The sequence below is a fragment of the Sarcophilus harrisii genome, chromosome 2, assembly GCF_902635505.1.
Source record: "Sarcophilus harrisii chromosome 2, mSarHar1.11, whole genome shotgun sequence".
NCBI lineage: Eukaryota > Metazoa > Chordata > Mammalia > Dasyuromorphia > Dasyuridae > Sarcophilus > Sarcophilus harrisii.
In genome coordinates, this window is record NC_045427.1 from 222,119,159 (window position 1) to 222,191,247 (window position 72,089).

General features: G+C 37.9%; 1 protein-coding gene across 1 annotated transcript; it reads left to right on the forward strand.

The window, feature by feature from the left end:
• The first annotated feature begins 17,916 nt into the window (after positions 1–17,916).
• On the forward strand, positions 17,917–33,171 carry SLC2A10 (solute carrier family 2 member 10). The gene is made up of 5 exons (XM_003757717.4): positions 17,917–18,092; positions 23,661–25,022; positions 28,240–28,362; positions 30,556–30,691; positions 32,496–33,171. The coding sequence occupies exons 1-5, from the start codon at positions 18,089–18,091 to the stop codon at positions 32,590–32,592; spliced, it is 1,722 nt and encodes a 573-aa protein (XP_003757765.2). The 5' UTR covers positions 17,917–18,088; the 3' UTR covers positions 32,593–33,171.
• Positions 33,172–72,089: the final 38,918 nt, after the last annotated feature.

Sequence of the window (72,089 nt, forward strand, 5' to 3'; positions counted from 1 at the left end):
ATCTATTTTGTGCTCAATAATGAACTCCAGTTCTTCTTTGGTCACAAATTCCTTCCTCCTCCATAGATCTAAGAGGTAAAGTATCCTATATTATTCTAATTTGTTTATAATATCATGTAAGATGAGTTTTGTGATGAAGTTTTGTAGTTTGGTGAATGAAAAGGGAAAGCATTTTCTGAATGTTTTCTATTATGCTAACTGCTCTCTAAAAGTTTACTTTCTAACTAAGGAAGACAATACACAAAGGAAATTTTGTGTATTATCTTAAGGAATTTTACAGGCCACTGATGGCATCTGAGCCCCCATTTTTCAGAAAAACAAACTTATATCCCAAAAGTTTAAACGACTTGTGTAAGACTATACAGGTAGTGAATATCTGAGATGGGATTTGAACCCAATTTTTATTTTATTTTATTCTTTATAAATCTTTCCTTACAACTTTTTATTTAACCTTAAGTACTTGTTACTTTTGGGAAAGGAGAGGAGGGACAACCCAGATAATACTAAAAGAGAAGAAATATAAATCTCTGGAAAATGAGCTCATTTGAAAGTAGATGGCATGAATTTGTAGTGAACCCAATCTGAAGGGTACTAAAAATCTTCCACTGGTGTTCAGTAGCTTAGTGGAACCAATTGAGAAGAAAGGCAGAGTTGATCCAAGGCTAAGGATTGGTGGTAATGGTAGTAAGACAAGGCAACATGGGAGATAAAGGGGAACATTGAATAGTTAAACTGATTAACTCTAGGTAGGGTCAAGACTGGAGAGAGCTTTTACTATAGCTATGCCCTGGAGATCTTAACCCTTTCAGAACTCACTATGTCCCTTATCTCCCAAAGTCCCCAGAGCAAGGGTAATTTACTAGGAGAATAGGAAGGGATGAAGGGCCTGAAGGTTGTGGTGAAGATGAAGAACAAGTTTAAAAGGCAATCATTCATTCAATAAGCATTAAGGGCTTGCTTTGCATCTGGCACTGTCCTAAGTATTAGAAATTCTAAAAAAGGCAAAATCCCATGTGTGCTCTCAAGGAGCCCACTTTCTAATGGGAAAGACAATATGCAGTCGACTATATACAATCAGAATATACACTGTATAAATCTGAAATAATCAGCAGAGGGAGAGTAGTAGTTAAGAGGAATCTGGAAAGGCTTCCTGTGGAAGGACTTGAAGGAGACCGAACTGTGAGGGATAGAAAATCCTATCCAAAAATGACTACTCAGAGACCTCTCGAAGTAGAAAGCAGAAAAGTTGTTTATTTAATTAATTCTCATGAGAATGAGCAATTCCACTGTGAGGAGGGAAAGAGAGAGAGCTCAGGTAGAAAGGCTAAAGAAGGGGATAAGATATACAGTTTTTATAGGTTTTAGACACAAAGGATTACATCATGAGTTGGAGAACATTAAGAGATACATTCCCCGCCTCCCTCCCCACTTCTTAATTGGATGTTATTCATGCCAAAAACAGCAGATTCCCTAGTTCCAGGAGGAACCATACATCAGACAACTAATTGTCCAGATGTTGGTAACTTGAACAGCAATAAATATCATTATTCGAGGTTAAATACATATGTCTAAAATCTAAGTGCATATTGGCTACCACTCAACATACCCATGCAGGTCACAGAGACCTAGAGAAACTAAAAATACAGAAGAGGAAGTTAAATGTCCTTGGAGGTTCAGCTGCTGGAATTTCTTCACCTTATCTTTACTACATATAGCTGCTGGAAGTTCAACTACACATACACACACACACACACACACACACACACACGCCAAAAAGGAGAGTATTCTGGGCATGCAGATTACTCCACCTCTTGTTAGAGGGATTGAAGAGGTGAGTATCACAAGGAATGCTTGAGGGATTTTAAAGTATAAGAAGAACTGGAAGGTAGGGATAGAGACAGGAAATGTTTTAAAGGTAAAGTATCAGGCCTTGTCAAGAGATTGAAGAGGGAGGGTTGGAGGTGAGAAAGAATGAAAAGCTGAGGATGAGAGACTAAACTGAGACTGAGGCAATGGCAGAAGGAAAGAAAGAACTGGACACTGTGATCAGAGAAAGGAATTTCATAGTTCATGTTCATAGCTAGAAGTGATGGTAAGGTTTTCTCTGTGATAGACTTACATGGAATGAAAATAAACTCCATAGGTTATGGAGATAGGTGAACTGGGAGACCAGAGTGCTTGGGGATGCTGGTTATATTGAAGCCCACCCCTACCTCACTCCCACCCTCCAAGCATGGGAGCAGGGGTCCAGATGGAGATTGAATTGTGAGTCAGGCTTAAAATTCTAAGAAATGAAGGAAAGGGACTAGGAGGTCAAAATTCGATATGGACAAAATGATATAAATGAATGGACTGAACCTCAAAGGCAGAGAGGATGCTCAATGCTGGTAGCAAATAGAATGAATGGAAATTCCTTGAGGATTTCATTATTTTATCTTTGTGTCCTTAGGATCTCCTGCTATATATGGCACGTATTAGACATATAATAAATTCTTGTTGATTGATTGATCTATTGATTAATAATGACCATGGGGAGACAGGAATACACTTACTTCTCCTGATCAGTATGCTGGGAAACATGAGATGTGGAACAACCCACTTTTGGAGAAGGGGACTCTCCCATCTGGAGAAAACTTAATCTCACCAAATCCAGAGCGATAATGAAAAGAGACAGAGAATGAAGAGAATGTTTTGGAGATGAAGTGGATTTCCAAAGGGCCAATAGAAAAGGCAGGCAGAAGACAGAAGAAGTTGGAGAGGGATGTTTTTCTTTGCTTTTAGTAAAACAATGGGATTATTCTAAAGTCCCAGCTTCAAATCCTGTGCTTCTGCTGACTTCCCACATCCATTCTTTCTGTAACTTCCCTTTCACAGTCCAGTTCCTGTCCTCAAAACCCTGGAATCTCAGAGTGGACCAGAATGGTTTAAAGTTGCCCCTGGAAAGTCATTTTACCTTGCTGTGTCTCGGTTTCCTTCTGTGTAAAATGAAGTCATTGTACTCATAATCTGTAGCCTTGAAGAGGCCTTCCAGCAGTGAATCAATGAATTGTGACTTTTTGTTTGTTTGTTTTTGCATGGTTTTCCGAGGCAATTGGGGATAAGTGACTTGCCTAGAGTTACACAGCTAATAAGTGTTAAGTGGATTTGAACTCAGGTTTTCCTGACTCCAGGACCAGTGCTCCATCCACTGTGACATCTAGCTGCTCTGATCCCATGATTTTTAAATGAACAATAAAAGCGCGCATTTCCTTAATTCTTCACAAAACACAGGACCTTCCAAGGGAGATAAGGCAGGCATCCTCATTTTATAGAGGGCTCCAAGAAAAAAAGTGACAATCACTGGCTGTGGTCTGATCTGAACCAAAATTTTCCCAATTCATGTACAACTCTTCAGCCCATCGGTAAGGTATTTCTGGTTCTCACCCACCCATGTATTTTATACAGCTAGAAATGAAAGGGAAAAGGAATAATAAACTCCCCCTATTGTTGTTTATCCTTCATTTTCAAAGAGGGCCAGGACATCAGGAAGGTGATGCAATGACATGCAAGTGAGTTGGATTTAAACTGAAGTCAGGCTGTGCAAGGTCACCTGCCATATTTTCCCTTCTAAAGCCATCTTAGTTCAGTGGCCAGATAGAGATCAGGATGATAGACCTCAGTTTGATTAAGGCAATGTCCAATTAGTGATTAAGGCTAGGGAAGAAATGAGGAAGAGACGAGCCTCTTTTACTTAGTCAAAAAAAATATATATATATATATATATATATATATATATATATATGTATGTACATACACATACACACATATCCATCAAAGAGAGAAGGGGGAGACTCTCAGGATTTCTGGCCAAAACAAAACAATTGCTATTTACATTTACTCTGAGCCAATTAGGGCTCAAACTTAATGAGGTGAAGGATGTACCCACCCTGGACAACCCAGCCCAACTCCACAAAGGCTTGGTAACAGAGTTGTCTGCTATTGCTGTCTTCATAAAATACAAATTCTTGATCATTTTCTCTCTCAAAACAAGTAAAGCCTACTTCACAGCAATCATCCCTCCATTATTTAGTTTTCAAATTGATTACTCAGTTAACATGATTATTGGTATTGTTGTTATAACCATCTCCAGAGTTACCAACCCTTTGGGGACATCTGCCTAATTAAGTCTCTTTAACAATCTGTTTTTGAATTCCATCCTAATAAGACTACATAGTCTTATATAATAAACAGCATTTACCAGTCTCCTTATTATTATATGCATTCTATTATCCTTCAGTTGAAGGATAACTGGAGAATAACAATAGCTCTAGTTTATGAAGCTTTTTAAGTATAAAGCATTTCTCATACATTTTTCTCTTTTCACACCTCGGAGAAGGTGCCAAAGGCAGAGATTATTTTCATGCATTTTATAGAGGCCTGTCATAATGTAAAAGAGAAAAAATTATTAATTATACACTGCATGTCAGGAATTGTGCTAAGTACTCTTTACAAATATTATCTTAGATAATCCTGGAAATAAACCTCCCAACCTTAGGAAGTACATGTAGTATAATTCCTCTTATACAACTGAGAAATCTGAGGCAGAAGTTAAATGGCTTGTCTAAGATCATACAGCTGGTTAGTGTCTGAGGCCAGATTTGAATTCAGGTCTGCCTGACTATGGGCCCATTGCTTTATCTACTGTACCACCCACTTGGAGATTAATTCTTTGATATATTGGTTGATGGTCTCAATCTGTGGAATCACCTATTTTCAAGGATCACTTTCTCATCTTCTTGGTGGGCACTATTGCAGTCCTGAGTATAGAAAGCTTAAAGAGCTCTGAATAGGCAGATAAAACATCAGTATATGATAGACCCTGAGGAAGATAAAATTATCTGAAGCTGTGTTGCCTTCATGATATACTGGAATACCTTTGTTGTTCATAGCAATGCTGGGTCCAGTTCCAGCTCCCTTCCTTTCCTAACCCCTGTGACATTTACCTGTTGGCATTTTATTACATCCTAATCAGGGGTATCCAACATAGGGTATTTACGAATATTTAATAACTATGTTATCCTACTGAGCTAATTTACTTTATATCTATAATTAAAGCGATAATGTGCTACAATGAATAGAGATCTGTCCTTAGTGCCAGTAGGAACCAAGTTTCAAATCTTTCCTCCAACACAACACTGGCAGAGTGACACTAAGCAAGTCATTTTACATCTCAGTTTTCAAGGTAATTCTCCAATACTGTAAATGGCAGAGAAGGCACAAGCCTACATTGGCAGAAAGTGTTTCTCATACCAATGAATTATATTCAGGCTTTCTCTCCTTTATTTTTAATATGTATATATATATATGGTAAACTAGACATTTCATTTGGTATGGAATTTTATATAGAAATTTATTTCATTTGAATAGAACAGGGAGGTTTGCTGGAAACCAGAAAGTGTTGGAATCCCTTATTCAAATTTATTCTCAAAGCCTTCACAAAGGAGCAGGGATGTTAGAGCTGTTAGGAATTGTCTAGCTCAAATCCTTCATTTTATAAAGATCAGGCTCTCTGAAGAGAAGGGGAAATGATGTGGGAAAGTAGAGTAAAGCTATAAGTAGAAGGGACTTGAGAAAACTAAATTTCAAAACTGGAAAAATTCTTAGAGATGGCTAGTCCAACTTTCACATTGTAAAGAGAAGATTTCATTAGGACCAACTGGACCATAGAACCTTCAGTGACAGAGACTATGTCTTTTACTTTTCTCATATCTGCTATATCCTCCAGCAGAGAACTAGGCACATAATAGGTGCTACAATCACAGCTTGCAGATTCAATTTTTTAATTTTTTTATTTTTATAATAAAAATTCTTCTTTTCTGAATATATCCCTCATCCTCCCATAACTAGGGAATCAACCCTTGTAACAAAGATTTAAAAAGGAAAAAAAGTAGTTCAAGAAAATCAACTAATAGCAGCTTATACAATATTCCACATCCACAATCCCCCATCTCTTTAAAGAGGAAAAGGAGGTTGGCAGTTAGTTTTTTGGAGAAATGGGGGAAAGAGTAGTACTCTCTTTATAGAAGTCTGTGCACACACAACTTATTCCAAATTTACTTTCATGATTTGAGCAACTGATGCCAAAGCTAATTGTACTTTGGTCACTTGTAAGTTTAAAATGTGAAAGGCAAGCAGAAAAGATCTATTTCAACAGCCTAATGATTTCAAAGACAAATTAAGGGAAGTTTTCAGAATAGAAATAGATTGCCATCTGTTTCAGTGTGAGAGACATCTGCCCAAGGCCATCCAATGTTCCAGAGCTGGGTTAATGAGATTCTGTTGTAAAAAGGTCACTTTAAAGTAAAATTGAACTTAGCTGAAGTTTCATTAGTACCAATCTTTTTTTGTAGTGGCAAGAAATTGGAAACTGAGTGAATGTCCAACACTTGGGGCAGGGCTGAATAAGTTATGGTATATGAATGCAATGGAATGTTATTGTTCTATAAGAAATGATGAACACTGGCTGATTTCAGAAAAGCCTGGAAAGTCTTACATGAACTATTATTAAATGAAGGGAGCACAATCAGGAGAACACTATACACAGCAACAAGATTATGTGATGATCAACTCTGATGGACTTGGTTCTTTTCAGTAATGAGGTAGTTCAAGGCAATTCCAATAGACTTGTAATGGAGAGAGCCATTTGCATCCAGAGAGAGGACTATGGAGATTGAAGGTTGTTATGAGGCAGAACTCTGAAACAAGGACTCTTACAAGGTGTTAAGTCAGTGGAATTGATAAGACAATGGTTATCTAGTTTAGCATGGGGATTAATAGTTCTCTAGTTCAGTACATGTACTTAGTGCTTAATATAGTTCTACAAGATTCACACCATGATAATGTAATTATAAGAGAGCATATAAGATGGGACAAACTCAGCCAGAGTCAGAGCCAGAGAAGACAAGCAGACTGGAGTTGGGAGCTCAAGCTCTCGAAGCTAAGGAGAGACAGTCTCAAAAGGACTTGGAGAGAGACTATGAAAGGCCAGACACAGACTAGGAAGGGAGGCAGAGCAAGATTCATTCATCGCATCTCATATCACCTTGGTGGCAGGCTCTCCTACTTAGCTTCTCCACTGAAACCAAGACTCCAGAAGGCCTCTAAGGTCTTCTCCAATAACCAGTGTCCCCTAGAAATTACTTTTTATATTTCAAGTACTTACAATATGTATATCTGTGGTTCCCTCATAAAAATGTAAGCTTCTGAAGGACTGGGACTGTTTTAAATTTTGTTTAAATTTTTGAATCCTCAGATCTCAGCACAGTGATAATAAATGCTCAAAAAGTGTGTGATACTGACAGGCATTCGATAAATGCTTGTTGGTTGCTATTTTTGTACAGGAAGATATTTTCTTTTCTTTCTTTCTTTCTTTGTGTGTGTGTGTGTGTGTGTGTGTGTGTGTGTGTGTGTAATGCAATTGGGATTAAGTAACATGCCCAGGGTCACATAGCTAAGTCTTAAGTATCTGAGGTCACTGTTTGAACTAAACAATTCCTAACAGCCTTTCCAGCTCAAACATCCCTGCTCCTTTGCTTTGAGAATGAATTAGAATAAAATAAAATAAAATCAGGTCTTCCTGACTTTAGGACTAGTGATTTATCTACTGAGCTATGTAGCTGTCTCAGGAGATATTTTCTTTTTTTCTTTTTTTCTTTTTTTGGTAAGGCAATTGGGTTTAAGTGACTTGCCCAGGATCACACAGCAAGTCTAGTGTTTTAGGTCAGATTTGAACTCAGATCCTTCTGACTTCAGAGCTGGTGCTCTATCCTCACATCATTTAGCTGCTCTAGAAAGATATTTTCCTTCCTTCTTTTTTCTTTTCTTTTGTAATAGTAGCTTTTTATTTTTCTGTTATAAGAGTCTGACTAATATAAGAGTCAGTACTTAGCTAAGTTTGGGGGGGAAGCAAGAAATTCTAGAAGGAAGAAGAAGGAAAGGAATTTCAGACATGGAGAACATCCTTTGCAAAGGCATAGAGGTAGGAAGGGGATTGTTTTGTCCTAGAACAATAAGTCAGGTTGGCTAGAATGAAGAGTATATGAAAGGAGAGCAATATGTGAGGTTTGGGAAGTTTGGCAGAATTGTAAAGGGCCCTTAAATGTAAAACAAAGAAATTTATATTTCATCCTTAGAGGCAATAAGGAATCCCTGGATCTTCTTGAGCAGGGAAGTAACATGGTAAGACCTGTGCTTTAGAAATACCACTACAAAAGTGGTGTGGAAGCTAAATTCGAGAAGGGAAAGACTTGAGTTAGAAAAATTAGTTAGTAATTTATTTCCCCCAGTAATGTAGATTCTTTAAATTTCTTTTTTTAAATTTTGAACTTAGAATAGGTATTTATATATATATATATATATATATATATAGTAGAATTTTCAAAAAAAGACTATTACATGAAGTTACAAATTTGATCGTGTGCAGCTTGCTTTTCTTTGTATATATAAAATGATATAATGTAATATAACATGACCATTGATACATTTCAAAGAAGTACTACTTGTGATTCTTTATGACTTTCTGTTCATTAAACAAATGTTCTCTTTCTTTAATAGCATGGAATTCTTTTTTTTTTTTAAACAATAGCTTTTTAATTTTCAAAATATTTGCAATGATAGTTCACTCTTGCAAAATCTTGTGTTCCAAATTTTTCTCCCTCCTTTCCCCCCAACCCTTCCCCTAGACAGCAAATAATTCAATATAGGTTAAACACATGCAATTCTTCTATACATATTTCCACATTTATTATGCTGCACAAGAAAAATCAGATCAAAATGGGGGGAAAAGTGAGGGAAAAAAGCAAGAAAGAACAACAAAAAAGGTAAAAATACTATTTTTTTATTATAGCTTTTTATTGACAGAACATATGCATGGGTAATTTTTACAGCATTGTTCTTTGCACTCACTTCTGTTGCAACTTTTCCCTTCCCTCCCTCCACCCCCTCCCCTAGATAGCAGGCAGTCTCATACATGTTAAACATGTTAAAGCATATCTTAGATACAATATATGTGTACAGATCCGTACAATTCTCTTGTTACACAAGAAAAATCGGATTCAGAAAGTAAAAATAATCTGGGAAGAAAACAAAAATGCAAGTAATCCTCATTCATTTCCCAGTGTTCCTTCTCTGGATGTAGCTGATTCTGCCTATCATTGATCAATTGAAACTGAATTGGATCTTCTCTTTGTTGAAGATATCCACTTCCATGAGAATACATCCTCATACAGTATTGTTGTTGAAGTGTATAATGATCTCCTGGTTCTGCTCATTTCACTTAGCATCAGTTCATGTAAGTCTCTTCAAGCCTCTCTGTATTCATCCTGCTGGTCATTTCTTACAGAACAATAATATTCCATAACATTCATCTGCCACAATTTACCCAACCATTTTCCAATTGATGGGCATCCGTTCAATTTCCAGTTTCTAGCCATTACAAACAGGGCTGCCACAAACATTCTTGCACATACAGGTCCCTTTTCCTTCTTTAATATCTCTTTGAGATATAAGCCCAGTAGTAACACTTGCTGGATCAAAGGGTATGCACAGTTTGATAACTTTTTGAGCATAGTTCTAAATTGCTCTCCAGAATGGCTGGATCCATTCACAACTCTACCAACAATGTGTCAGCATCCCAGTTTTCCCACATCCCCTCCAACATTCATCATTATTTTTTCCTGTCATCTTAGCCAATCTGAGAGGTCTGTAGTGGTATCTCAGAGTTGTCTTAATTTGCATTTCTCTGATCAATAGTGATTTGGAACACCCTTTCATATGAGTGGAAATAGTTTCAATTTCATCATCTGAGAATTGTCTGTTCATATCCTTTGACCATTTATCAATTGGAGAATGGCTTGATTTCTTATAGAGTCAATTCTCTATATATTTTGGAAATGAGGCCTTTATCAGAACCTTTAACTGTTAAAAAATGTTTTCCCAGCTTATTGCTTCCCTTCTAATGTTGTCTGCATTAGTTTTGTTTGTACAAAACCTTTTTAATTTGATATAATCAAAATTTTTTATTTTGTGCTCAATAATGATCTCTAGTTCTTCTTTGGTCACAAATTCTTTCCTCCTCCACAAGTCTGAGAGGTAAACTATCCTATGTTCCTCTAATTTATTTATAATCTCCTTCTTTATGCCTAAATCATGAACCCATTTTAATCTTATCTTGGTGTATGGTGTTAAGTGTGGGTCCATGCCTAGTTTCTGCCATATTAATTTCTAGTTTTCTCAGAAGTTTTTGTCAAACAGTGAATTCTTATCCCAAAAGTTGGGATCTTGTCAAACACTATAGTTATTGACTATTTTGTCCTGTGAACCTAACCTATTCCACTGATCAATTAGTCTATTTCTTAGCCAATGCCAAATGGTTTTGGTGATTGGTGCTTTATAATATAGTTTTAGATCAGGTACAGCTAGGCCACCTTCATTTGATTTTTTTTTCCATTAGTTCCCTTGAAATTCTTGATCTTTTTTCTTCCATATGAATTTTGGAAAATACTATGTTGTGATCCACCTTCAGGTCTCCATAGTCTTCTCTTTGGATGCAGATGGTTCTCTATCACACAAGTCTATTGAAATTGTCCTGAATCACTTCATTGTTGAAAAGAGCCACGCTCACTAGAGTCGATTATCACATAATTATCACATAATCAAGTTGTTCACTTGGTTCTACTCACTTTATTTAGCATCAGTTCATGTAAGTCTCTCCAGGCTTCTCTGAAATATTCTGCTGATTATTTCTTATTGAACAATAGTATTCTATAACATTCATATACCATAACTTATTCAGCCATTCCCCTGATGAGCATCCATTCAGTTTCCAGTTCATTGCCACTACAAAAAGGGCTGCCACAAACATTTTTGCACATGTGGGTCCTTTTCCCTTTTTTATCTCTTTGGGATACAGACCCAGTAGAGACACTGCTGGATCAAAGGGTAGGCACAATTTGGGAGCCCTTTGGGCATAGTTCCAAATTGCTCTCCAGAATGGTTGGATCAGATCACAACTCCACCAACAATGTATTAGTGTAATGGCATGGAATTCTATAAACTATATGGCATATGGGACTATAGATATTACCTTGTTCAGTGATCTATTTGAGCACTGATATCAGGTAATATATGAAGATACCTATTTTTCAAACGTTTTGGCAGCAGCATAATGGAAGATGTTCTACGTAAGGTCCAAAAAAAAAAAAAAAAAGACTCATTATCTTAATGATGGCAAAATTCTCCAAATGCTCTATTTCTGGATAGAATCCTACCAAATGCATTGAGCTACCTATGCATGTAGGGCCATGATAATGAAAAAGATTGGTCAAACCATCCCCACTAGGAAAAAAAATGGATTAAAAAATGTACATGGCCTAGATCAGGGCTTCTTAAACTTTTCTACTTGTAATCCCTTTTTGCCCAAGAAATTTTTAATCACCCCAGGTATATAGGTATAGGAAGTAGGTATACAAATCAAACTTTTACCTATAATAAACTTTAATTTTGTAGTCCCTTTCCCACATTCTGTTATGTAACTCCATATGGCACCATGACCCCACAGTATAAGAAGCCAGATAATACATTCAATATGTAGAATTAATTGGTCCATACATATTTTTTAGCTTGGACAAGTGTAGAAATGAGATGGAATTCAATAGGAAGTGGGTATCAAACTGACTTATATTTGGGAAATGGTATTTTGTTATGGGCCAGAACTCTGAACTTGAAACAAAGGATTCTTATAAGGTACTAAGTCAGTGGAATTGATAGAGACAATAGTTATCTAATCTAGCATGGTTCAGTATGATTGATTTAATCTTACAAGGAGATGTTATGGGCCAGAACAAGGTACTAAGTGGAATTGAGGAGACAATGGTTAAATCTAGTTTAGCATTGATCCTACAACAAATGATGATTTCCTAGTGATATAATGATTGTTGTATATTCAGTGTGGGATATATAAGCAAGAAGCTCTCAGAGGCAGAAGGACAAGCACACTGGAAGCTCTCAGAGACTGAGACACATTCATTCCATCTTCCACCTTTGTTGTGACTGGAGGCAAAGCACAAATCCTTGGAAGTTGGGGAGATTCAGAAACCAGACAAGGCAGGTGGGACCTTAAGCTCTTGGAACCAAGGAGAGAGGAAGACCTCCAGAAAACTAGCCGAGCCCCAAGTGAAGGAGACAAGACTTTGAAGGAGACAAAAAGGACTTTAATCCTGGCTGCACTTGTGATGATTACTGAACTGAAATGAAGGTTGCTTCCAGAGGACTTCAAGAAAACCCCAAGAAGAGAACATTACATTATTTTGTTTTCAATCACTCCAAACTGCTTGCTTCTCTAACAGCCGATCTCTTTACCAACATTATTCTGTTCATGTGAACCATGGAATTCCACTACCTCAGAAAAATAATGATCACAAATAATCTGAAAGGCACTTTTGGATTCATGCTGGGGGGAACATCACTTAGCATGTTACTAGTCATAAATCATAGGATCACAGACCTAGAGCCTTGAAGGGACCTCAGAGGTCACCTAGCCCATTTTACAGATGAGGAAACTGAGACCACCCCCTCCCCCCCAAAATAAAAGTGAGTTGGCCAAAGAGATGTTAGAAAATAGAATGGTTGTTTCTCCAACTGATAAATGATCAACGGATATGAACAGACAATTTTCAGATCAAGAAATGAAACCATTTCTAGTCATATGAAAAGGTGTTCTAAATCACTATTGATCAGAGAAATGCAAATTAAGACAACTCTGAGACACTATTACAGACTTCTCAGATTGGCTAAGATGACAGGAAAAAAATGATGATGAATGTTGGAGGGAATGTGAGAAAAGTGGACATTAATACATTGTTGGTGGAGTTGTGAACGATCCAACCATTCTGGAGAGCAATTTGGAATTATGCCCCAAAAGTTATCAAACAGTGCATACCCTTTGATCCAGCAGTGTTTCTATTGGACTTATATTCCAAAGAGATCTTAAAGGAGGGAAAGGGCACCCACATGTGTAAAAAAAAATTGTGGCAGTGCTTTTTATAGTGCAAGAAACTGGAACCTGAATGGATATCCATCATTTAGAGAGTGAATGTTATGGAATATTATTGTTCTGTAAGAAATGATCAGCAAGATGATTTTAAAGAGGCCTGAAGAGATTTACATGAAACTGAAGTTGAGTGAAATGGTAACAACAAGATTATGTGATGATCAATTATGATGGACATGATTCTCTTCAACAATGAGATAATCCAGACCACTTCCAATGATCTTGTGATGAAGATTACACCCAGAGAGAAGACTGGGAACTGAGTATGGTTCACAGCATAGCATTTTCACTTTTTTGTTGTTTGCTTGCATTTATTTTCTTCCTCTTGATTTGAATTTTCTTGTGCAGCGAGATAATTGTATAAATATGTATTCATGTATTGGATTTAACATATATTTCTATCCTGTTTAACATATATTGAATTATTTGCCATGTAGGGGAGGGGCTGGAGGAAGAAGGGGGTGAGGTGGGGGGAGTGGATTGGAATACAAGGTTTTTCAAGGGTTAATGTTGAAAAATTATCCATGCATATGTTTTGAAAATAAAAAGCTTTAATAAAAAAATTTTTAAGTAAAAGAAAAAAAAAAAAGAAAGAAAATAGAATGGCTGCTGTGGATGATGGAGCCGGAGCATAGGAATAGCATTGCTTTAAAGTAGGCGTGTGTGCAAATATGTAAGAATGCCAGGTTTGGTTGATTTAGGCCTAATGCTACTATTATTAGGCCTAGTTGACTTGATGTGGAAAAAGCTACGATTTTTTTGATGTCATTTTGAGTGATAGCGCAGATGGCAGTAAATAGAGTTGTAATCCTTCCTAGGCAAAGTATAATAGCCTAAGAGAGCTGGGTACTCTATGAGTGAATATTAGAGGTTAAAGGGATTCTACATATAAAACATTAGAGCTAAAAGATCTTGGGCTACAGAACTTTTAAAATGCCAGCACTGGAAAGGACCTTTGAAGTAATCTAATTGAAATATCTCACTTTGCAGAAGAGAAAACTGATTCCCAGAGAGTGAGAATGATCTGTCCAAAGTCACACATTGAATTAGTGACACAGACTGTAACCTAGGTTTCTTGACTCAAAACTCAATTCTCTCCATTAAACCATGTGGTCTCACCTAAGTACTGAGAGTTTGCCATCTTTACTTTTCTGGCTAAACTAAATTTTGCTTCTCTATGTGGCAAAATTAATAGAATATTGCTCCCAGAATCATGAAGACTTGAGTTAAAATCCCACCTGGGATTGGTAATGGGAAAGTCACTTAAACTCTGCCTCAATTTCCTCAGTTATATAATGAGGATCATTATAACATTTCCTTCCTAGGGTTGTAGTGAGCATCAAATAAGATCATATTTGTAAAGTACTTGCAAGTGCTTAATTCCTTATTCCCTCTTTCTCTCCTTTAGGAAGTTGCACCCTTTAGGTGACTTGGAGAGTTTCGGTGGGGATAACATGTCTCCAGACTAATCAGAATGATAAGGGATTAGAGGGAGTCAATAGTTTGTTCAAAAAGAGCAATAATGGCCTAAATTAATCTACTTATTCAGTGCTGTACCAATCAAACTACAAAAAAATTATTTAATAGATCTGGAAAAAATAATAAAATTCATCTGAAAGAACCAAAGGTCAAGAATATCAAGAGAACTAATTTTAAAAATGCAATAGAGGTGGCCTAGCTGTACCAGATGTAAAACTGTATTATAAAGTAGCAATCATCAAAACTTTTTGGTACTGGCTAAGAAATAGAGGTGGTAGATCAGTTAAGTACACAAGACACAATGGTAAATGATGACCACAGCAATTCAATGTTTGATAAATCCAAAGACTCCAGCTTTTGGGAAAAGAATTCACAATTTGATAAAAACTTCTGAGAAAACTGAAAAATAGTGTCTCAGAAACTATTATAGGGCGACATTTGCAATGTATACCAAGATACAACCAAAATAGGTATACGATTTAGACATAATGTTGATAATATAGACAAATTAGGAAAGCAAGGAATAGTTTACCTGTCAGATCTATGGAGAGGGGAAGAATCATAACCAAACAAGAGATAGAGAACATTATGAAATGCAAAATGGATAATTTTGATTATATTAAAAGATTTTACACAAACAAAGCCAATGCAACCAAGGTTAGAAAAAAAGCAATTTTTACTGCCAGTGTTTCTGATAAAGGCTTCATTTCGAAAGTATATAGAGAACTGAGTCAAATTTTTAAGAATACAATTCATTCTCCAATTGATAAATGGTCAAGGGATATAAGCAGGCAGTTTACAGATGAAGAAATTAAAACTATCTATAATCATATAAAAATACTTTAAATCACTATTGTTTAGAAAAATGCAAATTAAGACAACTCTGAGGTATCACCTCATACCTAACAGATTGGATAATATGACTGAAAAAGAAAATGATAAATGAAGGAGATGTTGGAAAATGGAATATTATTGTTCGATAAGAAATGATGAGCAGGTAGATTTCAGAAAAACCTGAAAAGACTTAATTGATGCTGAGTGAAGTAAACAGAACCAGGAGAACATTGTACACAGTAACAGCAATATTGTTTGATGATTATCATCTTTGATAGACTTACCTCTTCTCAGCAATATAGTGATCCAAGAGAATAGACTCAAAGTAAATTATGGAGTCTGAATGTACATCGAACATACTAGTTTCACTTTTTTGTTTTATTTTATTTATCTGTTTCTTGTGATTTTTTCTTTTTGTTGTGGTTTCTACTTTTGACTAATGTGAATATATGCTTAATATAATCGTATATAATCTAAATCAGATTGCTTGCTGCCTTGAGGAGGGAAAGAGAAAAAATTTGGAACTCAAAATTTTATAAAAATGAATGTTGAAATGTAGTGATTCAAGGTAATTCCAATAGATCTGGGATGGTAGATGCCATCTACATCCAGAGAGAAAACTATGGAGACTGAATGTGGATCAAAGCATGGTACTTTCACCTTTTTTTTGTTTGTTTTTTCCTTTCTCATGATGTTTTCCTTTTTAGTCTGATTTTTCTTGCACAACATAATAAATGTAGAAATATGTTTAAAAAATTGCACATATTTAGCATATATCAGATTACTTGCTGCCTTGGGGAAAGGGAAAAATAAAGGCTGGATAGAGAAAAAATTGTAGCACAAAGTCTTACAAAAACGAATATTGAAAACTATCTTTACATATATTTGGAAACATACTATTGAAAAAAATTTGAAGTGAATATTGAAAACTATGTGATTGGAAAAAATAGAAGACATTAAGTGGGAGTAAAAAAATGACCAGTAATGGTCCATCATTCATTGTGGCCTCCTAATTGCCACTTTATGCAATCAGATCTTGATCTAGAAAGTTCTTTCAAGACTATTCACTTTGAAGATAAGGAAATTGAAGTCCAGAGAGATAAAATATGCCCAAAGTCATCCAAGTAGCATGTGGCAGGAGTTTCAATTTAAGCTCTGTTTCTCTAACTCCAAATCCAGGCTTCTTTTCTCTCTTATCACACTGCTTCCATAGAAGACCAGAGCTATAAAGAAAGTAAGCCAGTGATAATCTAGTCCAACAGGTGTAGAGGAAAGAACAGTGGATTTGTAGGTGGGATATATAGGTTTAAACCCTGCTCTGTCATTTATTAGCTCTATGACCTGAGTTGTCATACGACTTTGGGAGCTATAGTATTTATTCTCTTTCACAAAATGAAGAATTTGAGGCTCCAGATAGGATGCAAGGGACTGATTAGTTTATCTTTTTGCCTTTGCTCCTAACACAGTACTTAGCATATAATAGGTGTGTAATAAATGCTTGAAGGTCACTGGATCTAGTAAATTCCCTCCTGCTCTAGAGCTTCTAGTACTTAGGAAACCTTTTACAGAGGAACAAACTAAGGCAGAAAAGAAAGTGATCCTAAAGGCACATATCTAGTAAATTAGGATCACATTCAGAATCCGACTCCTTTTGCACTTCTGAGTATTTAACTTAAAAGCCGAAATAAATTTAATGACTCTAGGAAAACCATGTGAGCCTCAAGAATTATCTTACTGGCAAGGAAGTTTAATCATCTGTTAAGTGAAGGCATTGGGCAAGTGAACATTTTAAATACTTTACAAGTCCTCTGATAGAAGGTCCACTAGGAGCAGGGGAAGGCAGAAGAGGGTTTGTTTTCCTTTCAGGGCCACACCTAGGTGGGTTTGTTTATACTCAGAGAAGCAGTTGGGCCTCCGGCACAAGGACTCAAACCTGTTTGGATTTTTGAGTTCAATGTTTTCTTATCCGGTTTGTCTTCCCCAAGGGCGGGAAGTGCCAGTCTCGCATTCCAAAACCCTTCGGGAGCCGGAACGATGTAGGCTGGGCAGGATCCAGATTAGCTAATCCTGCTGGTTGCAGCTGCGGGATCCGCTGTATGCCAGTCCGAGCCTAAACCTGTGCCCGTGGGCATTCTGCCCTAGAATCCGGCCCGCTAGTGCTACGGGGCAAGAGGAAATGGATCGCTGGATTCATAGCTAGAAGGTTCTTTAGGGATTACATTCATTCCAATGCCCTCCATTTACAGATGGGAAAGTGGAGTCTAAGAGAAGAGAAGGGACTTGCCAAAGCCACAATGCCAAGTGATAGTAGAACCCGGATTTGGACTTCCGACTCCAGATCCTGGGCGCTTGGCATTCGTTCCCACAGCACAGGTCCCCTCTGGTCAGAGATGCGGAGCCGGGAGCTGGACGTCTGTCTAGTGTGAGGCCCGAGGATTGGGGCTGGTTGGGCAGGGGCGGGCCCCGGTATTTTGCCCCCTCCCTCCGCCACTCCTCTCCTAGCTGCTAGGGGGCCAGAGCTGGGACCGGGGCCGGCCGACGTGGCGTGGGCGCAGCCGGGGATCGTGCAAGTTGGAGATCTCAGAAAGTTTGCGGAGCGGCTGCGGGGCCGTACCGAGGGATGCGCTCTGCTCTCCCTGCAACCCCCGACCAAGTCGGGTCTCCCGGCGCTGCCGAACCCGGTTAGCCATGGGTAAGTAAGAGGCGGCCCCGGAGTGAGAGGAGCCCCGATCCTTGGCCCAGCCCCTTCCCAGGGATTCACCAAAGAAGGGGAAAATCCTATCAGGCCATGCCTCCAATTCCCACAGCTCCTCCCAAATTCTGGGAATTTCTGGGCCCTCTTAGCCTGGGCTCCTCTGGCCGCCTCTTCGGGCTCCACCCTCTTTCCTCTCTCTCTTTTCCTTTCCCCACTCTCCATCCACTCACTTCCTTCTACGCCCCAACTCCCATCCCGGGACCTAGCCTGAGTCCACCCAAGTGCCTGATTTTGTCCCAGTCCTATATTGCAACCACCACTACTTATCCACCTTTCCAGAGGGCATTAAGGTTTACAAAAGCACTCTTCTCAAAACAATCAGTTAGATAGTTCAAGTGTTCAGTTGCCCCAAATACTCCACTGTGATTTCATGAATGTGGATGTTCTCTCCAATGACCCATCCATTCTTTCACGAGGCTCGTACTACTTGTTGTCCCTTTGTTGGATAGATAGAACTCAACAAGAGTTCTACCCCCAAAACTGGAGTCTGCCTCTTCCTCTCCCCTTGCCTCTCCTTTTCCTTGTCTCTCTCCCTTCCCCCTTTCCTCCCCAGCCTCTTTCTGTCTCTCTGTTTTTTTTGGTTTTTTTTTTAATCTCTCTGTGTCTTTGTCTTTCCCTCCCTCCCCTCTCACTGTGGATCCTATGTTCCATCCACCTATGCAGATCCATAAACCAGTTTACATTTTAGAGAATTTCCTGAATTTCAGCCTTTTGCCTTCTGCATTTCAAATCTCCTCATCTGTTTTCTGTTCACTACTCCACTCACATCTCCATTTTAAAGATGAGGAAACCAACCTCAAAGAGGTGGTGTGTGACTTCAAAATCCAATGCTAATATAACTTAGAAAAAACATTTGAACCCATGTTTCTCCTGCCCCCAAAGTCCAGGATATTTTTCTGTATACCACTTGAGGATGTTTTTTTTTTTGTCATTTATTTTCTTAAGAGACTGGATCTCCTGCCCAGGCTGGAAGGAGAACTGCCACTTCTGGGCCCATTGCAGATGGCCATGGATCTTTGACCTACTCCGTTTCTCATTTGGGTCAATTTGACCCTTCCTAGGCAGCCTGATAGTTCTCTCTTCATTGAGGGTTTCAACTAAACTCTCAAACTCAAAAGATCTACTAACTTCAATCTTCCCAGGAGCCAAGATTAAAAGCTTGAGTGCTACATCTATTTTCTTATTCTAGAGAGTAAATTAACATTTAGAGAAATTAATTTACTTGCATGAGTTGACACAGGTAATAAGTAGCAGAAACTTGGATTTTGAATCAAAGAATGAGGGTTTTGGCTGGCATGGTCAGTCTGGTCCTGAACTGTCCAAAGAGAAGACTGCCCGTGCTGTATTCATAGCTAGTAATTTTCCATTGCTGCTACTCAACAGGTAGGGAGCTTTTCCAATGTCATTCTTTACTCCTTCAATCCTGCTTCCATTCTCAGGTTGCTAGGGACCTGAATGTGAATCCTGTCTGGTTATGTGATCCTGAGCAACTTACTCCTCCTGGCTCAGGCTCAATTTCCTTATGTGTAAAATTCTTATATTTGCACCTATTCCACAGAGTTGTTGTGAAGATCAGATGTGATCATATTTGTGAAACACTGCAAAGCTTAAAAGACTATATAAATGCTAGCTATTATTATTTCAATTGTCTTTACACAAAGTGCATGCCCAGTGAGTTGTACAATGCACAAAACTATTGTGCAGTGAAAGAAAAACTGGGAATACATATTATTATTTAAACAGGCAATTAATAGGGGCACAGAATGTTCATTGAATCTGTTTGAGTAGGTATAACTGTTTTATGGTCTCTCTCAACTTATGATTCCTATCTTAATCTTAGTTTTTAATTCACTTCTCTCTCCCTCAGCACCATCATATCCAAAGGAATCAATGGTTTTTTGGTCTGATTGTTGCAGACCTTGCCACATCACTTAGGCAGAATTTAAGTTCAATCTAGAGAGTTCTAGAACCTTCTGCCATAACTAAAAATTTTGCTTAAACTAATTTCCCTTTTCTGGGCCTTTTAATTTTATTGTAAAGCCAGATCTTCTGACTATGCTGTCTCTGAGTATTTAATGTGCTTCTCCTCCTCCTCCTTCTTCACCCTCCCATCCTCCCCTCTAAGTCTTCCAATATGGATTGAATATTCCCAGTTTCTCCAGTTTTCTCTTCGTTCCACCTCTGCCCCTCCTGTGCTATTTTTGCCTTTAATAGTATTCTTCCAAGATGTCTATCACAACTGTATTAATACATTAGCATATTCCATGAGCATGTTAGATTAGCATATGGCATGAACATTTTCTCTAGAGCCTGCCTCAGTCAGGCAAGGATACATACTCAGGTTCACCTTGTTTGGTTAACATTTTTCTAGTTTTTCAAAATCCACGAGGATTCTGTGTAGTTTAGGCATGGATTCTTGGGCCATCAGCCCAGTTAGCAAGAAAGGACTGGTTGAGCTTATAGGACTTATAGGATTTTCTGGTTGGACTTTATTAAGTCAACGTTTTGTTGACTTTTCTTTCCCTTTGGCCCTGTGAGGAACCAGGAAGTTAATACTTTGTGTTTTCACCGTGGTCATTCATGACCTAGAAAAAGACTTTTTAAATGTCAAAATTGGACGAGACTTGAAAACATGCAATGTGAGAATCAGAAGCATATAACATTTAACGTCAGAGTCTGAAGGACTTTAGAACATGGAATGTCAGAGCCAGAAAGGATCTTAGAACATAACATGCCAGAACCAAGGGACCTTATAGCATGGAATTCTGGAGCTAGGAATTAAGATTATAGATTTACTGAATTACTTGCCATCTAAGTGAGGGGATAGAGTGCAGGGGCGGGGGGAATTTGGAACACAAGATTTTGCAAGGATCAATGTTGAAAAATTACCCATGCATATGTTTTGAAAATAAAACGCTTTAATAAAAAAATAAAGAAAAAATATAAACTATTAGAACTAAAGGAAAATTAGAAAATGAGCTTATTTTATCTGAACTACTGGGACTTTAGAATACAAAATGTCAGAGCTATGTTTGAATATAGAATGTTAGAACTAGAATTCGATTCTATTCAGCAACTATTTTTCAAAGATCCACAATGTTTAAGGCATTTGGCTGGATACTAGGTTTACAAAGACAAAAATAACATAACCCTTGCCCTCTACGAGTTTACCTTCTCTTGGGGGTGGGGTTGTGTGAAGGTGATTACAACATAATACAACACAAATAAATAATAGTAGAAGGAAAAATGACTGACTTTCTTGGAAAAAGTACTTGAGCACAGCTTTGAGGGGAGACTAATTTTAAGAAACAGGAATGAGGAAGGAGTGCTATTTCAGGCAGAAGAAATTGCTTGTGTGAACACACTGAAGTGAAAGCTGGTGAAATGAGTTTGGGAAGCAGCTAGCAGTTCAGTTTCCCTGGAATGTACATATCAGAAAAGGTATAGTAATGCAATATGGCTGGGAAATGTTGGAACAACTAGGTGATACAATGCATAGAGCACCAGCTTTGGAGTCCAGAACCTGAGTTCAAATCTAATCTCAGACACTTAAGACTTTGTAACCTTGGACAAATCATTTAGCCCTGATTGTCTCAAAAGGAAAAAGAAAATGTAGGCGAGAAACCAAGAGTGAGGCAGGCTGAGAAGTTATTAAAAGTTTGTGATCAGGGAAGCTGCATAATTAAGCCTCTGTCTTTAGAAGATCATTTTGGTGGCTTTTTGAGGATGAGATAGTCTGGAAGGGGTAGAGATTGAAAGCAGAGAAACCTTTTAGGAGGCTTTTGCACTAATCTCAGTAAGAGATGGCAAGGAATTGTCAATGCTGTAAAGTTACCCATACATATAACCTGTAAATAAAAGGCTATTAAAATTAAAAAAATAAATAAAGGGTTTCCTAAAAAAAAAAAAAAAAAAAAGAGAGAGAGAGATGGCAAGGACCTGAACTAGGATGGTGGCAGTGTATGTGTGTGTGAGAGACAGAGAGACACAGAGAGACAGAGAGACACAGAGAGAGAGCAACAGAGACAGAGACAGAGACAAGAGAGACAAAGAGAGACAGAGAGAGACAAAGAGACAGAGACAGAGAGAGAGAAAGAGAGACAGAGACAAGAGAGACAAAAAGACAAAGACAGAGAGAGACAGAGAGAGGAAAGAGAGAGAAAAAGAGAGGAGACAGAGAGAGAGAGAGAGAGAGAGAGAGAGAGAGAGAGAGAGAGGAGAGAGAGCAAAAGAAAAAGGAGAGAGAGAGAGAGAGAGAGAGAGAGAGAGAGAGAGAGAGAGAACGAACATGACTGTAGGATTATTGTTGTTGTTCTTTGTTCTTCATTTTCAAAGAGGACCCATGGCATCAGAAAGATGATGTCAGGACTTACAAATGAATTGGATTTAAGTGAGGGAGGGTACAGAGTGACCAACCTCATTTTAGATCACTGGCCTCAACTTTCTCCTCCAGAGCCATCTAGGTTCAGGGTCAAGATATAAACCAGGGCAGCTGGAAATGACCCTGGATGTAGGGTTGAGGGAAGGCAAGTAAGGAAGAAGGATCAGTGATTTGAATAACATAGTAAAACCTTAATTAATCTGAAGCTTTCGATTCCTGGAATTAGAGGGAAGGTGACACTATGAGAAAGAGGAAAATGACAAGAAAATACATGCATTTATTTTAAAAAATACCGGTGATTGATTAAAATAACAGCAATGTTAATACCTAGCATTTATATAGCTCTCTAAGGTTTGCAAAGCATTTTATGCATGTCATCTAATTTAGTATGGATTTGATCCAATGTACCAAACTGTAGGTGCTATCTATCATTTTCCCCATTTTAATGATGGGACAACTGAAGCAAATGGAGGTCAAGTGACATAGCTAGTAAGTGGTCAGGATGAAATTTGAACTTAAGTCTACCTGACTCCAGGCCTTGGGCTTTACTTACTACACATCCTAACTGTCTAGCTAGGAGAACAAATTTTGCACTTTATTTTTTGATTCCAAGTCTGGCACAAAGCCGCCTGAGTTACAAGGAGTGGTGTGAACTTCAGTCCCTGGTTCCAATTTTCCCATTTCTTCTTTGTGTGATCTTAACAGAAATCTTTTCTCCATTGCGGACTGGAGTTTCCTTAAGTATAAAAATCATGGTTTGGACTCAATGATTTCAGCTCTAATATTTGTGTCTTGTGTTTATAGCTTTGGACAATGAACACTAATTAAGAGAGTGATCAATCACCTTAGTGCTCCAGGAGACCCCTTCACATGAAAGACAAGTTCATTTATGTTAAGCAAACTCTATTTACCGAGGCATAAAAAGGCACATTTCAGTAAGATTCTCAACAAATTTCAAACAGACGCAATTGAATTATTTAATTCAGTTAACCGAGAGATTCCAGTGGACAGAACCCGCATTTTGTACATGTAGAGGGCTAACGATGACACACCTCCTCCCTTGCCCAAGCCATGAGAGGCAGAGGTAGTTCCGGGAAGTCATAATGTTCTTCTTTGCCTTTCAGGACTGCGATCTCCTGTCCTCCTGTTGTGTGCCTCTGTCTCCTTGCTGGGAGGACTGACTTTCGGCTATGAGCTGGCCATCATCTCTGGGGCACTGCTGCAGCTGCAGTTGGATTTTGGGCTCAGCTGCTTTGAGCAGGAGGTCCTGGTGGGGACCCTGCTCCTCGGGGCTCTCCTGGCCTCCTTAGTTGGAGGGTTCCTTATCGACTGCTACGGGAGGAAGAAAGCCATCTTACTGAGCAATCTTGCGTTGCTTGCTGGAAGCCTGAGCCTGAGCCTGGCAGGATCGCTGCCGTGGCTGGCCGTGGGCCGAGGCACGGTAGGCTTTGCCATCTCTCTGTCTTCCATGGCCTGCTGCATCTACGTCTCAGAACTAGTGGGACCGCGGCACCGGGGGGTGCTGGTGTCCCTGTATGAAGTGGGCATCACTGTGGGCATCCTGTTCTCCTATGCTCTCAACTATGTGCTTGCGGACACAGCGCAGGGCTGGCGGCACATGTTCGGCTGGGCAGCTGCACCAGCCCTTATGCAGTCCCTCAGCCTCATGTTCCTCTCCCCCAGTCTGGTGCCGCAATTCAAGTCTGAATCGGAGACCCACAAGGGCCTCATCCCCCTCCGAGGTCTTGAAGAAGCAGAAGAAGCCACAGCTGGTCTCAGCAGGAAGAGAGAATACTCTTTTTTCAGCCTATTTATGGCCAAAGCTAACATGCGGGGCCGGACGGCTGTGGGCCTGGGCCTGGTGCTTGTCCAGCAGCTCACTGGCCAGCCCAACGTGCTCTGCTATGCATCTACCATATTCCGCTCTGTGGGGTTTCGAGGGGGCTCTTCCGCCACCCTGGCTTCTGTAGGACTTGGAGGGGTGAAAGTAGCCTCCACCCTAGTGGCTATGGGACTGGTGGACCGTGCTGGGAGGAGGGTGCTGTTGATGGCCGGCTGTGCTGTCATGGCCATCTCAGTCAGTGGCATTGGGCTAGTTGGCTTTACTGTGTCAATGGACCCCATCCAAGGCTGCCCCACTCCTGCTGGGGCACTCAATGCCACTTCTGCCTCCAGGCTTCCTGAGTTCCAGGTAGACCCCAGTCTGCCTCCTCTCCAGGACACCAGGGAGAACCCAGGGAGTTCAGGCTTTGCCAGTACAAGATTGACTTCCCTAAAGATAGACACATCTGGTTCCAAAGCCAGAGGGACAGTGACTAATTCCTCAGGGGCTCAGGCAACTATTCCTCCAACTTACGATGTACTGGCATATGGCACCAGTAACCTGGTTACTGACTTCTCGACCAGTGAGCACTGGGTCTTAAACTGGATCGCCTTACTCTGCATGATGGCATTCGTGAGCGCCTTTTCCTTTGGATTTGGACCAAGTAAGTGCGTGCTACCAAGCCTAACCTTAGCTACTCCCATCCTCAAGGAACCCTCAGGACCTGTCCTAGTGCTGGTGATTGATCCACTTTTATATGTAGACAGTGCAGGTAACTTCTATCTGTCATGATAGCAGAGGCACCCCTGGGACATCCTCCCATACGGAAATCTCTCCCCTGCATCAGCCAACCTGAAATTCCACTAGTCATTTCTTCGGATAAATAACCATTCCTTGGGAAAGAGAAAACCCATTCTCCCCATTCTTTCCAGAGAAAAGACCAGACCTTAAGTTTTTTTTCTGCAAAGATTAGGGAGAAAGTGAAGTGGAGAATGTACTAAGTGACTTGGAGTCAGGAAACCTGGGTCTCAATACTTGGTTCTGATGCCTGTTAGTGTTGTGACAGGGCAAATCACTTTCCTTCTCTGTGAAATGGGCGTAATGATACTTGTGGTTTGTCAATCATAAATCACAGCCCATTTTACAGAAACAGAAACTGAGACTTGGAGAATTAAGTGACTTGTGACAAACGTGGGGATCTCCTAATTCTCAGTCTGGTTGTTTTTACCATTTTGTGAAACCTCCTAAGAGGATCTGGGGCAACATGAGAATGCCTATACCAAGATATGCTCCAACAGTCCCCCAAAAGGTTAATATATTTAAAGCGGGGGGGAGGGGGTACCTTAGAAGCCATGTAGTTTTACAAATCAGTCACTTAGGCCAAGAGTGATTAAATGAGCTAAGGTTATAGGTAGTAAGTAGCAGAAGTGGGTTTTTTTTCTTTTTCCTTTCTTTCTTTCTTTTTTTTACTGAGGCAATTGAGGTTAAGTGACTTGCCCAGGGTCACATAGCTAGGAAGTGTTAATTGTCTGAGGGCAGATTTGAACTCAGGTCCTCCTGACTTCAGAGCTGGTGCTCTATCCACTGCATCACTTAGCTGACTCAGAAGTGGGATTTAAAAAAAAAAATAGTTTTATTTTCACTTAAAACCAAAAAAAAGTTATTAATAGGCATTTCCATGTACAGAAAAGGGGGTTGCATGTGAAACTACAGATCTCTATCATGCACAGTTTAATCTGCTTTTTGATTATATAGCAAATTTAACTTCTAGCTTTCGAAGCTATCCTGCTTGTCTGTGCTTCTTTCTTTTTTCTTCAGAGAGTAGGATTTGGATCCAAGTCCTCTGATTCCAACTCTCACACATTTTCTGCCATACCACACTTCCTTTGTACTAGGTTAGTTATTAGGGCACAGCAAAGCTAACTTCATCTGAGGGTAGCTATGGTGCTGGACAGCAGCACTAGGTATGGCATCAGGAGGAAACTGGGTTTTGATCCCATTTCTGGCAGCTATTTACCATGTGACCTTGAGCAGATTTCTATATTCTAATTTGTAAAGAGACATCTGATTAAAATAGGCACGCTTTACAGAAGAGCATATTCCTGGGAGTCAGGAGAATTGGTCTCTGGAGGCCCAAACATGTCTCCAACTCGCCATGTCAGCCTGAGTAGGTTACCTTTCTGAGTCTGAAAGTTAAAGGGGAAGGGATTTCATGACTAGGTTCTAAAATCCTTTCCAATTCTGATATTCTGTGTTACATGTTCTAAGGTCTTTTTTCATCTCTAAAATACATGTTCCATATGAATATAGGCATGCTTATTTATACAATTATCATGCTGCACAAGAAAAACCTGATCAAAAAAGAAGAAAAATGAGAAAGAAAATAAAATGCAAGCAAACAACAACAAAAGAAATGAAAATGTTAGGTTGTGATCCATACTCAGTTCCCACAGTCCTCTCTCTGGGGTAGATGGCTCTTATCATTATAAAATCATTAGAATTGGTCTGAATCATCTCATTGTTGAGAAGCATGTTTTATATTTTAAGAGCCCTTCCAATTTTAATATTCTGTGTTCTATCTTCTAAGGGGCTGTAGCTTTAATATTTTGTGTTCTGTATTCAATTTCTAAGGGCCCTTCCAACTCAAATAGTAAATACTCTATGTCCTAAATGCCCTCCATCACTAACATTCTATATTTTATGCTCACCTTTCTAATTGTTATTAAATACTACGCATTGCAAAGTCCTTTGTGTTTTTACACACTTGCAGTGTAGCCCTGTTTTATAAAGGAAATGTATGAATTGGACCAATGCATAAGTCATAGACTATTAGGGATGGGAAGGGCATTAGGCATCATCAAGTCTCTTTAAGTTGTCTGACTTCCTCACTCCTTTTGGGGTTTTCTGGGCAAAGAAACTGGAGTGTTTGCCATTTCCATCTCCAGTTCATTTTACAGATAAAGAAACAAAGTAAATAGAATTAAATGTCTTGCCCAGGGTCACACAGCTAGTAATTGCCTGAGACTTGATTTGAATTCAGATCTTCATGACCCCAGGCTCAGTACTCTATCCATTGAGCCACTTAATTGCCTTTCATCATTGAATTTAACCCTGTAATTTTACCTGTAGAGATGGGAAAAATCAATCTGAGAAGGAAAGTGACTTGACTAAGATCACACAGTGAATTAATGATTGTGTTGAGACTTGAACCAAAGTCTTTTGACACCCAAATCGATTTCAGAGAGGCTCTTTGCACACCAGTAAGCAAATAGTAGCATTTATATAATGCTTGCTATATGCCAGGGCACTATGCTAAGTGCTTTACAAATATTTCATTTGATTCTCACAACCCACCAGGGAAGTGGATACTATTATTAACTTTATTTTACAGTTGAGGAAATTGAAAAAAACAGAAATTAAGTGTCCTAAGATCACATAGCTATTAAGTTAATTTGAACTCAGTTTTTCTTGACTCCAGCCAGACTCAATGTTTTATCCATGACACCTAGCTGCCCAAAGACCAAGGGAAAAAGGGAAGGAGAAATCTATATAGCTAAATGGAACCGCCAGCTAGAGATAAGAATGTTGTGGCAATTTTTATCTATAGATGAAATAAATAGCTGCCTACTTAGTATGATCTGGGGCACACAGAACAGAACCCGATGGTCCCAGATATCTCCCCCACCCTATCACTCCTGGTTTATCAAATTCTACTAGTTATTATTTTGGGTCACAAGTTTTGAATTCTGGTTCTAACCTTTTCCCCAATCCATAACAATTTTCTTTATCACTTGACCTGAGCTCAGACATAGATCTCAGATTCTGTTTAACTCCTTAAAGTTGAATTGACCTTATTCCTCCCCATCTTATCTGTCCCCTAGTAACCTGGCTGGTCCTCAGTGAGATCTATCCAGCTGAAATCCGAGGACGGGCATTTGCCTTCTGCAATAGTTTTAACTGGGCTGCCAATTTGTTGATCAGTCTCTCCTTCCTTGATCTGATTGGTGAGTAATTGTCCTTAAGTTAAGCTGCCCTTCAAATGCCTACAGGGGAGTGGCAAGCATGGGCTTTGTCACTGGCCGGAAACTCTGGATGTCAGAATTACAGGTGGGTAGATATTTGACATGGTATAAAACAGGAGCTGGGGATAAGGGAATAAAATCCTTCTTCTATGAAATCATAATTGAAAAAGTTCTACATAGTGTTATTTCAATTTAGTTCAAGTCAAGCTGGAATCAAGAGACCTAGGCTTGAATCTTCGTCTCTACTTCCTAATTTCCTTGTCTTTCTTCAAGTCTAGTTAAAATCCCATCTTCTATAGGAAGCCTTTCCAGAGTTCCCTTTAGTGTTCTTCCTCTTTTGAGGAAGATTATTGCCAATTTATTCTGTATATAGGTTGTTCATACAGAGTTTTTTTTTTTGGCACATCTCCCCCATTAGACTATGAACTTATAGGGGGAAGTGACTGTCCTTTGTCTTTCTTTGTATCCCTAATGCTTAGTTACACAGTACCTGGCACATAATAGGAACTTAATAAATGTTTATTGTACTGCAAAAATGAAGATCATTGAATCATAGAGCTGGTTTAACCTTAGAATTTTTTTATTTTTATTTTTGCTGAGGCATTTGGGGTTAAGTGACTTGCCTAGGGTCACACAGTTAGGAAGTATTAAGTGTCTGAAACCAGATTTGAACTCAGGTCATCCTGACTTCAGGGCTGGTGCTCTAACCACTGTGCCACCTAACTGCCCCAGACCTTAGAAATTATCATGCTTTTGAATCAGAGAACTTGTGTTCAAATTCTGTCTTTATAATTTACTGTTTATGACCTTGGGCTAATCACATCATTTCTTTGGGCCTCAGTTTCCTCAGTTGTTAAGAAAACTAAATCAGTTCCCTTCTACCTCAGAAGATGTGATTCTTTAATACCCTTAATCTAGATCTAATCTCTGACACTCCCATCACCATTTTATATAGAAAGAGACTGAGGTCCAGAGTACTTAAGGGAGTTTTCTAAGGTCATATAATAGAATGGTGTGAGGAAAGGAATACTAAATTGAGAGTTAATCCAGTTCATATCCAAACTCTGATCCTGGACAAGCGATGTAACTTCTTAGAGTCTCACGTAAAATGAAGGGGTTGGACTAGATGTTTTCAAGACCCCTTTTAGGTCTAAATGCAGTCAACCTGAGCAAGTAGATGGAACAGAAGGTCATGAGGACCCGAGTTCAAATTTGACCTCAGATACTTGATGCTTACTAGCTATGGGACCCTGAGCAAGTCACTTAACCCTGATTGTCTTGCAGCAAACAAACAAACAAATAAATGCAGTCATCCTAAGTGACAAAGCTGGGACTTGAACCCAGATTTCCTGTTTCCTAGTCCAGGACTCTTTCTATTAAACTACTTTGTATTTTTATACATAGATTTCTTCATATTCACATACATATAACTTAAAATGCAAGCTCATCGTGAATGGGCATTATTTGATCTTTGTGTTCCTAGCCTAGTACCTGGCATATATTAGACATTTAATAGATTCTTGGTTGATTTTTGTTGTTTAGTCATATTTAGTCATGTCTGACTCTTTGCTCCATTTGGGGTTTTCTTGGGAAAGATTGAGGAATGATTTGACATTTTCTTCTCCCCATTATTTTACAGATAAGAAACCTGAGGCAAATGGGGCTAAGTGACTTGCCTAGGGTCACATAGCTAGTAAGTGAGTGAGATAGATTTGAACTTAGGTCTTCCTGATTCCAGACGGAATCTGTACACTGTGGCCCTACCTAGCTACCCTTTTGTGATAGATTGATGTATGTTATTCTTCCCCTTCTAAGGCCTTTGTTTCCTCTTCTGATGGGATGAAAGGATTCATAGATTTGGAGCAGCAAAGGTCTTCAGAGGTCATCCAATCCAACCCTGGGTAACCTGATTTACCTGAGGTCACAGAGGTGATCAGTGTCAAAGACAGGATTGAACCCAAATTCTCTGTAGAGCTAAGACTTTTTCCACTTTATCACACTGTCTCTTCAAGGGAACTGTCCATAGTAAACTCTGGAAACTTATAATAAGGACTAGTTTCTGCCCTGTTTCCTCCTACAAGAACCAGATCACCATGTCTAACACAAATATCCTTGACCCTTACTGTGATCTGTTACCACAACCCATTGCACACATTGTTCCTTTTGTCTCCTTAGGAGCGATTGGCTTGTCCTGGACCTTCCTGCTGTATGGGCTGATGGCTGTGATTGGCCTAGGTTTCATTTATTTATTTGTCCCTGAAACCAAAGGCCAGTCACTAGCAGAGATAGACCAACAGTTCCAGAGAAGACGGTATGTGTCACCAACATATCAGGATCAGAGCTTAAAATCTCCACAAACTGCCTCCTTATACCTGTGACAGAGAAAATAAATCCCTGATAAACAGGTCATGGATTTTATAGTCTGTATTCTGTCTCCCTCCCAATACTGCTTTCCTTTCTTCCTGGCTGCCATATGCCCCCCCTTTCACTTCTTGGACCCCTCTCCTATTGTTTGCTGGTTTTTCTCATGTCTTCATGGCTCTTTTTTGGATCCAGTTCCCAAGAATCATTAAATCTAAGAATCATAAAATTTTAGAGCCATAGAATCCTGGCATCACAGTGTTGGAGCTAAAAGAGACCTTACTGGTCCTTTGTCCACTTTTTACTCCTTGCAGGGATCTCCCCTGAAGCATCCTTACAGATGATCACCTAGTATCTTCTAGAACAAAGCTTCCTAAACTGTGGGTCGCAACCCCATATGGGGTTGCCTAACTGAATGTGGGAGTGTTGAAAAATTTGGCAACAGTAAGAGGTAACAAATATTCTGCCAAGATTTAATTTTTTATATAAAAATAAATAAGCACATCCATCTCACTAGTATGCAACTTTGCTTTTGTCTTTAATAAATAGTAAAATTATATGTATACCAAGGGATTGTTTTAAAATAAATTTCTTTATGATTTACTATCAGTAGATATTTGATTTGTATACTTATTTTATATATTTATATATTCAGGGTTATGACCAAGAAATTTTTCACCCAAGGAATTTTTTCATGATCCTGGGTATACAGGTTTATATCAAACATTTACTGATAATAAATCATGATGTCACAATCCCCACATTCAGCTACAAGACCCCAAATGGGGTCATGACCCACAATTTAAGAAGCTTTATTCCAGACACAACCGTCACTACACAGCTTACTCTATTATCAAGTTGCCTTTTCCATATTCCACAATTCCAAATTATTAGCAATTATTTTACTTTAGGGTTAGTAGGGATGGGAATTTCCTTTAGGGAGAGAGGCTGAAGTCCATCTTTTCCTCTAACTTTCCTCCTTTCATAGGCCCTATTTTTCTCTTGCCTTCCCATAGATTAAATTTAGTCCCTAACTCTTCAAAATTTTGAAGATTATGATTAAATCCTCCCCAAGTCTTCTGTTCTCCTAGCTAAATATCCTCAGCTTCTTTATCCCCACTTAACTTGACTTGACTTCCCCTCCCTACTAGGATGAGATTCGAGACTTGGCTCAGAGCAAAAGAGAGAGGATATGAAGGTTGTAAGCGGTAGGAGATGATATCCAGGAGCCAAAGAGCCATTCGGGGCAAACCAGCCTAGCTAGAGGTCAGAATTTAGGAATCCAGGAGAGGAAATAGAAGGGCTGGCAGCAGCAGGCCTGGGCACAGGGGCTGGATGTAGATGACAGAGGCTGCTTTAGTCTAAAAAGGGTTATTCCCCTTAATCAGATTTTTAACATGATAGCAATGTCGTTAGAGTTGGTTTTAAATGAGGATACACAACAGAAAATCAGTCTTCCTCAGCACAGTTGAGTTCCTAAATTTCACCCCATGTAGAGTCCTGCTTCGGATTCTAAAGCCCAAAATGAGAGGACTGTATGATACCTAAATTCCTGTGGAGCCCATAGGTCCCCTGGTCTAAGGGTTCTCTACAGGTGACCTGTGGCTCAGTTGCCTCTAGGAATAGGCTTGATCTAGCATCCTCTAGATGTGGCCCTTAGCTCCAAACCTTCCCTGGGGCTCCCCCCTCCCTTCCCTCTCCCAATCCTAAAACCACCTGTGCACTTCTGTCTGATCGTACTTCTCGTCTGACAGGTTCTCTCCTGGGAAACTGATCAGCAGCCACCTGGGCCAAGGACCTAGCTCAGCTTGGGCTCAATACAGTCTGTTAGATACAGCTACTGCCTCCTGAGACACTCCAGCTTCATGGAAGGAAGGACACAGATCCGACATAACTGGCAGATGGGATCACTGCAGCCATTGAATATTTTCATCTTTCTCTGATAAGAAATCATTGTGTCCCACAATGGAGAGGACTCAATTTCAGGGTCACGTTAATACCTTTGTGTGATAGAAGAGAAAAGGCCTAGTTGTGACTGATAATTTCCTCTCCCTACCCCAAATTCCCTCTCTTCTCGATGACAATCAGAAAATCCTGAATCTTTGGTCTCAGTTTCAAGCTGACTGGTGGCAGATGGTGCGAACCAAACTCCCTGATGTGCTCTGCCTTAACTTCTCCCTTTGGGCTTTTATAATAGGGTATTTAATGTGAAATATAAAATTAAAATCATAGTTCATAAAATATTTCAATTTTCAAAACTTTTTACTCTCTTTTACTATGAGAGAGTTAGTTGCAGAATCTTCCTATAATAATAAAGAAGCACCAACTTGGTATATTTGAGTATTGAGTTGGGAAGGAGTCAGGAAGACTTGAATTCAGATTCTGCCTGAGACATTTACTTGCTATGTGACTTTTGGTTAAAGTGTTTAACTTTTGTCTGCCTTAGTTCCTTCATCTGCAAAATAGGGATAAATATGGTTCCCAAGGTTGTGATAAAATGAAAAAAAAATTTTTGTTTTCCTGGATGAACCTTTTGTTTAAGGTTATATGTGTACATTCATTTTTTACATTTTTCCATATGAGTCATGTTGGGAAAGAAAAATCAGAACATGAAAAAAACTAGGAGAAAAAAACAAAACAAAAAAACAGAAGGTGAAAATAGTATGTGTTGATCCATATTAAGTTCTCCCTTTGGATGTGCATGGTATTTTCCATCTCAAGTTTATTGGAATTGCTTTGGATCACTAAGAACAGTTCTGTCATAGTTGATCATAACATAATCTTCTTGTTACTGTGTACAGCATTCTCTTAGTTCTGTTTGTTTCACTCAGCATCAGTTTGTGTAAATCTTTCCAGACTTTTATAAAATCACCATTTTTAAAATAAAACAATAATATTCCATTACTTAAAACAGATATTTGTAAAGTGCTACATAAATACTAGTCATTATTATTATCACATTATTGTTATTTTTATTTCTCAGGATACAAGTTCCAGTCCGAACTGAGCTACTAACTAGTTGTGTCACCCTGGACAAATCAGCTACCATTTCTGAACCTCAATTTTCTCATCTATAAAACGAGTTGGATTAAATAATATCCAGTGTCCCTTTTGGCTTTATATTCTTTAATAATATGAAGTTTGTTGGCTTTTCTCCCCATCTTTTAGTTGTTTTTTGTTTGGTTTTCTTTTCTTAAACATTAAGTAATGAGTGAAGCTGTAATTGGCAAGGATGTTTAGACTCTAAAGTACTCTATAAATTCATTGGAGACTGGGTAGTCAAGCCAGGCAGGGTTCAAGCAAGTCTGGGAGAATGGGTCTGAAGTAATTGGTTTGGATGTGCTGTAACTCAAGCCGCCTCTGACTCTGGAGTCAAAGAATCTGAATTCTAGTCCTGTCTTTGGATAACCTTGGAAAAATTATTTCACTTTGGTTTATTTCATTATAAAATGAGGGGGTTAGATGAGGTGCACCTCCAAAGTCATTTCCAGCCCTGGATCTTTGATCTAAGACCTAACTCTGGATAATGTCAGCCAATTCTCCCTCTTTCTTCCACAATTCCCTAACCCTTATATGGCTCCTTGAACCTCTTGGAGATTAAGTAAGGACCCTTATATTGCCTGGGGCAGGCCTCCCTCAGATTTTTAACCTCTGGGGAGAAATCAAGGCCCCTCATACCGTTTAAGGATGCCCTGAGCCATTATCCTACTTGGGGTGTCAGGTCTGAAAGGTTTCTTTTGATTACCTGGGAGTATTGGGACCTATCTGGGACTCCTCTCCATTTCCTGACTTCCTTGATTTCCTTCAAGCCCCAACTAAAACCCTATCTTCTAAAGGAATCCTTATCCAATCCTCCCTTAGTTGTAGTACTTTCCTTCTGTTAATTATTTCCTGTTTATCCTGTCTATATCTTGTTTGTTTATATTTGTCTGCTTATTGTCTCCCCAATTGTTCATTTGCACTATTTGTCACTTTGAGTTCATATTGGACTGATCAGCCACGGTTGAACAACTACCCCCAGACTCTAACATGCTGGTGTCATTTTGGTCCTCTTCCAGAAGGAAGGACAACAACCAACCCACTGTCTCCCTCTTTAGATTTTAAACTCCTTGGGGGCAGGAACTGTCTCTTTTTTTTTTGCATTTAGCCCCATGCTTAACACATGGCAGGTACTTAAATGGCAAGTTTAAAGACCCCAAAGGGCTATTCAGTGCTGGGAGCATCAGGATCTTTTATTTGGAATGTTGAAGGGAACTTGGCTTAATTGAAGATACTCAAAAGACCAAAAAAGAAGGAAAAGGAAAGCTGGGAAGAGTATTAAGATGAATTCTCCACTCACCATCACTCACACATTGAAGCCAGTACTCTAAAGTTGGATGGGGAAGGGATACAAAGGGGGCTGTCACCAAAGAATCTACATATCAGTTTCTAGGCCATGGCAAGAGGAAAGAGTCCACAGTAGTTCAATAAAGGGCTGATTCCAAAACAAGATCCAAATAAGCTCATTTTTTTTCAAATATAGTTTGAAAGATATCTTTATTCCATGTGTCAAGCTGGTAGAGAGAAAATGCAGAGGAACAGGTTTTATGAGGTAGGTAATACCAGGGCAGTTAGTTGTGTTGAAGATGTACTGATTAGTTTCCCACCTCAAAGGTCACGGGCAAAGAAGTACCAATTACTGAAGTTGCTATAAGCTTTAAACTTGAAAGGTACCAAACATAGGAGATTCCAAGATTGCCCACCAAAGTGGGCAAATCAATGTATAATGAGCCTGTCACGTAGAGAAAGATTAAATCCTCCACAGCAGAGATTCTTTAGTTCTACCACAGGGGGTCACTGTGATTTAGCCATTTGATTCTGAATTCTCAAAGATGATCGACCAGATTGAGGAAAGTACATATGTATTGGGAGTAGGGAATAAAGATGTGTACTTATCCAGGATGGAACAAATAACAGAAAAATTGATGTCAGTAGGAAGCCTGAGTGAAGTCAGAGTACGCATGTATACAGCTAGGGGATGATGGAGATCACTTCCTGGAGCAGTTGGGGTAGAATCTTTCTAATCTCCCTTACCTATGAATTCTCCTCCAGCTGCCCGTTTCATTGGATGTCAAGCTCAGAGGGACCTTAGCAAGTATGTAGTCTAAGCTTTTTTTTTTTTTTAAATAGATGAGGTACCTGAAACCAAAGTTACTTTCACAGCTGATAAATAGCAGAGCTGAGACTCAAACTCCAAATATACCCTTGCCATTAGACCATTTTTGAGTGCGCACACCATCACTTGTCATTGGATGGTGGAGAGGCTTATAGCAATTTATCTCTAATGGACTGGACTCATTCCCAGGACTCAAGGCCACTCAGTAGAGTGTCAGGTTGCCCCTAGGAAGGCTGTTCCAATGAACCCTTGCTAGAGTTAAGGAGTAATATTCAGAGGATGATGGAGATAAAGTGGGTTGAGGTTAAACTATGGCTCTTGAATGCTGGGTCAAGTTGCTTAGATTTTATAAACAAACCACTTAACCTCATTGGGCTTCCATTTCATCACCAAGAAAAAGGAGGTGGTTAGCATTTCATTTTTTATGATAATGAAATGGAGGTCCAATGAGTTCCAAGAACTAGATAGTGCCCAACATTCCTTTCAGTTCTGGCCCTTTGATTCTGCAGTTTTATTGCTTGATCCTGCTGGACTGAGGAGTTATTGAAGGCTCTTGAGCAAGAGAGTTTCTATGTTTTTCCAGCACTTTCTTCCTTATCCTTTCAACCTCAGTATCATAGAATTATGGCTACTTTAGAATGAAAAGCAAGAATGGACTCTGGAAATCATCTAACTTTACAAAGAAGGAAACAACAGAGATCTGTACAAGATCACATGGCCATCTTTTTCCATTGCACTAAGCACAGACACAGATGTCCAATAAATACTAAGTGAGAGTGTAGTAGAAAAAGTCCTCTATGAAGTGTCAAGAGAACTGGGATTATGCCCCAACTTTGCAACTAACTTTTTGTATGACCTTGACTAAATCATTTCTTCCCTCATGGCCACTGCCAAATAAAAGTGATTGAACTGGATAATTGCTAAGGTTTCTTGTGCTCTAACAATCTAAGAATCTACAAACCTATTTATTAAACTAATTAAAAACTCATTAAGATTAAAAACTAATTAAATTAAAAGTTGTAATGTGATGGTGGATTAAGTACTAGAAGGAAGGGTCAGAATCTGGATCAGTTCCTAATTCGCTATTTGAAGATCAAGGAACAATATCTGATGATTTAGCCTCAGTTTACTCATCTATAAAATGAGAGGAGTGGATTCTAAAGGAGCTTTAAATATAAATTTTAACTTTATCTTACCCTTCAATTGTCCCTATTTTTCTTTCTTTCTTTTTTTTATTATAATAACTTTTTATTGACAGAACCTATGCCAAGGTAATTTTTTACAACATTATCCCTTGCACTCACTTCTGTTCCTATTTTTCCCCTCTCTCCCTCCCCCCTTCCCCTAGATGGCAAGCAGTCCTATATATGTTTAAAATGTCACAGTATATCCTAGATACAATATATGTGTGCAGAACCAAGCAGTTCTCTTATTGCACAGAGAGAATTGGATTCAGAAGGTAGAAATAACCCAGGAAGAAAAACAAAAATGCAAACAGTTTACATTCATTTCCCAGTGTTCTTTCTTTGGGTGTAACTGCTTCTGTCCATCCTTGATCAATTGAAACTGAGTTAGGTCTCTTTGTCAAAGAAATCCACTTCCATCAGAATACATCCTTATACAGTATCATTGTTGAAGTATATAATGACCTCCTGGTTGTGCTCATTTCACTCAGCATCAGTTCATGTAAGTCTCTCCAAGCCTCTCTGTATTCATCCTGCTGGTCATTTCTTACAGAACAATAATATTCCATAACATTCATATACCACAATTTACCCAACCATTCTCCAATTGATGGGCATCCATTCATTTTCCAGTTTCTGGCTACCACAAAGAGAGCTGCCACAAACATTTTGGCACATACAGGTCCCTTTCCCTTCTTTAGTATCTCCTTGGGGTATAAGCCCAGTAGTAGCACTGCTGGATCAAAGGAAATGCACAATTGGATAGCTTTTTGGGCATAATTCCAGATTGCTCTCCAGAATGGTTGGATTCATCCACAACTCCACCAACAATGCATGTGTCCCAGTTTTCCCACATCCCCTCCAACATTCATCATTATCTTTTCCTGTCATCTTAGCCAATCTGAGAGGTCTGTAGTGGTATCTCAGAGTTGTCTTAATTTGCATTTCTCTGATTAATAATGATTTGGAACACTTTCATATGAGTGGTAATAGTTTCAATTTCATCATCTGAAAATTGTCTTCATATCCTTTGACCATTTATTAATTGGATAATGGCTTGATTTCTTATAAATTAGAGTCAATTCTCTATATATTTTGGAAATGAGGCCTTTATCAGAACCTTTAACCGTGAAGATGTTTTCCCAGTTTGTTGCTTCCCTTCTAATCTTGTTTGCATTAGTTTTGTTTGTACAAAGGCTTTTTAATTTGATGTAATCAAAATTTTCTATTTTGTGATCAATAATGATCTCTAGTTCATCTTTGGTCACAAATTTCTTCCTCCTCCACAGGTCTGAGAGATAAACTATCCTATGTTCCTCTAATTTATTTATGATATTGTTCTTTATGCCTAAATCATGGACCCATTTTGATCTTATCTTGGTATATGGTGTTAAGTGTGGGTCCATGCCTAATTTCTGCCATAACTGTCCCTATTTTTCAAGCAATCCTCAGTCATTGCTGTAATTATCATCAATCATATCAGCATTGTAGTGATATATATTCAAAGATATATTTTACGCTGTGTTCTACTGAGGAGCCAAGTGGAATAGAAAGGCAAGAATTATGCTCCTGCTTTAACTCCTGATTTGAGTCATAGAGAAAGTCATTTGTCCAAGATCACAAAGCTAATTAGACAGTTGTTCCTATATGGGTTCGGGGAATGAGATGAAAACAGTCCACTCAAAATGACTAGAATTCTACTTTCAAGAACCTTGGGATCCAATCCCTCTATTTTTGTCTGCCTGCATTTTGATTTCCTCCACAGGCTAATTGTACATTTCAGAGTCCGATTCTTTCTGTATAGCAAAATAATTGTTCGGACATGTATACATATATTGTATTTAACTTTAACATATTTAACATGTTTTGGTCAACCTGCCATCGGGGGGAGGGAATGGGGGGAAGGAGGAGAGAAATTGGAACAAAAGGTTTGGCAATTGTCAATGTTGTAAAATTACCCATGCATATAACTTGTAAATAAAAAGCTATAATAATAATAAAAAAGAAGATAAAATACTAAAAAAGAACCTTGGGATCACTCCAGATGTGAGGTGTCCAAGAATTTTGAGGTCACAGAGCAGTGACTTCTTTCCAGCCATATTTTGGGTGAACAGAGAATGTGGGGATGAATACATCCAAGGGCTGGTGAACCATGGCCTGAATGACGAGTGGAGGCGCAACCTGGTCGGATCTTCATCCCTTGGACTATAGTAAGGAGGCAGTCTCATTCTCAACTGGGCCAAAGAAGCTCAGCATTGCCTCTTGCCCCAATCCCAGCAAGGTAAGAGCAGCTAGCTCTGTTCCAGCAGGTGCATTGGAAGCAACACCACTATCTGCCACTAGATGGTGCCCAGGGATTGTGTGGTTATATTCATTACTTCAAAAGTCTTCAAATCATCCCGTCCTTTCTCAACTGGAGCAGCCGAGATATGGTGGGAAGAACTCTTGATTTCTAGTGAAGAGCCACAGATTTGAATCCTGCTTCTGTAATTCACTAACTATACGTCTTCTGTAAAGTCACTCCATCTCAGTTTCCTTATCTATAAAATGGGGAAACTATACCTAGCTTCATGGAGACACATAAAAAGTGCTTTGTAAACACAAAGGATATTATAGAAATGTCTCCTGGTTTCATTATTGCCCAAAGTCATGCAGATGGTTAATGGCTTAAGCAAGGGCTGGAACCCAGGTTTCTTGCCTTCTAGTACAGGACCCGTTACCATTGTGATACCATTGCATCAGTATCCCACTGAGTTTTCTCTTCAGTAAGAAGGTAAGCTTCAGGGAAGATATTTGCTTCTGTCTCTCCCATTGGGTCAGCACAGGGCTTAGATGTTGAGGTATATGAGTTATAAGCTCAGTGGTGATGTGTCACATACCCCATCTCCCTTACCTGGATCCTACTCTTTGAAGAAGGGTCTGTGAAAAAGGGAAAAGCTGTGTATATGGCACCTAGTTCCCTTTTGGGTGACAGAGTTTTTCAAAGAAAGATAGTGTGGTATAGTGGAAAGAGCACAATTGGGGATGAGAAAGTATCTGCTAAAGGCCCGGCTCTGCCACAGTGTATCAAGTCAAATAAGTTCCCCTTTCCAGCCTTCAGATTCCCCTTTTACAAAGTAGCAGAATTGGACAAGATATTCTGTAAGGGCCCTTTCAGTTCTGATATTCTGGGTTCTGATCTTCTGGCTCTGACATTCTGTGTTCTAAGGTTCTTAGTCTGTGAGTTAGGAGGAAAGAAGAAATCAGCAGACTTCTGAATATCTCTACCTTCTGAAGATACTGAGCCTGTATCATTGCAAGGGAAAGGGGCAAAGAATCTGATAGTGAAACAGAGATGGAAATAGGGTTAAGAGAAAGTGGAAAACACAAAGCCAGTCGATTCAAGTATTTTTCTTTCTTTTTTAAAAAAATTTTAATAGCCTTTTATTTACAGGTTATATGTTTAGGTGACTTTACAGCATTGACAATTATCAAACCTTTTGTTCCAATTTTTCCCCTCCTTCCCCCCCACCCCCTCCCCCAGATGGCAGGATGACCAGTAGATGTTAAATATATTAAAATATAAATTAGATACACAATTAGTATACATGATCAAACCATTATTTTGCTGTACAAAAAGAATCGGAGTCTGAAATATTGTACAGTTAGCCTGTGAAGGAAATCCAAAATGCAGGTGGGCAAAATATATAGGGTTTGGGAATTCAATGTAATGGTTCTTAGTCATCTCCCAGAGTTCTTTTGCTAGGTGTAGTTGGTTCAGTTCATTACTGCTCCATTGGAACTTATTTAGTTCATCTCAATGCTGAGGATGGTCAGGTCCATCAGAATTGATCATCATATAGTATTGTTGTTGAAGCATATAATGATCTCCTGGTCCTGCTCATTTCACTCAGCATCAGTTCGTGTAAGTTTCTCCACGCCTTTCTGAAATCATCCTGTTGGTCATTTCTAGCAGAACAATAATATTCCATAATATTCATATACCACAATTTATTCAGCCATTCTCCAATTGATGGGATGCAAGTATTTTTCTGGGGCATATTTGCTTATTCAAAATTCTTTTCTCTTTCCTGACTTGCTGTCCTCCCTACGTGGCTAAAAACTTCTCTAAGAAAGGTATATATCTCCCAATGGAACTTAAATGGGCTTGTGAGACCCAATTTTTTCTCTCTAGTTTCTTCTCTAACTGAGCATGACACTTTTTGTTGGATAGGTATGCTTAGGAGAGTGGAAGGTCCAGCTGAAACAGGCCACAAGATCTTTTTCCAGAGAGAGGAAGATAATATAAGACTTATTTTCCCCATTTCATAAATAAGAATATTGTGACTCAGAGTGGTCCAGTGACATGCTAGGATTTGTCAGAGCCAGTTTAGGAATCCAAATCTCCTTGATTTCAGGTCCATCTTGTTTCCATGACTTAGAGGCCATCTGGTTCAGCCCCTCATTCTATAGATATGCCTTAACCACATGGATTTTGGGGTGTTTTCTGCTTCCCCCACTGGTGTAGTAGTAATCTGTAGAATCTTTCTTATCATTTTATTTTCTATACTACTTTATTAAGTGTCTTTTGTTTTGAATATAAGTATCTCCTGGTTTAGTTGGTAAGGGTAAACTCACTGATGGACACCATGAGCTATAGTTTGAGTGAGTGCTGATCCGGAGTGCCTTGAAGCAAGGTAACTTTTTTTTTTGGAACGTGTGTGTAATGCTATGTACTGCATACAAATAAGAAACTGAGGTCAATAAAGGTTAAATGTCTTTCATAAGGTCATACAAGGAGTAAATAGAGCTGACATTTGAACTCTGAAGCACCCTTCCCACTTCCAACTACCCACAGTCCCCTTGTCTAAACAAAGACAGGTAGGGTAGAACCCAAAGCTTTTTTATTGTGTATGTTCTGTCAACCTTTTAGATTCCTTGTGGCAAAGGTTAGTATGGAGTTAGGAAAGCAGAGTGTCTGACTCTGAAAGTTATAGAATGTTAGAACTGGCAACATACTGCAAATCTCTACTACACTATGCTGGATCCAAGAATCTTGGGTCTGCGCCAGGAAAAAAAGGATCAAAAAGTTCTTCCACGGCCTCCAGCTATGCTCCCAAAGCTAAAACTAGCCCTTGTCCAGTAGACACCTTCTGGTCATTGTCCCCCAGTAGATGGTAGCAAAAGAACAAAATGTATGAAGAACTGAGGCTCAGCAGATGGTGGCAAAGGGCATTTAAGCTACATGACCCCAATGGAGATCCCATGACAGAGGAGACTCGGTGCCTGACTAGGTGACTAACAGAACACATAATGAAGACATCACTAGAAGATTATCATTTACTCTCCAGAGGTACATGTGCTTTGGCCACATGGATTTGGGGAGTGTTTTCTGCTTTTCTCACTGTTGTAGTGGCAACTTGTAGAATCTTTTTTGATCACTTTATTTTAGTTATACTATTTGATTAAATATCTTTTGCTTTGAAAACATGTGTCCTCTGGTAGGGTTGAGAAAGAAAAATTCACTGGTGGGAGCCCATGAGCTATAGTTTTGAGTGAGTGCTGATCCTCTGAGTGCCTTGAACCAAAGTAACTTTTCTTTAGGATCTCTTTGTGTCTGTATTGGGGATGGTGGTATCCAATGTACTGCATGGAGGTAAGGAAATGGGAATGAAAGAGAGGTTACTTTTCCAAAGTCATAAAGATAGGAGTAAGAAGTGTAGCTGGGACTCTAACCCATGACTCTGGACACCAGTGCTCTTTCTGCAGGAATGTCAGAGTTAGGAGGGATTTTAAAAATACTTTAGTCCAATTCCATATGTGGACATGATCCTTCCCTCCGTCTTTCTTTCCTTTACCCCCTTTTTTTTTTCTTTCCTTGAAACAGTTGTGCTTTTAATAATGAGGTAGACACCCTATGATGGGGAATGGGGAAGGAAGATTGGCCAACACTTGAAGAAGGCAACCCTGAGCTAAGCCAGACCAGAGAAGGCTTAACTGGGATTGTGAGGTAAGTAGGACTTTGGAGATGGACAACCCTCTGGACACATATCTATTGAGAGTGAAGAACAATGCATTTTCCACAAGTGGTGATTTTTCCAGATAGAGCCTTGAGCTGACAGAAAACCAAGGAAATTTGGCACACAATGGAAGGAATCCAGCCTCAATTTTCTGACCTTGGGAAAGGACTTTGAGCTTGTAGTTGCTTTTGTTTACACTGTAATTTTCTCCACAATTCTGTGCTTCTCCTCTTAGAGTGCCCGTGCCCCCTCAATCCTCAAGTCTGTGAGGCTTCCCTCCAATCTGATTCCTTCTTTTTCAAAAATAATTTTTTTGTCATATCAAGAAAAAGAGCTAGGGATCCGACCTCTGAGATTGGTGGCTCTTATTACAGTTTTTCCTTAGAGCAATAAGAGAGAGGGATAAGAAGGCAATTGGATGCTGGGGCAAGAAAGAGGGAAAGTGGAAATTCTAGGAGGGAGCAAAAGGCTCAGAATAGGCAGAAATGTGTGGAAAGAGAGATGGATTGGAAACTGAAGTCCTCCTTCTGCCCCTTTATCTGTTTCCTTGTACAGTTGTCTTCCTTCCTCTATGCCTTAGTTTCCTTTTCTGTAAAATTACTCAGTTGGATTAGCTGATCTCCAAAGTCTCTGCAAAGTCTGACATAATGATTTAACAATTCTTAGAGCTTGATGGATTGACCTCTGTGTTTGTATATGTATGTATGTGTGTGTGATACAGATAAGAAGAAGAGAAAGAGAAAGAGATAAAAATGGAAGAGTTGGGGAGAGGGAGAGGTAGCTGAGAAAAAACAACAAGACAAAGAAAGAGAGAGAGAGAGAAAGAGAGAGAGAGAGAGAGAGAGAGAAAGAGAGAGAGAGAGAGAGAGAGACGGGGAAAGAGACACAGAGAGGAAAATCAAGGAAGAGAAGGAAGAAGAAGAAGAGGAAAGAAGAAGAAGAAGAAGAAGAAGAAGAAGAAGAAGAAGAAGAAGAAGAAGAAGAAGAAGAAGAAGAAGAAGAGAAAGTTTAAATAGGACTAACTATGCTCTAAGTAGTGGGGGGAAATATGTGAGAAAGACATCCCATGCCCTCAAAGAGTTCCCCTTCTCATGGGTGGAAACAACCATGGAAGAAGAATGTGCATTCAAAACATCGTGGCATGGAGATGATGTGGAAGAGAGATCGAGACTTGGCTCTTGCAGGATAAAGTGAAGTTTCCCAATCAGAGCCCGGGGTAGTTCCAGGGTGTTCTAGAATTATGTATCTCAGAGCTGGATGGCACCTGAGCAGCCACCTTGTCCTCACCACACCTTACCAGGACAGAAATTCCCTCTACAACAGTCAGCCACCCAATGTCCAGATTAATCCCTTTAATGATGCTGAACTCACATCTTCCCTAGTCAGCTCATTTCACTTTGGGAACATAGAAAGGAGAGAAAAACATCACTCCTGTGTGTTTTGTGAAAACCCACCAGTTATAGCTAGAACCCGGGACAAACTCCCTTTGCCTGCTCTGCCCAGCTGAAATAACAAAGATTGGGAGCCAGAGGGGAGTAGGTCAGAGGGCATTACCGTAGGAGAATTGTGTTTGTGGTGATGAGTGAGATTGGGTCAGGCAGGTGGTCCTTGGCAGGGTTGCCCCTGAGCAGTCAGCAGCCAGGAAAGTTTGAATTTCTTGGAATTTTCCAGATCAGGAAATGTTACTTCTATACCAACCCCTCTCCTCTAATTGTCCATCTAGATGTGAACAGGTAGTCCTTTACCAAAAGTTGATAACTGGGTCTATTTTGCCAGTCTCTCAATTTTCTGGACCAAGGGGGAGGTAGGATGGTGAAATGTGTGATGTTGGAAGTCATAAAATGCTAGGACTGGAATAGCCCTGACAGCCTAGATCATCCAGAGGCTGGCTGTGTAGTCCATCTTTCCAGACTTAGTTCACACACACTTTCCATTACTGCCAAACCTTTCTGCTCTCTGAACCCAGCATTCCAATTGCCGTCCCAAATTACTGCAATGAATTTCCTCCATCCTTCTGCCCCTCTAACCTTCTTCAGCATCTTTAGCCCAGATACCACTGCTTGTAGAAAGTCTTTCTAGATTTGCCCCCTCCCCACTGTGAGCACTTTCACTTCCAATATCATATCTGAAATCATGCAAACAGGGCTTTGCCCAGGGCACCAAGGTAGAGGGACACATTTCCTCCCCAGAAGATCATCCTTGAGCCTTATCTTACAATTCTGCACACACACCCCCATCTCCCTGAGCCACAACCCCATAGTTGCATTACCATAAGACCTTTTCCGCAAGACTCGCCTTTCTCCCCATACTCTCCTGGAAAGGCTAGTGCTAGTGGGCAGGCTGCCCCTTCCCCACTTCTACTGCATCCACTGTTGGACTTCCTCCCTGATACCACTGCTTTAACCCACTTCCGTTGATTTTGTCCCAAGTAAAAAACATTTCTACTTTAACCATCTAATGGCAGAGAACACAATAATTCATCGGGTGGCCCCATGCTTGTTCTGGTTGACTTCACATGTCTTGTTAAAGCAATTATATTGGATAAGAATCATTTAGGTCTCTACCAGAGAGTCCTCAATCTATTCCCAAAGTCTGGCCCCTGTTTTACATTTACATTTGGTTTTCCATTTATGGACTTATTCTTTATCTTTGGAAATTTCTATATTTGAGCCTTGGCAAGACCTTCAGCATTTGCTGGTTTCATTCTGCAGGGGACCCTCTTTTCTCTCTCTTTAAGAAGCAATAAATAGTAGGTAATAACTTAAAACACAGGCTACAGAGCTGGGAGAGCCACTGGAGATCATCAAGTAAAATAAATTGAGGCCCAGGGAATGGATGGGAACTGCTCCACTTGATATCATTACTCAGTGGCAGACCCAGAATTAGAATCCATGCTTTTGGACTGCCAGGTATGTATGTGTATGTGTGTGTGTGCGTGTGTGTGTGTGTGTGTGTGTGTTTAAATAATGACATGATTGAGAGACAATGGCATGGTAGACTTAGTCTTGGTCTTGCTTATAGAAGACATGTTCAAGTGCTGAGTCATATATCTCTCTGAGCCTCAGTTTCCCCATATATAAAAAGGGAATAATCCTTATACTACTTATTTCTCAATGTTGTTGTGAGAAGAGTGCTTTGTACCTCAAGGTTCTCTAGCAGTGTAAGTTATTTTGGGGGATAGACTTCTCTTTCTGGTGTCTGATTTTGATAAGATTGAATACACAGTCCCTGGAAGAAAGAAAAGCCAGATGCTGGAAGAAGATTGTGGTGGGGTGAGCTATAGAAACAGGAGGGAAATTGTCCTGGGAGGACAAACTGGCTGTGGATAAATGAGAGTTGGCTGGACTCTATAAGACATCCTTCAGAAAGCCTCTTCACTCCTGTCTCTGCTCCAGTACCCCCCTCCCCCCCAAAGACCTGGTGTATAGATCCTTCTCCTTGCCAGAGTCAGGAATGGTTTCCATATTTGTTTGAATTTGTCTATTTTATTTTCCAGTTTAAATATTATTTTTTCATCTGTGGCTTTGGTGGATGGAATTTTGATGGGAGGCAAAAAGGGAATCACTCAGCCACCCTCTGAGAGCTTTTCCTGAGTCTTATGATGCCCCTGGCTCTGCTCCCAGGCTTGGGGAAGCCTTCCACATACATTGGGCTCCTGGGGGAGGGGAGGCAAACTTATTCTACTTTAGGTGAGGATCCCTACCTCTCTACCTAGATGAAGTATCAGTCAGTCAATTAGCCAACAAGAATTTATAAAGTGCTTACTATGTGTCTTTGTGTTTATTATATGCTAGGCACTGTGATATAAAATATATATATATATATACACACACACACACATATGCATATATATAGGCATATAAAGAAAAACAAAAACCAGTTTCTGCCCTCAAGGAACATTCATTCTATTGGGAAACAACATGTAAATAACCAAGTATCTCTAAGATAGAGATAGATAGATAGATAGATAGATAGATATGTATATATAGTAGGAGGGGGAGCTCTTGGTGAATGGCTTTATTTTTATTTATTTATTTTGTGTGTGTATCACATGAGACTGAGGGGAGTGTTATGAGTCAAGAACTTGTAAGCCATTAAACACTACGGAAATGTGAATTGCTATGGCTAACAGGAAGAGTCTTTCCTCCTAGTAACTTAGGCTTGAAAACATCAAGTTATTCTAGATTCTTCTTTCCTCCATCCCACATCCAATCCACTGACACATCCCAAAAATTCCATTTCCACCACATTTCTCTTATCCATTTCTTCTTTTTAAAAGGCCATCACTTTAGTTTGGGCTTAAGACCTCACACTTAGACTATTATAGCAGCTTCCTAAATTAGTCTCCCTTCCTTAAGGCATCTTCCACACAGGTGGCAAAAACAAGCAACCAAACAAAACTCTTTTACTTGTAAACCTTCAATGGGTCCCTTTTGCTAATTACAGTTATATATTTGTAAGTAAGTAAATGTGTATGTATGTATATCTCTCTTATACTATGTTAAAAGTCTTCTGCAATCTGGCTCTAATGCTATTTTCCCTTTCAGTGTTATTTCCCATTGTTTACCCACCTCCATGCCAAGTGGACTATGAACTCTTCCCTAAAGTTGAAATCTCACTCCCATTTCAGTATATTTGTGGAGGTTCTCTTTCTCATAATTCCATCCTGTTAGAATGCTTATTTTCAAAACTCGACTCAAGTACCATCTCCTCTTGAAACCTTCTCTGATGTTGAGTGTTCTTCTCTCAATTGAAGAATGGTTGAGAAAATTGGGGAATGGCAGAAGAAGCTGTGGTATATGATTGTGACAGCATACCATTGTGCTTTGAGAAATGAGGGGAATTATTACTGAAAAACCTGAGAAAACATATATGAACTGATGCAAAGTGAAGTGAGCAGAACCAGGAGATAATTATATGCATAGTAACTAATATTATAATGATGATCAACTGTAAAAAACTTAGCTACTTTAATCAATAACTTCATCCAAGACAATTCTAAAGGATTTATGATGAAAATATTATCTATTTCCAAAGAAAAATTGATGAATTGAGTGGAAATTGAAGTATAACTTCTTTTACATTCTTTATTTTTCTTGCCTTTTTAAAATAACATGGCTAATATGGAAATATGTTTTGCATGGTTTCATGTATATATTTGATATCATATTACATGTTTTCTCAATGGGTAGGGAAAGGCCTAGGGGGGGAGGGAAAAATTTGAAACTCAAAATTAAGAAAACTGAATGTCAAAGATAAATGATAAATTTCAGGGGGAAATATTTTCAAATATTACTAGTGTTTTTTATATTTCTTTTTTGCCCTATGTCATAAAGGGAAATATGAATTTTCAGGTGCTATCTTGTGTTAGGTACATGTCATAATTTCCCCCTTCCACTGTATAGTTATTTTTTTATCTTTTCATAGTCAGCACCTAGTATAGCACCTTGCATATAATAGGAATGTGATAAATGGTTGTTGAATTTAATCCAGTGGAAGATATAGAGCCTTGTCTTGTTCTGCCACTAACTTACTTGGGAAAATCTATTCCTTTATGTATTAGTTTCCTTCTCTACAAAATGAAGGATTTGGACTAAATTATTTCTGAAGTCCCTCCCAGATCTGTTTCTTTGACTGACTTTATAAAATTCCTTCTGATCAAGCCATTTTCCAATTGATAAATAGTCAAAGGATATGAACAGACAATTCTCAGACAAAGAAACTGAAACTATTTCTAGCCATATGAAAATATGCTCCAAGTCATTATTAATCAGAGAAATGCAAATTAAGACAACTTTGAAATACCACTACACACCTGTCAGATTGGCTAGAATGACAGGGAAAGATAATGCGGAATGTTGGAGGGGATGTGGGAAAATGGGGACACTGATACATTGTTGGTGGAATTGTGAATACATCCAACCATTCTGGAGAGCGATTTAGAACTATGCTCAAAAAGTTATCCAATTGTGCATACCCCTTGATCCAGCAATGCTACTACTGGGCTTATACCCCAAAGAGATACTAAAGAAGGGAAAGGGACCTATATGTGCCAAAATGTTTGTGGCAGCCCTGTTTGTAGTGACTAGAAACTGGAAAATGAATGGATGCCCATCAATTGGAGAATGGTTGAGTAAACTGTGGTATATGAATGTTATAGAATATTATTGTTCTGTAAGGAGGATGAATACAGAGAAGCTTGGAGAGACTTACATGAACTGATGCTAAGTGAAATGAGCAGAACCAGGAGATCATTATATACCTCAAAAACGATACTGTATGAGGACGTATTCTGATGGAAGTGGATTTCTTTGACAAAGAGACAATCTAATTCAGTTCCAGTTGATCAATGATGGACAGAAGCAGCTACACCCAAGGAAAGAACACTGGGAAATGAATGTAAATTGCTTGCATTTTTGTTTTTCTTCCCTGATTATTTTTACCTTCTGAATCCAATTCTTCCTGTGCAACAAGAGAACTGTTTGGTTCTGCACACATATTATATCTAGGATATACTGTGACATATTTAACATGTATAGGACTACTTGCCATCGGGGGGAGGGGATGAAGGGAAGGAGGGGTAAAATCAGAACAGAAGTGAGTGCAAGGGATAATGTAAAAAATTACCCAGGCATGGGTTCTGTCAATAAAAAGTTATAATAAAAAAATAAAAATAAAATAAAATAAAAATAAATAAAATAAAATTCCTTCTGATTGATAGTCAGAGAAGAATTGTGTTGAGGGGAAAGAGAGCAAATTCTATTTCCTCTTTCTGGGTTTGCACCAGGGATGTGTCATGTAGGGAAGATGGGACAAGGGCATCCAGCCCATGAGCAGAAGGAATTTGTGCCACTTTGATATACAGCAAAGTTATTGTCACAAAATGGCAGAAAGGATACAGTTACAAATTCCTCAGATAAATAAATTGTTAAAATTCTCCAGGCCTCAGTTTTCTCATTTCTATTTTCATTTCAATATTTTGTTAGTGGGGTTACTACCCATCTCCCGACCTTGGACAAAACATATTTATAATCTTTATATGCTTTAGCAAATGTATGGATTAGTTTTTTTTTTTAATTGTCATGGCTGAAAACTGAATCCTTGCAACCAAAATGATGATAAACCCCCAAAAGGCCAATCTTTCTTACATAGTTACATGGTCCATCCTTGTACTCTGCTCCATATCTTTCCACGACAGTAAGATCTGCCATAACTTGTGCCATAACACCAGAACACAGGAATTTAGGACTTCTGTGTAGAACCAGACTGTGTTAATAGACAAAATCATACAGACAAATATAGATAGATAGATAGATATAGATACAGATATATAGATGGGGATGACAATTTCTTCACTCACATTTTGGATGTATTCTTGATAACTAATGTTTGAATTACAAACTTATAAATATATTATCTATGTTTTGATAGGGACCACATCTCTGATTTGTATTATATTAGTATTATAGTTGTTATGGGGTAGATTGGAGATGCAATTGATAGAGTACTAGTCCTAAAGTCAAAAAGTCCAAAGTCATCTTTGTGAGTTCAAATCTGGCCTCAGATGTTTACTAGCTGTGTGATCTTGGACAAGTCACTACAATTGTTATAGATTACATCATAGCCTTTTAAAAATTTCTTTTATGAGTTTCAACAACTATATCTATAAAGTACATTTGGTATCATTGTTCTAACATTATTTTTTCCCAAGTAAGGAAATCCAGTGAATGAATATTTGTTTTCCTTGTCTACTGCTAACTAAAATCTCAGGACAAATTTATCCGACATTTTGGACATATATTAAATTTATAGTATGCCTTGAAAGTCAGCAATTGCTCATTGACTATTATGTATACATCCAGAATAAATGTCTTCTGATAGTTTCCAATAACAGATTTCCCCAGTGAAGATGCTAGACAATACTTAGACTGATACATAGATTTTGTGAGTAGGTTTCTTCTACTGATAATACCAAAATGATAAGACGACCAATGATTTTTTTTTCTAATTCATTTAATGTAATAGACCAGTTAACATTGCCTGTTACTCAATAGCTTTCAACACTTTATATTTCTGAATAGTTCTAAGCATTGGTTCACTAAATAAAATTCAAAAAGAACAAATGAGATTTTTGTCAATAATACAGGTTGTAGATTACACCTTGGGACCAGAAAGATATGTTATAATATTTAGCTGTTGTAAGCATCCTCACACTGCTTCAAGGCACAGAGGCCATTCCCATGCAGAATCAGTTCTCCCTTTCAGATATTGTGGCTTTTAAGTCTCTTTTTCTGTGGACTCAGATCCAGGAAGAATCATTTTACTCATTACCTTTTAGATTATCAATTATAGAAGGAACTTCATTGATGGATCACTAGAATCAGATGTAGAATACTCTTTCTTTGCCTCATATATTGCAGTTGTTATATTTATGCCATTCAATTCACTGTCTGAAAGTTCCATCAAATGAGTCAGATGGGATATTTCTTATAAATTCTAAAATCTGTTCCACAAAATTCTAGAATATAATATCAGTAAGGATGCAAACAAAGCTATGTTATTATGACAACCAAATTATAAGTTCTGAAAATCTGAAGAACTAAAAAAATTTTAAGTAGTGTAAACTACATGCAAAGCTAATTTTTTTTTTACTCTTTAAATACATTCACAAAATTTTAGAAATATTTGATAAATTCTACTGATACTCCAAAGAAATGATCCAATAGAAATAAATACAGGAGCATTTCCTCTTATTCAAAACAAAAAAAAAAAAGTATAAATAAACTATTTAAACACATGCATCCTTGATACATCTTATCCTTATAGATAAAACCACGTTTCCTTTTGGTAGTTGATAAGTTCCAGCCAGGTGACAGGGGATAGAATACCAGGTCTTGGAGTCAGGAAAAACTGAGTTCAAATCTTGCCTCAAACACTTTACTAGTTGTGTGACCCAAGGCAGTTCACTTAACCCTGTTTGTCTCAGTTTCCTTATCTGTAAAATGAGGTAGAGAAGGAAATGGCAAACCATTCCAAGAAAACCCCAAATGAGATCACAGAATCAGACATGACCGAAAATAAATGAACAACAAAGTTCCCTAGAATGCTAAAGAGTATTGATAACAAAGATTTAGAAAAGGTCATAAAGTCTGGGGTAGAAATACCTAAGCCTTTCTGAGTTGCAAGTGTTTAAATTTTTTGGAGGTCAATTGATGCATACTATGTGGGAACATCAGAGAAGACCTTACTCAAGACTTTAGAGATGCTGAGAGATTCAAATAGAAAATATTGATGAAAAAACTTTGAGTGCCTGAGACCCCAGTAGGACGAACAGACAGAGGCAGATTGACATTTTACCACTTGAGTTCACCATAAGAGTTGTCTACAAGAGCTATCAACAAGAACAACAGAAGAAAGACTGATTAACTGACTTAGTGAATGAATGAATGAATGAGAAATCATTTATTAGGTATTGACTTCAAATAAACTTTTGTACTAAGTGGGACCACAAAAAGAAAAGTAAGACTTAGTTCCTGATCTCAAGAAAACCAGGTTCCAATGGGGGAGACAATACACAGAAGGCTTTCATTGCACGTTGGATGGGAAGGTTCCATAGTCCTGAAGATTCAGAAGCAAGTAAATTGTTAATGAATCATCTTTTAATATTCTACTGACAAAATCATACCTATTTCTGATATTGATTTATCTGGATCTTCAGTATATGTGTCTGCAACACCTGCAGAAGCAGATATAGGGCAGCATCTGCATGCGGATGGCTTCCTGGATGATGGCCCAGGGGGGCTGGGCTGGAAGTAGAATTGTAATGTGTAGATAGGATGGGGGAGGTACAACTATTCCCAGATCTCTTGGGTTTACCTTTCTGTCAGGGGAGGTACAGCAGCAGTTGGTGTTTGTGATGGCAAGGAAGGGAAGCTCTTTCTTCATATCAATTGTTTTCAGTGATGAGCATAGGGCCTGTTTTTTTAAGAAACGGAGTCAGTAATCTTGAGAGCAATACTATTCCCAAAGTTCTTGCATTCAGAGTCTTGGCTGTCTTGTGCTAAGTGACTGGGACTACGGGTTTGAGGGACAGTAAGTGGTGGTAGTAGTAGTGATGATGGTGGTTTGACTTGCCTGACTTATGAAAACTTCCTTCTATGTCTTCTTCCCTGTACCTGGCAACTCTGATTTCTGATTCCTGAGATTTTCATAGCAGTATGTTTTCCTGAACTGGCCAAGAAATTACTTATTCTTAGCCAGGACTAATTTAAGCCAGTCCAATGATCAGCTTTGGGATTACAATGCAACGAGAGACATGGATATTATAATGCAATAAAAATTATAATTATAATGCATACTTTTGATAAGATTTAAAAGGCTATACTTCCAATTAAATGAAAATGAAATGCTATTATTTTACTTCTTCATTTACCAGAGCAATTGGGAACTCTTGATCTGGAAAGCATCCCCATAGATCAGTAGACAGTATAATGGGGAATCTGCTAAAAACTTCTGGAGCACCAAATTTCTCTATACTGTGCCTCTTATGCTTTTGGAGAACAAGAAAGCCAAACCAATAATAAGAGCACTAGTCCCATAGGCCAACCAGTGTCCAAAGATAGCTTCCCTCCTGTGTCCTCTGCCCTCTGTCCCTTAAAGAGAAACAAGCCTGTCTACATTAAAATAAGCATAGTCTTACCCAATTGTCTAAATATAAAATGTAACTTGTTTTTTCTCCCAAAAAAACAAGGTAAAAGGACTGGAATGTATCTCTATTTTCCAGGATAATAAGGAACAGGAAGAATCTGAAGAGACAGAAGAAAATCCAGACCTGTGTGAAGAATTTAGAGGGTGGAAGAATGTAACCCAGGGGAGGTGGGGGGAAAAACACTGGACAATGGAGCTAAGTAATAAGTTAGAGATTCTTCCAAAAAGAGAGAGAAGCTGAAACCTTTGGAAAAAAAGAAGCAGGAAGGTCAGGTTGGGAGAGAGATCATATGATAAGGGTAAGAAGAAAAATAAACATAGTGGGTTGGTGACTCTTTACTAAAGGGTACTGGTGGGCATCTATGATCATCCTAATAATCCTGGGAGTCAGCTCTCATCCCTGAGCATGTAAATGGGACATAACAGACAGTCTACCTACTTTTGATAATTCATGAGGGAGAAAATAGTATAACCAAAAAGAACCCAAGAAGCATTAATAAAGATTATGAAGTTTTGGGCAAGAAGTTAAAGTTACCTTAGGGGGCACAGGTGATATTTTCATCACTGCTGTCAGTTGAAGGCTCTGTTGTCTGAAGAGAAAAACAGATTTGGAAATGAACAGCTGGTTAAGAAAATGGTATCTGAGAGCAGAATTTGGATTTCTGTATCACAGCTGGGAATGATGAGTTCTTGGCCAGGCATAGAATGTATTTAATGAGGGCTGGTAAAAATGTTGTTGTTTTTTTCTAGAGTCTTTGCAAATTTGACTCAGTGAGTACTAAATTAAAAAGGAAAGGGCAGAGAGAATTATTCAACAAGCATTTTTAAAGCACCTACTATGTATAGACTCATTGTTAGGAGCTGAGGATGCAAAGATACAAGTGAAATGGTCTGTGATCTCAAGGAGCTTATGATCCATTTGGGAAAACAACATGTACACATATGGTTAGGATAGATATAACATGGATGTGGAAGAAGGAAATAGCAGCTGGAGGAGGGGGGCATTGCCAATCGAGAATGATCTCATGTAGAAGATAATCTTTCAGTTGAGTTCTGAAGGGAACTAAGACTTCTAAGAGATAGAGACAGCCAACATAGAGAAGGTGGGAAATAGAGCACCATGTTGGAAGAATAGTAAAGCTAATTTGGGGCCAGGTTGTGAATGCCACAACAGATTTCAATGCCAAACAGAAGAATATATTTTTGATACCATAGAGGGGAGCTAGAAAGAAAAATGACATAAAGACACTCTGGAATACTTGGGAGGGAAAAAAATCTAAGAAAGAAACCAGAAATAAAACTATGTATATAAATTCACCATGTCTGGATAACATAAGCAAGGAGAATTAGAGATGCTAACATAAGGATACAAATATGGTCTCATAGCTATCACTGAGATTTGTTGGTATGGGATGCGAGATGGAATATTTCTTTTTAAGGAAAATCCTTTATCAAAAGGACTAAAACAGAAGAAGGGGAGATTTTGGAGGCCAGATAGAATAAAACCACATACTTACAAAAGAATATATTCATATTAGAAAATATAAGTGCTACTTGTTTAACCTATATTGAATTACTTGCTGTCTAGGGGAGAGGGTAGGGAGAAAAATTGGAACACAAGGTTTTGCAAGAGTAAATGCTGAAAATTATCTTTGCATGTATTTTGGAAAATAAATAGCTATTATTGTTTTATTTAAAAATAAAGAAAGGTATTGAGAAACTGAAGAAAAAAGAAAATAATATCCAGGTGCAAGAGGGTGAAACCATTTGGGGGATAAAATCATGAGAAAATACTACAGTCTACTAAGACAGGAGGAATTCAATGAAAAATTCAGAAAACAAATCATAAAACCAGCCTGGAGATATGATATAGTATTGAGGACTGATTTGAAGTATCCAGATATATTTGAGAATTCACTCTATACCAAAAATGGAGCAGAGAGGACTAATGGTTCCATTGGAGTTTCCACTCACAGCCCCTTCACTAAAGTATTGTTCTGAAGCTTCACCATGGAGGAAAGTGACCCTAATTCTTATGAAGATTCTGCTGGCCGAGCACAAGCTCACAAATGGTTCTACTAATTGAAAAACACTTCATGCATAATTCTGATAAGGGACTGTATGTCTTTAATGTAAACTAAGTATAGAAAGGCTCTTTACCACATTGATGAAAAGATGATGAATTTTGGACCATTTTTTTTTGCTCAATTTTAAAATGTGATTTTTTTTTAGTTGAACTTAAGTATCAAATAAAGTGAGCATTTCTATATACAAATACTATATAGAAAAAGTTTAATTTTTGAATAAAACTGCATATCTATTATGCAGAACTTACTTTTTACTTTTAAGCTTATAATAAATTCAAGGAGTAACTTTTTTTTGCACTTCTATACATATTTCCACAAATATGCTGCACAAGAAAAATCAGATCAAAAAGGAAAAAAAATGAAAAAGAAAATAAAATGCAAGCAAACAACAACAAAAAGAGTGAAAATACTATGCTGTGATTCACACTCAGTTCCCACAGTCCTCTCTCTGGGTGCAGATGGCTCTCTTCATCACAAGACCATTGGAATTGACCCGAATCATCTTATTGTTGAAAAGAGCCACATCTATCAGAATTGATTATTGCATAATATTGCTGTTGCTGTGTATAATGATCTCCTGGTTCTGCTCATTTCACTTAGCTACAATTCATGTAAGTCTTAAGGAGTAACTTTCAAAGTTGTCTTGCTCACCTGATTCCTTCTGTGAATTAACAAAAATTCAATTATCCTTCTCTCTCTCTCTCTCTCTCTCTCTCTCTCTTTGGCTGGGGTAGGATGGTGGGGAGAGTTCAAATCTAATTTCAACCTTTTCTTCCTGTATCTCACTCCCTAAAAAAGGAAAGAGGAAGAAAAACAAGACTTTCTTGTAAAATATGGGTAGTCAAACAAAATAAATTCCTACATTGGTAATGTCTAAAAAGTAATATCTTATTCCATACCTCTAGTTCATCAATTTTTTCAGGACGTGGATAACAAGCTTCTTCAATGGTTCTTTGGAATCTTGGCTGGTCATTGCACTGATCAGAATTCTTAAATCTTTCAAAATTATTTTCCTTTAGAAAGTTGTAATTATAGGTTTAAAAGATTGTAATTATATACCTTGTTCTCCTGGTTCTGCTCACTTCATGGTGCATCAGTTCATATAAATCTTTTCAAATTTCTTTGAAACTTTCCATTTTTTCATTTCTCATAGTGAAGTCATATTCCATTACATTAATATACCATAATTTATTTGCCCAATCTTTAAGTGATGAACACTTTTAATTTCCATTTCTTTGCTAGAACAAAAAGAGCTACTATAGCCATTTTTTAAAATTGTCTATCAAGTTATAAAATGTACTGATAGAAAGAGAACCTATACTCATGAAATCATGGCTCATTGAAAATTTCTTTGAAACAAAATTTTATTAATAGCTTTTCTTTTTACATCATCTACATTTCCCTTTGTTTCTCTTCAGAGAAGAAGGAAACAATCATCTGTTAAGTGCCTACTATGTGCCAGACGTTGTGTTAAGTACTCTACAGATATTATCTCATTTGATCCACACAAAAATCCTAAAGTGACGTTATTATCATCATCTTACGATTGAGAAAACTGAGGTAGCAGCCTTATAATAAAGAATTTTTAAAAAGGAAAAAGTTCAGCATTTGATCATTGATAATTGAGATATTGAAGTATGCTCCCTTCAGAGCTAGTGTAATCTATCAAACTAGTCAAATACTTGTATGTATTCCAGTTTAGTGTCATGTGTGTGTGTGTGCATGCATGTGTGTGTGTATGTGTGTGTGTATGTGACAGAGAGACAAAGTCACAGAGACAGAGAGACAGAGACATGCACAGAGCAAGAAAGAGAGAAGTAGTTGTTAAGATTTCAAGAAGCTTAAAGAGACTTGTTTGTTATATTCTGGTATTTTTCCTTTCTATTATTTCTGTTATTATGCATGGTCCTGATTTCAACATTTCTGGGGATATCACAATCAGTGAGGAGTCTGTGTGGGATGTCTATGCTTCCCTGGAGGTCTGATAATGGTCCACAATTGTGCTCTATCCTGCCTAGGAAACAGAGTGTGGAATTCATGTAAAAAGGTCTAGTCCCTTCCTCATGCAACTTAGCTGAGTTTTTCTTAAAGGTTCTTGAGACCTTTCTTGAGATTTGATTGGTTCAGGAGACTAAAGGCCCAAACTGCTGATATCTCTTCCTCATCACTTGAGTACTGAACAGCTTTCAGGAGCTCTAGGTTGCCTTTCTGAGGTGAGGAATCAATGGACATCTTGGGCGAGGAAGCTGTGTCCTCAATGCTTATCTTTGTTGAAAACTTTATCCTGTTCTGGCTAAGTAAATCTTTCTGTTAAATATTGAATGACAAATGTCACTTTTTTTTTCAATGTCTCATCTTGTTCTAATATTGTACCTAAACTACCAAGAGATTGGCCTGAGTCAGGGTCAGTCTGGAACAAAGGAAATATAAGCAATGATAATATATCCTGCCTGACAAGTCTGTCTCAGAACCTCATTACGATTCTTCATGACTAAGGGTTTGATTCTCTGCTAAATGGGAAAGATGGACTCCCCACAGTTAGAATTTTCATGATAGATTTCAATACATTGTTTTCCTGTATTCCTTGGAGTCTGATATTTTGACTCAAGATTGGTGTTGAGAAGAACAATAAAAACATAAATATATTCTCTGCCAGCTAGATAGGAGGACAACTTCAATGGATCATGGAATCAGTGATTTAGGGCTGGAGGAGAGCCCTCATTTGCTCAAAAGGAATAGGAGGCCCAGGAAATTTAAGTGATTTGTCATCCCTTTCTTTCTCTCCCTTTCCTTCTCTGTCTTTCTGTCTTTGACTCTGTCTGTCTCTGTCTCTTTCTCTTTCTCCCTGTCTCCCCACTTTTTTTTACCCGGCTTTCCCTCTGAGATTTTAATCCATGATATCTATGTATTCTCTTCATTTTCTGAAATTTGCATTTACAAAATCTAGGGTGCTAATCAGACCATTTGGGATCTGGACCAAAGTGCTCTGATTATGGAACCAGTACCGTACTGGTTCAGTTGATGTAATCACCAACATGAGCACTCTCAGCCTACTCTTTGGAAATGTGAAGAAGTTTCTTCTCCAGTTTGTCGGTCCAGTGTCCTAGGTTCTGAAGTCTCTCTACCAATCAAGAGCCACGTATCCTTTGTATACAAGTATACTAAGTATACAGTATCACTTGGCTCAGTATATAGTATCACTCAATATACAGTATCACTTGGACTATCCCTCAGGAAAATGGTCCCAGACTTGGATGAAGGGGGAAGTTCAATTTAAAACATCAAATGTGCTAATATGTGTAGATTGGTTTGAAGAACTTAATGAGTTATATAAATGTTAGCTAGGATGATGATGAAGAAAAGGTATCCATGGACTCCTTGAAAGGCTAGAATTGTCAATGTTGAAGGTAGACAATCACTGTCCCTGGTGATGGGTAATGCATTATTACTCAAAGAGCACTCAGTTTGGAATCAGGGGACTTGTGTATACATGCAGGCTCTGCCAACTTGCTATTCACATTAGTGACCTGTGTAAATGACTTGTCTTTTCATAGTCTCAGTTTATGCATCAATAAAATAAAATAAAGGCAAAGTACTTGGTGATCTCTAAGCTTTTTAAAGATTTTAAATCTCTGATCTTACTGGACTTTTGAAGGCTGGATTTTTCCAGGCACTGGGAATCTAGATTGGAACAGACTGAAAGTCCCTGCCTGGGGAAGAGGAGCACATATTTCTGAAGTTAGATAAACAAGAGGTTATCAGATTGTCAGGTACAAGGAGTCTTAGGGGATACTAACTTGCCTTCCTGTTGCTGTTTTTGGTTCCAATGGATGTCTTCAGGGAGGGAGCATGATGACAGATGCCTCTGGGTGACTTCCCTTTTTCTGCTAGTGCACATAGATGCTACTCACTAAATGCTTGTTGATTAATGTTTGCTTTGACTGCTCTATCCCCATGTCTATCTTCCTGAGTTGTCCCCATTCTTTAGGCTAACCCAACTCAAGACAATATAAAAGGAACATGAGATATGAAATCAGAAGACCTTAGATTAGGCAAATTATTTCTCTGAGACTCAGTTTCCTTATCAGTAAAATGGGAATAATAATAGCATTTACTTCACAGGATTGTTGTGAGGATGAAATGAGATAATTTATGTCATGTTTTGCAAATTTTATATAAAAGTATTTCTTAAGCATTAGTATCCCACACCTAGTAGGTGCTTGATAAATGCTTGTTCCCTTCCCCTTTTCTTCCAGTAACACTCAGAAAGATAGAGTGACTTGCTTATTGCCACATATCTGGTAAGTGGTAAATCCAAGACCTAGAAGTATTGTAGAAAGGATTCTTGTTGAAGTCTGGATTTAATAAATGACCCCTGAGATCCTTCCAACTCTGATATTCAGTGACAAATCTCATGATTCTAAATTTCATCTCTTTCTTAAAGTTGTCAGTGACCACCAGATCTTTTCCTCTCTAGATCTTAGTTCATTTATTGTCTGTCCCATTTATTCATCCCTTATCTTGTTGTGCCTTGTGATGTGGCCTACAGGTACTATAACATACTCTAAGGAAAATGGAACAGCTTAGTGATGCATGAATAGAGCACCAACTCTTAAGTCAGGAGGACCTGAATTCAAATTTAGTTTCAGATACATGATATTTACTATCTGTGTGACTCTGGGCAAATCACTTAACCCTGATTGCCTCAGCATTATCCTGTGTCCCACCCCTTCCCCAGAAGGAATATAAATTGTAGGACAATTGCAAATATGCTTTGTTAAAAGAAGTTTCTCCTTTGGAGAGCTGGGTGAAATCACAAATTTAGATGAAAGTAAATAACAATCCTATATTGTTAACTTTTGGTTTGTCTTTATCCTTATCTCCCAACAAGCTTGAAAACTCTTTGAATGTCCTATGCTCATGCTCTTTTTGTGTCCTTTCTGTAGGAGAAAGCACTATGTATAGAAAAGCAAACTAGATTTGGAATTTAAAGACCTGGATTCAAGTCTCAACTCTGCCACTAACTTATGTCTCCTTGTAACCTCTAAGAACAAATATAAAACATTTCATTTAGCATTTAAAGCTCTTTATAATCTGGTTCCTTCCTACCTTCCCAGGCTTAAGCTTGACTCCCCTATATGCACGCTTCAATCCAGCTGAACAAGATTGGAGCAAAGTGATTCAGCTTTGTGATCTGGGGAGTTGGGATTCTGCCTAGACTCAACTCAGTCTGTGTAAGCCTAGAGCCTGGGTCTTGAGCCATGGGTTACAGGTATTAAGAGTTTATCATTCAGATGAAAACTGAGTGGATGCCCATCAGTTGGGAAACAACTGAATAAGTTATGACACATGAATGTAAGGGAATATTATTGTTCTACAAGAAACGATCAGCAGGATGATTTCAGGAAAGCTTGAAAAGACTTACTTTAACTGATGCTAAGTGAAGTGAGTAGATAGCTATGGAAGTAGAAAACCATGGAAGAATTTAGTACAGATAAAGATGAAAGCAATAGTCAAGAGGAAAAAAAAAAGAGAATTTAACTATCGATCAGGAAAAGGAGAAGAGATTGAAGATAACAGACAGGGGATGATGGATGGATCAAGGTCTTGAAGGAGTCCAATCAATAGTATAGTGGATTACCGGATCAGAAAAGTTGTTCCTATTACATTTACTTGTGTTATTGATTAAAGGAGTGGAAAAAAACTCTCAAGGAATCTACTTTATAGAATTGTTGTAAAAAATACTTTGCCAGCCCTCAAATACTATGTAAATTATAAATAAATATGAATTGTAATTTTCACAAATAAAAAAATTTAAATGAGAAAAATAGTTTGCCTCTGAAGACTTTAGATAAAACATAGGTCTTGACTTCAAGGAGCTTGACATCTACAAGCACATATAACATATAATATTATGTTTTAAAGAGGTGAAAAATAAATGTTTCTGAAAGGTCCAAAACAGGAAAGTAGTAATTCAGTGGAGGAGGTAAAGTTGAGGTTACAAATAAATAACACAAAGGCTCTGCTTACAAGGAACTTACATTCTGGTGTGAAAGCACATAAAAAGAAAGGTAAAAACAAATTATTTGAGTAGGTAGAGATTATCAACAACAACAGGGAATCAAATAATGCTTCAGGTAGAAGATAGCATTGGAGTTAATCCAAAAAAAGGTGCAAAATAAAGCAAAAAAGCTAGGGTAGCATCAGATTGTGGGAATCCTTGAATGCCTTTTTGAAGAGTTTGATCTTTACTCAGTAAGTAATAGGGAACCATTCAAAATTATTAAGCAGAAGAAAAAACAGGATGATGTATATGAAAGTTTACTGTGATAATTAATGAATCTACATGAATTTATTAAATATACCATGTGTCAGACATTGTATTATGGGAGAAATGACGATTAATAACGAATAGTTTGGGAAAATCCAGAGATCCTCCCCTTCTTCTAAAGTTCTGATTTTTAGAAGTTCAGTCTCTTAAGGGACATTGCTGATAATGAGATTGAACTAACTTTCTAGTTCAGAAACTAAACCCAGGGGGAGTACCTATTCTGCTCAGGCTTGGGTATAAATTCTTTAAGTAGATTACCCAAGGTGGGATAAGAGAGAGAGGGGTCCTGGATATAAAGACAGTCTTCCTGGCTGAGGGTGACATGATATTACTCTCAGCCCCTCATAGTAATATTTGTTCTCTCATTGTTAATCAATCAGAGTTGATTGCCATTCCTTTTCCAAAAAAGCATATCAGTTATGAGCCCACTGCCAAATGACTTTGATCTATTACCATCCTTTTATAAATGAACATGCTGGCCTTATGAATAAAATTATTAAGTTACCCAGAAATAATGTCTCTCAAAGCTTTTTAATCACCACATTTGGGTATTCAAGATATAAGTATAAAGAATAAAATAATCCCTACTCATAAGGTATTTACAGTCTAATGGAGGGGACCATAAATATATATATAAATATGTCCTCATCAATGGAGATCATTCTGTACAAGCATGTATTAGGGGATTTAAACAAGGGGATAAGTCCATTGGAGTTTGTGATTTCTGCAGTGGTTTGAATGCTTGGCAGTTTGGTTTGAGAAAGGATCTCAGTATCTAGTATCTTCTCTAGCTGAACTGTTATATTTAGGTAAATGGAAGATAGTGCTGATGCTAAGGTCACGAGACACCCAATTCTTCAGTAATAAGAAACCATTGCTATTGCTGTTTTCCACTCCTTTCCTCCTAGGAACTCCCTACTATTTCTGATAGTCTGTGCTTACTCTTACATTAAAATGATTCAGAATTACCAACTTGTCTTCTCTTGGCACATTGATGATGACAGTTCAGGTTTTCATAAAATTGGTCTTTGATCTCACCAGGACTCATTATGGTGAGGACATGAGTGATAGTATTATAGTATTTGCCTACAAATGGAAATTGCTCTGTCATAAGCCTCTCATTCATTCCTTTTGGAAGGCATACAAGCTTGTTGACTAGATTAGATCTGACTGGGTAATTTAAGTCAGTTTCATGGGCATTCCTCATTACAGTGGCCACTCCAGAAAAACAAATCATCCAGCTCTGACTTTGCTAAGCTGGCAATCATTTTCCAGTCTTATTTCAACGCAGGGTTCTTATTTGGATGCATTACTGGCCAAATTCATCACAAGGTTTGTTCATCTTTCAGGTCCACTGGATTTTGTGTTGTCTACAAGCATGTATATAGTCCTTGCGTTAATAATGAGTGGAGGTATCTCTGCAAAGTACATTTTTCGGTGTTTCAACCAAAGTGTGGAATCCTTGCCTGCTATGTTAAGCAGGCCAGAATTGGGTGAAGCAGACATTTTCATGGCATCTTTTCTAGTTTCTTCTTCATGCCAGTAGGGAAATAGAGAAGTTCTCAAAAAAAGTTGCTCAGCAAGCTGATTTCAGAAAAGTCTTCCATGAGCTGGTACTGAGTGAAGTGAGCAGAACTATCAGCACAATGTACACAGTAATAGCAAGATTATGTGATGATCAACTATAATAGACTTATCTTTTCTCAGTAATACATTGATCTAAGACAATTCCAATAGACTTGGAATAGAAAATTCCATTTTCATCCAGAGAGAGAACAATAGAGATTGAATATGTGTTGAAGTATCCTAGTTTCACCTTTTTTTGGTGTGCTCTTTCTCATGGTTTTTTCCTTTTGTTCTGATTTTTCTCTTATGACAAATATGAAAATATATTTACTTAATGTATATTAAATTGGAGAGAGGTGGGGAAGGAAGGAAGAAAAAATTTGGAACACAAATCTCACAGAAATGAATGGGTTTTGTTTTTTTTTTGGATTTTTCTTTTTTCTTTTTTTTTATTATTATAGTAACTTTTTATTGACAGAATCCATGCCAGGGTAATTTTTTTACAACATTATCCCTTGCCCTCACTTCTGTTCCGATTTTTCCCTCCCACCCTCCACCCCCTCCCCTAGATGGCAAGCAGTCCTATATATGTTGAATATGTCCTAGTATATACTAGATACAATGTATCACAGAAATGAATGTTGAAAAATAGCTTTATATGTATTTGGGAAAAAATGCTGTTAAGAAAAAAAAGCAGCTTAGATACTCATGGGTTGCTGAATGCCACTGCTTCTTCAGTCCAGTAAGAAGATGACCCTATGTTCTGGGCTACCTACATGCAAAGTTGTGATTACAGTTCCCAGTGCATCAAAACCTATTGCTTTATCACTCATGGTAGGTAAAATAACAAAAGGATATCATAGTAAAATAACAAAATTTTACAATAGCAAAATGGTGAGTCTCGACTTGCAGGTGAATTGGATTTAAGTGAGATAGAGTTGTATAAAGTCATCAGTCTCACTCTCTCTTTCAGAGTCATCAAAGTACAATGGCAAGATTAAAGTCAAGGTGACTGCCAATGGCCTGGAACACAATGGATGACCTTGGAATCTTTGATGTATTACCAAGCTCTAAGCACTTCACAATGCCTGCTCCCACAGTCTTCATGGCCTATTGGAACAAATTGTTCTTATTTGCCCATTCTGCCTGGGAAAGTCTTGCAATGCTTGGTGTAGACATCACACTAACTCACCGCTGTGCTTGAGACCCATTGGTTATCCTCAACCTGGTTTAACCCATATGCTAAGATATTTTAATGGAGTTTAGCTGCTGCACGTGCTACAACCCTTTTTTCTTAATCTATCTTTGATCTCTTAATAAAAAAAAAGACATTTAATAGTATTTTCTTCAATTATGTGTACAGACAATTTTTAACATTAAAAAAAATTTATGTTCCAAATTTTCTTTCTCCTTTCTCTTCTCTCCCACTGAGAAGAAGCAATTTGATCTAGATTATATATGTGCAGTTATTCAAAACATATTCCATATTATTACATTGTGTTCTCTAATTCTTCTTTAGCCATAAATTTCTCCTTTCTCCACAGATGTGAGAGATACACTATCTCTTGTTCTGCTAATGTGCTTATAGTATCACCTTTTATGTCTAAATCATGAACCCATTTGATTTTATCTTGGAATAAGGTGCTAGATGTTGGTCCATGTCTAATTTCTGCCCCCTTGCAAAAGAAGAAACAGATCAAAAGGAAAAAAACCCATTGGAAAAATAAAATGAGGAATAGTATTCTTCAGTCTGCATTGGTACCCCATCAGTTCTATCTCTAAATGTGGACAGTATTTTTCATCACAAACCCTTTGAAATTATATTGGATCATTTTATTGCTGAGAATAGCCAAGTCATTCACAGTTGATTATTGCACAATGTTGCTATTACTATGTACGTTGGTGTCCTGGTTTTATTTACTTCATTTTCTATCAGTTAGTCTAAGCCTTTCCAGGTTTTTCTGAAATCAGTCTGCTTGTCAAACAGCACAATAGTATTCCAATACAATTATATACCACAACTTGTTCAGCCATTCCCCAATTGATGTGCATCCCCTCAACTTCCAATTCTTTGTCATCTCAAAGAGTTACTATAAATAGGTTTTTTGAACAAATAGGTTTCCCCCTTCCCCCTTTTCATTCTCTTTGGGATGGAAACCTAGTAGTAGTATTGCTAGATCAAAGGGTATGCACAGTTTTATTATCCTTTAGACTCAGACTTAGTTCCAAATTGTTCTCCAGAAGGGCTGCATCAGTTCACAGCTCCACCAACAGTTCTATAGCATCTCAATTTTCCTTTTTTATTTTTCTTTTCCATCATATTAGCCAATAGATGTGAGGTGATACCTCAGAGTTGTTTTAATTTGTATTTTTCTAATAGTTATTCAGAACATTTTTCATATGAATATAAATAATTTTGATTTCTTCTTTTGAAAATTGCCTGATCATATCTTTTGTCCATTTATCAACTGGGGAATGACTTGTATTCTTATAAACTCAGTTCCCTATATATTTGAGAAATAAGGCCTTTATCAGAGACACTTGCTGTAAAAACTGTTTCCTAGCTTTCTGCTTTTCTTCTAATTTTAAATGCTTTGGGTTTTGTGCAAAACTTTTAAAATTTAATATGATCAAAATTATTCATTTTATATATCATAATGTTCTCTATCTCTTGTTTGGTCCTACATTCTTCCCTTTTCCATTTCTCTCTTCTAATTTCCTTATGGTATCATCATCTTCTTAAACTAAATCATGATTTAGACCATTTTGATCTTACCATGGTACACAATATAAGATTTTGGTTTATATTTAGTCTCTGTCATACTGTTTTCTAACTTTCCCAGCAATTTTTGTCAAATAGTGAATTATTATCCCAAAATCTTGGATCTTTGGGTTTATCAAACACTAGATTATTAAAGTCATTTACTATTGTGTCTTGTGTACATAATCTATTACACCAATTCACTACTCTACTTTTTAGCCAGTACCAGACTGTTTTGATGATTGTTGCTTTATAATATAGCTTTAGACTTGGTACAATGAGGCCACCTTTCCCCCACATTATTTTATTCATCACTTCTCTTGATATTCTTTATCTTTTGCTCTTCCAGATGAATTTTGTTATTATTTTTATAATTATAAAAATTTCATTAGGAGTTTAGTATGATATTGAATAAATAAATTGATTTAGATAGAATCATCATTTTATTGTATTGGTTATTATTATATTGTTTCAATATATTTAAAAACAATTAATATTTCCCAATTATTTATATCTGACTTTATTTGTGTGAAAAGTATTTGAAAATTTTATAGTATCTGTGCTAATTTTAAATGAAATTTCTCTTTGTTTCCTGTAAGGTTTTGTTCATAACATGTAGAAATGCTGACAATTTGAGTGGATTTATTTTATATTCTGCAACTTTGTTAAAGATGTTAATTATTTCAACTAGTTTTTTAGTTGATTCTCTAGGATTTTCTAAGTATAATATCATAGCATCTATGAGGATTTATAGTTTTGTCTCCTCATTGCCTATTCTAATTCCTTCAATTTCTTTTTCTTCTCTTATTACTATAATTGACATTTCAAGTGCAATATTTTTTTTCAAGTGCAATATTAAATAATAGTGGTGATAATAGGCATCCTTGTTTCAGTCCAATTGTATTGGGAAGGCTTCTAGCTTACCTTCATTACAGATTATGCTTGCTGATGATTTGAGATACTAATCATTTTAAGGAAAGTTTCATTTATTCCTATGCTTTCCAACATTTTTTGATAGAAATGGATGTTGTATTTTGTCAAGAGCTTGTTTTGTATTTATTTTTTTCTTTTTTATCTTTTTTATTATAGCTTTTTATTGACAGAACATATGCATGGGTAATTTTTCAACATTGTTCCTTGCAATCACTTCTGTTCCAACTTTTCCCTTCCTTCCCTCTACTCCCTCCCCTAGATGGCAGGCAGTCTCATACATGGTAAACATGTTAAAGTATATTTTCAATACAATATATGTGTACATATTTATACAGTTCTCTTGTTGCATAAGAAAAATTGGATTTAGAAAGATAAAAGTAAACTGGAAAGAAAGGCAAAAATTCAAGCAGTCCACATTCATTTCCCAGTGTTCTTTCTCTGGGTGTAGCTGGTTCTGTTCATCACTGATCAAGTGGAACTGAATTATATTTCTTCTCCTTGTTGAAGATATCCACTTCCATGAGAATACATCCTCATACAGTATTGTTGTTGAAGTGTATAATGATCTCCTGGTTCTGCTCATTTCACAGCATTAGTTCATGTAAGTCTCTCCAAGCCTCTCTGTATTCATCCTGCTGATAATTTCTTACAGAACAATAATATTCTGTAACATTCATATACCACAATTTACTCAGCCATTCTCCAGTTCATGGGCATCCATTCAATTTCTAGTTTCTAGTCACTACAAAAAGGGCTGCCACAAACATTTTTGCACATACAAGCCCCTTTCCCTTTTTAAATATCTTTTTGGGATACAAGCCCAGTAACACTGCTGGATCAAAGGGTATACACAGTTTGATAACTTTTTGAGCATAGTTCCAAATTGTTCTCCAGAATGGTTGGATCCGTTCATAACTCCACCAACAATGTATCAGTGTCCCTGCTTTCCTGCATCCCCTCCAACATTCATCATTATCTTTTCCTGTCATCTTAGACAATTTGACAAGTAGTATCTCAGAGTTGTCTTAATTTGCATTTCTCTGATCAATAGTGATTTGGAACACCTTTTCATATGAGTAGAAATAGTTCAATTTCATCATCTGAAAATTGTCTGTTCACATCCTTTGACCATTTATCAATTGTAGAATGGCTTGATTTCTTATAAATTAGAGTCAATCCTCTATATATTTTGGAAATGAGGCCTTTATCAGAACCTTAAACTGTAAAAATGTTTTCCCAGTTTATTGCTTCCCTTCTAATCTTGTTTGCATTAGTTTTGTTTGTACAAAAACTTTTTAACTTAATATAATCAAAATTATCTATTTTATGATCAATAATAATCTATAATTCATCTTTGATCACAAATTCCTTCCTCCTCCACAAGTCTGAGAGGTAAATCATCTTATATTCTTCTAATTTATTTATAATCTCATTCTTTATGCTTTAATCATGAACTCATTTTGATCTTATCTTGGTATATCTTGGTTTTAAGTGTGGGTCCATGCCTAGTTTCTGCCATACTAATTTTCAGTTTTCCCAGAAGTTTTTGTCAAATAGTGAATTCTTATCCCAAAAGTTGGGATCTTTGGGTTTGTCAAATACTAGATTGCTATAGTTATTGACTATTTTGTCCTGTGAACCTAATCTATTCCACTGATCAACCAGTCTATTTCTTAGCCAATACGAAATGGTTTTGGTGACCGCTGCTTTACAATATAGTTTTAGATCAGGTACAGCTAGGCCACCTTCATTGGATTTTTTTTTCATTAGTTCCCTTGAAATTCTTGACCTTTTGTTCTTCCATATGAATTTTGTTGTTATTTTTTCTATTTTCATTAAAATAGTTTCTTGGGAGTCTGATTGGTATAGTACTTTTTTGCATTTATTGAAATAATCATTTTTTGGTTTTACTATTAATATGGGCCATTATACTGACAGTTTTCCTAATATTGAACCAGCCTTGCATTCCTGGTACAAATCCCATATGCCCATAATGTATGATCCTTGTGATATATTTCCATAATTTCCTGGCTGGTATTTAATTTAAAATATTCACATCAATATTCATTAGGGAAGTTGCCTATAATCTCCTTTCTCTGTCTTTACTCTTTCTGGCTTAGTTATCAACACAATATTTGTGTGGCTAAAAGCATATAGTAAGGCTATGCCTATTTTTTCAAATATTGGTATTAATTTTTTTTTAATGCTTGGTAGAATTCATTTGTGAATCCCTCTGGACCTAGGGATTTTTTTCTTAGTTCATTGATGGTTTATTCAACTTTATTTTCTTTCTTCTTTTTTTAATTATAGCTTTTTTATTTACAAGATATATGCATGGGTAATTTTTTAGCATTGACAATTGCAAAACCTTTTGTTCCAATTTCTCCCCCTCCTTCCTCCCCTCCTCCCCCAGATGGCAGGTAGACTAACACATGTTAAATATGTTAAAGTATATATTAAATACAATTATATATACATATCTATGCAGTTTTTTGCTCAAGAAGAATTGGACCTTGAAATAATGTATAATTAACCTGTGAAGGAAATCAAAAATGCAAGCAGACAGAAACAGAGATATTGGAAATGCTATGTAGTGGTTCACACTCAGTTCCCAGAGTTCTTTTGCTGGATGTAGCTGGTTCTATTCATTATTGAACAAATGGAACTGATTTGGTTCATCTCATTTCAACTTCATTTTCTAAGATTTTCTAAGATTCTGAATATTCTATTTATTCTGTAAATCTGGGCAATTTATATTTTTGCAAATATTCATAAATTTCACTTAGATTGTCCATGTTATAGCTTCTTGGAGCCACAGGTGAGAGTTAGATTACAGGTGGACACGAAAGGTGGATGAGCAGCCCTGAAAAAGGCTCAGCAGTCCTTAAACTAGAGGTGCTAGTCCTGCTGAACACCCCAACAATCTGGGTAAATGTACACAAAAAAAGGCAGTTTGACTAGAAGACAGAGTATGCCGGAAGGATAATATTTAAGACTGGGAAGATATATTGGGGCCAGGTTGTTAAAAGCTAAATAGAAGAGCTTATATTTGATCCTATAGGCCACAGGGATCCCCTACAGTTGATTGAATAAGGAATCTGGGCTTAAGGAGAACAGCAGGAAGGATGGGTTAGAGAAGGGAAGTAGTAGAGACAAGAAGGTCCCCAGCTCAGAGAGGTAGTGAGGAGAGTCTGTATCAGGCAGGCATTGGTGAGAAGAGAACAGAGGGGAAAATCCATTGCAAACACTGGAATCATAAAATTTGAAAGTTTGATCTCTCATGAGCCAGTGACAAGGCAGGCTCTTCCCTCTTGTTTCCTTTCTTGCAAAGTGTTTTCCGAGATACCATAGTCTATGTTTTTTCAATTGGGCCATGGAAACTTCAAGAACTATCTTATGCTGTTTAAGGGAAAAGATTCTTTTTATTATTATTATTATTATAGCTTTTTATTTACAAACATATGCATAGGTAATTTTTCAGCATTGACAGTTGCAAATCCTTTTGTTCCAACTTTTCCCCTCCTTCCCCCTACGCCCTTCCCCAGATGGCAGGTTGACCAATACATGTTAAATTTGTTAAAGTATAAGTTAAATAGGGAAAAGATTCTTAATATTAGGCAATTTTGGAGAAGACTGTATTCATTCATTCCAATTTTATAGCTTGGAGAAATGAAAATAAGGAAGGGGCCATAATTAGTTGAGAGTCACACAGTAAATGAAGTTAGTATTTTTCTGGATCTTAGTGTCTAAATATTACTGACTCATACAAACCTATAGTCACCCACTTCCCTGCCACCCCAATTCCTGATCAGATAAGCTATTTAGAAGCCTTAGACTCTGTGTATGTGCGGTCTGGGGTGTCAATAAGCAATTTTTGTTTATTGGACTTATTGAACACATCCTTCATCCATCTGGCTGATATCAGGGGCCAGAGGTCAAGTGGATTTTAAAGACCAGCTAGGCTTCATAACTTCCCTGCTGATGGACACAAGCAGTTCACACCTTGCTAACCTATTTTATGTTGAAGTTCAAGCATTATAATAGAGACTGGTGACAGGAAACAAGGTATGTCTTGTCTGGTTAGGAATCATCAGACTGTGGAAGATTCCTTACTTTAATATAGGGGACTGCTTATTGACACCACAGACCATGCATAGATAACTTTTCTGGGTAGGGGTTGAGATGGTAGGGAAGTAGGTGACTATAGATTTGTATGAATCAATAATATTTAGAACACTAAGACCCAGGAGGGTCTGAACAACCATATCTAGCATTGGTTCATTTATGACTAATGAGTGAGTATCCAAAATATGTAGAAGGTCTTAAGCCCTTTCTAGGTAAATAATCAAAGCTAGAATCTCCTTCTGTGGCTCCTTAGGGCTCCTAAGATTTACTCTAAATCTCTTTCCTGGTCCTTTCAGTCTCTCTTGTATATATTTTTTCTCTGAATTCACTAACCTTTTCTTTCTTCATCAGAGAGGCAATCCTGACTCTGCTCTTTTTAGTAACCCTGTGACTATGGCCAAATGGTTCTACATTTTTAGGCCTCATTTTCCTTATTTGTAGATTAAGTAGGCTATGTGATCTCTAAGATCCCTTCTGCTCTATGTTATTTTTTCTGCCCC

Excerpts from the sequence above, each read along its gene's own strand:
- SLC2A10 (XM_003757717.4), top strand. Across the intron at positions 25,023-28,239 it reads TTCCTTTGGATTTGGACCAA|TAACCTGGCTGGTCCTCAGT; the intron begins GTAAGTGCGTGC and ends TCTGTCCCCTAG. Across the intron at positions 28,363-30,555 it reads CTCCTTCCTTGATCTGATTG|GAGCGATTGGCTTGTCCTGG; the intron begins GTGAGTAATTGT and ends TTGTCTCCTTAG.